The following is a 70,781-nucleotide window of genomic DNA, read 5'->3' as shown; positions in this document are numbered from 1 at the left end:
ACGACAGAGGACGAGATGGTCAGATGGCATTACTGAGTCAATGGACATGAGCTTGAGCAAATTCCTGGAGATGGTGAAGTACATGGAAGCCTGGTGTGCTGCAGTCCATGGGGTCGAAAACATTTCGAACACAACTTAGTGACTGAACAACAACCTAGACCCAAAAAGCGCTTTCTATTCAGACAGTGGGCACATAGCAAGATTGTATTGCACAGCAGGTAGAACAGAGAAATATTCCTCACACATCTGCGCTAAGGTGAAGGGCACAGAGAAAGGTAATAACGTGGGTTGAATTCTTAGCTCGGAGTTCTGCTTAAATGTCTTCATTTAATCTTGATGACAAGATGGAAAATAACAAAGTGGAACGCTTAACAAGTGAAAAGACTGATCTCAAAGGAAGTGGCACAGTTGACATTCAAGCCCAGGAAAGTCCAACTTCCAAAGCCACGCTTTGTCCTGCACTACTCTATAAGAAGTCGGGAATGGCTCCTTGCAGCTGGACCCAGAGCCTGCTTAACTTCCTTAGAAAAGCACACGCAGCCACTCCTGGCCTCCTTCATCCACACCACACTAACCAGGGTTTCGGGTGGTGAGAGGTAGTGGGGGCACTAGTCCACAAAGAAGACTTCAGACTGGAATCTCTGCTGGCAAATCAAGTGTCACCTGGCAAGGGAATGCTACTGGAGGGGAAGCAAGCTCCGGAATTTCAGGGCTTAGAAAGGTCTTAGGACCAACATGGATCACAAGAGATCATGAGTCAGCCAAGGAAGACAGCTTAAAAAATCAAGGAGAGCAAAAAAATATACAAGAGAACCTAGACTAGTGTCTCATGTTCAACTCATAACCATCAGGCATGGCCTCTCTTACCTACTGGGACCTGTTCTGAACTCAACTATCTGAGAGGAAAGAATCAGGGAAGAGGCTCTAAAATGATAAAGGAATTGGCAGAAGGTTAAGAATTAGGACACTTTACCTGACATATAGGAGGTTGAGGGGCAATTTAATAACAGTGTTGCGGCCTCTACAGAAACATGTCATAAAGGCTAGGAAAGAGAAAGAGATGTCTTCTTTCATGAACCAGAGGGAAAAGCCTTATATGAGAGTAGGAGGTTCTTGATTGTAAAATCAATGCGTCAAATGAAGGAATGTGGACGCTCTTCTCCAAATGTGATGAAGGAGAGAGTCCTCTTTCATGAATTCATTCAAACAACATTTAATAAGCACTGATTATGTGGCAAGCAACCTAATGTGCAACATCCTTTTGGTTTCTGACAACACAATTTGGCATTAAATTGACAGGGTTTCTTTCCTCATGAAGCTTGTATCTACTGGGAGAAGGAGTACAGACAACAAATAAACCAATGATAGATTATTTTTTAAAAATAGCAGGAAATGCTAACTGATCAGAGAAGGAATCCACTTCAGTATTCTTGCCTGGAAAATCCCATGGACAGAGGAACCTGGCGGGCTACAGTCCAAAGGGTTGCAAAGTGTCGGACACGACTGACAACTGAACAGAGAAGCTAATAGATTACAAGGGAATGGGAAGGCTTCTCTGAGGAGGAGACATTCAAACTGAGATGTGCAAGCAAGAGCAGCGTTGCATAGAGCAGAGAGGGAAGTTTAAGATCAGGAGGACCAGCCAGTGCAAAGGATTAGGGTGGGCATGAGCTTGGTTGTGAGAGATACAAACAGGACAGCCTGGGAGTGACAGTGTGGCCAAAAGGTAATACGAGGTCAGAGACGTAGGCAAGGGGCGGATTGCCGAGGGTTTTATAAACAAGGTTAGCCATCACTGGGAGGAAGAGTCGAGGAAATTATGTGTTGAAAGATTCAGTGATATGTTTTGGTTTTATAACTTAACACAATAGACTATTTACAGATAGGGTCCGCTCAGGAATTAGTGAGTTCCTTGTAAGGACCCACAAGCTGTGGTGTGCTGTTTCTCAGGGATGTCAGGACTGAGGCATCATCTGGGAGCACTTACTTACTAACAGTGAGGTCAGGAATTTTTATTATTACCCTATGGAAGGAGAAACTCCAGGATACCTGTATTATTTTTAACCAGTGCCCCCACCTCAAGGCTTCCTTGATATCAGGACTTCCCTGATTGCTCAGTTGGTAAAGAATCCACTTGCAATGCAGGAGATCCCAATTCGATTCCTGGGTTGGGAAGATCTGCTGGAGAAGGGATAGGCTACCCACTCCAGTATTCTTGGGCTTCCCTTGTGGCTCAGCTGGTAGAGAATCCTCTTGCAATGCGCAAGACCTGGGTTGGGAAGATTCCCTGGAGAAGGGAAAGGCTACCCACTCCAGTATTCTGGCCTGGAGAATTCCATGGACTGTATAGTCCATGGGGTCGCAAAGAGTAGAACACGACTGAGTGACTCACTTCACTTTCCACATAAGTCCTATGATCAGGCACAGGTGGGTGTATTGGTTTCTCTGGATGACCAAGAACTCCATCAGTTAACGTGTAACTTGTAGGAAGTTACCAAATTTCCTTAGCCTCATTCTTCACCTGTAAAATGGGAATGCCAATACCTACAAGATATAGGGCTATACATGAGAAGCCTGAGTGACGTAAGCATATAAAAAGTGTCAGTCGCTTAGGAAGCACTCCACGGATACTAAAGGACCATGTGACTAGACACCCTTCAGTATCCACAAGGGACTGGTTCAAGGCCCCCGCCCCCACCCCCAGGATACCAAACCTACAGATGCTCATGTGCCTCACAGGTGGCCCTCCGTGTGGTCAGGTTCCACATCCTCCCATACAGAAGGCTAACTGTATGTTTGTTGGAAAAACCCCACCTGTAACTGAACCAGGGCAGTTCAAATCTGTGTTGTTCAAGGGTCAACTGTACATGAACTCCATGCATGAATGAAAAGCTAAATATATACATCCAATTCATTCTCTGCAATCCTGTTTTGAGCCTGCAATGCTCCTTACCACCAGCAGAGAGCCCAGATCTCAGAGAATGGAGGGGAGATCTGGTACCAAAACCCAGCCTCTACCCTCTGCCTCCTACTTAGCCTTTCCTCTTCCCTCCTGTTCAACTGGCCTAGCTATTCAGACTCATGACTACCCCATCCCTTCCCACCCCTTCCTTCCCCTAAAACGGAAAAGAGCATGCTCAACTTTCCTTCCTCTCCAGCCTGGCCTGGAGGTGACCCCAACTGCTTGCTGGGGAGATGGTCTGAGTAATGGCTGCTCTTAAGTGCAGGCTGTTTCTGCCAGGAACTGTGTATGGAGACCAACCTCAACCCAGTTTGTCTGGATTTTTCCAATTTTAGCACTGAAAGTCCTAGAAAATGCATCTGGCAAGCTGGGATGGCTGGTCAGGGTACCTAACCCCTTCTGTATACAACTTAACGTTGCTTGGCGCCACTGCTTGGGTCTGTAGGCGCCACAGCATTGTCTGCGCATTGTCTATATGTTGACACCTGGTCCAACTACAGTAGCCTGGGGTTATCTCCACACTACCTATAGGATCAGACAAGGCCACACTCAGTGGGTCCTACTCAATGTCATGGAGCTGGATCTGTGGTCCCCAGAATGGTCAGGCTTCTGAATCAAATGATGCGTATCCTCCAGTCCACCCATCCACTATGGCCGGAGTTATCACTCTAAAATGCAAATCTGGCCCTGACATTTCCCTGCTAAAACCCTTCAATGACACTTTGTCATCAGGATAAATAGCGATCTCCAGCATAAATTCCCTTCACAATCTAGCCACAACAGACTATTCTGTTTCCTGCTTTTGGATATGCTGTTCCCTTTCGTAATACCTTTCATCCTTTTTACAGTTGGCCAACTCCCAAGTCATTGATTAAGGTTTTCTATAAATTTAATCCCTGCCTCCTCCCTGATTCTAAGATGCCGTATCTATCATTGCACTGTAGCACTTATCACATGGTATAGTAATTCTGCATTTGCCTATCTTTCCTACTGGACTGACAGTGCCTTGAAGGTGGGTTTCATGCCTTACGTATTTTTGTATTCTCTAGAAGCCAGCACTAGACATGGCGTTTTAAAACATTCACTCTTACTTTATGATTCTAAAAAGTAAGCTACTAGTGTCAGTTTGGTCTTTATCATCATGAACTTCACATCCATAAGTATTATCCTATCCCTGACCCTTGCATTATTCCTCTTAAATAAGATGAGGCTCACAAGCAGGGTGGGAATTGGGAGATGGGGTAAGAGCATTCATTGATAATTTTGTTTTGTAATTATAAAAATAAAACCTGGGTTTATAGATTTTTTTTTTTAATAGACCAAACAGGACAGCTGGGTCAAAACAGCCACTTTCAACTAGCATTGTGCACTGCACATAAAAATTCAATAAACTATAAATGAATGAATGAATGATAAAAGAGTTCTATTTTGGACAAATGATTTTTTTGTCTTCTTATACTTAAGTGTGACTATAAAATGACAAAACCCTTATTTTATTTTGTTTGTACTAACAAATAGATCAGAATGCCACTGCTCAGAAATTTTCTAGGACTCTGGGAACTGCCTTCAGAACCAACATATTAGTCAACCTTTAAGCCATTTACTATTACTTAATAGGCAACTCTTGTATTACCCAACATGAACTGTCACTTGTCCATAAGGCTTGGATCCCAAAGGCCTTTGGCTATTTTCAAAATTAAAAGCTAACCTCCAAGGATGAAAATTTTCCACAACTGAGGATATGCGAAAGGAAATGTCAGGCTCTAAGTCAGTTCCAAGAATGACAAAATATTATCTTAAATAAGTGGATGAAAATATGTGATTTAGAGGCATTCACCTAACTTGGGACACACTGTATCTATATGAACACATACAAATTCAGGGGGTACACCAACGAAATCAAATCATATACATGTTTGTGTTTCTGGAAAAAAAACTGACCAAGCCTCTGTGTTTGTAAATATATCACTGCAGTTTAATTCAGTAGGATTAACTGAGAATCAACTATTTTTCTCTTTCTAAGCTAAGCACTGGGAATAATAAGATTCATGAAATATCATTCTTGCCCTCAGTGAGCTCACAAAAGGGAGAAGCATGTAGACAAACTATCACAACCCAGGGAAAAGGTGTAACCGTGGAAGGATATATTCAATACAATGGTAGTACCTAGCAAGGAGTGATTAACTCTGTATAGGAGGCTTCACAGAGTCAACGACACCTAATCAAAGTTTGGATGAATAAACACAAGCACAGGTTTCATCAGGCTTAATGAGATGGGCAATCCAGGTATAGAAAATAGTATGTGCAAGGACGCTGAGGCATGAAACAACACAGAGTGTTTGGGAAATTACCAGCCATTTGATATTGCTGGGACACAGAAGGTAAGGGGAGGGATGCAGAGATCTTTCGTTGGAGAGGCTACAGATATCCGTGTAACCAAAATGTGAATTTTTGTTTGTGGATGATTATGTGTGTCTACTGTCTTTCCAATATACATCAATCAGCCTCCAGCAGAAGCAATAGTGGCACACATACTTATTACCTGATTTTATTTTTGCCTGAATTTATCACATAGAAGTTCCCAGGTCTCTGCTCATATTTGTTCTATTCCCTTATTATGCTCTCCCCTTTTACTCATTTCCCCCCATTTGCTAGCTACCTTGCTCCTTTCCCCCTTGTATAGTCTCCTCCCATATCGATCTGAGTCCATCTATAGTCTTATAGGTCATCCTCCTTTCTAATATCAAGCAACTCCCCTTCTCGCCTTTAGAACAAAACTCATATGACCTCTTCTCTAACAAGCCTCCCTGGCTAAGTCTAGTGGTGAAAAATTGACGCTGTGTAGTAAGACAAATCTGTCTTGGAAACCTGTGTCTCTCATTCAACCTCTTTGTGATTCTGGCTTCTCTGGGCCTTGCTGTCCTCATCTGTAAAATAGGGGTAAAGGCACACTGCATGGGGAACTTGTGAATATTAAAAAGGACAAAATGTAAAGAGTTTAGCATGGAACCTGGCAGATCATTAGCCTTTAACAGTTATTGTTCACGGTAAATTCAAATTGTCTAGAGAGCTTCATGCCTAAGTCACGTGCATATATATGGTGATTTCATTGGTAGGTGCTTATTTTGACTTTAAGTGCTTTCCGGATGCGCTGTGGGAGGTAGGACTGCAGTGCTGCAAAACCCCAATGGGAACAATGCCCCCAGGGGTGGCTCAGTAGGAAAGTCTGGTGGGGAGAGAAGCCTTTTCCTTGGCTTGGTTCTTTCCATCGCTTGATTACTTTAACTCTATAAACACGTGACTTTAATGCTTTAAAGTGGCAGTGGGGTTTCTGGGCAGGAAGAATTGGGGCTTTTTGTTGGCTTGCTTGGTTTCTATTTTATACCACTATTTATTTTTTTTAAGCTTAACTAATAATATACTCTCAAGACATTCAGAAATTTAGAAGTTATTCAAGTCAAAATTAGTTAGGATTTTAGGAAAAGCCCAATCAGAAAGTATTTGTTAGCAGAAAGAGAAATGAACATCAACAGTGGGCTCGGATTCACTGTTTACAAATTACATAATCTCATTAAACCTTTGTTTCCTCATATCTGTAATGCAGCTAATAATCTCAACCACATTAGGGTATTTCAGGTATTAAATGACATACCGTGTAAGTAAAGTACCCAGTGCAAAGTCTGGCGTACAAGAGATTCGCAAAAAAATGGTAGGTGCTTAGTCGTTCAGTTGAGTTTGACTCTTTGTGACCCCGTAGACTATAGCCCACCAGGCTCCTCTGTCCATGGGGATTATCAGGCAAGAATACTGCCATGCCCTCCTCCAGGGGATCTTCCCAACCCAGGGATTGAACCCAGGTCTTCTGCATCGCAAGCAGATTCTTTACCAGCTGAGCTACCAGGAAAGCTTCCCCCACCCCCCCCACCCCCAAAAAATGGTACCTGTGATCATTTTTATTGTGAACAAGTTGCTGTCCCAAATTGGTGGCTTACAACAGGTTAGAATTAAGATGCTGCTTAAAATTAACAATTAAATTGGAGTTGGTATTAGGATTAGTAGTTAGAGTCTATAAAAGATTAGGGTTAGGGTTGAAATTGGAATTCAATTAAGGTTAGAATTAAAACACATACAAAAGTTTTTATTAAGGATAGGGTTAATTAAAACAGGATAATAGAAATAAGAAGCAGTATGAGGAACCCTGGTTTACTTGGGTGGAAGATTAAAGAGGAAAGTAAATGTGGAAACCTGTGTAGAATTTACTGATAAAGAAAAAGTCATACAGAAGCCAAGGGTTAGAGGGCAAAGCAGAACTGAGCCAGGGTTCGGAGTCTTTTTCCTGCAGGTGCTGTCACGCCCCTCCTAGATGAATATGTAGTATTCACCCCACTCAGGCCAAGTTCCCGCCCTCCTCCCTCCCCAAGAGGCGCCACGTGGGGAAAGGAATGCCCAGGGCCCACACAGCTGCATCCAGCCCAGAAGCTTGCCAGGGCCGCATTCCTCACCCCCAGCCACCCAGGCTACTGCTGAGTGGACAAGGGCACCGGGAGCCAGCGCGCGCCCTCCCTCCACTCCCCTTCTCTGCTCCCCCCAGTTTTCACTGGTGACCAGCTCTCGAATCCCACAGACAACCCACTCCAGACTCTGTGCAAGTCTCTGGGAAACACTGATTGTATATCATAGCATTTTAGAGTGAAAAGTAACCATAGAGATCACAATGCAACATGGATACCTTTATTTCACCTGTTTTCGGGCTGAGGATAATCCTTGTAGTTCAGGCTTTCTTTGTAAAACTCTATTCCGAGTGAACGGGGTGCCTGTAAGAGGCTGGGTGCCCAGGGACAAAAGGCATTAGGGTGGTTAGAGGTAAGGAGCTATTCCAAATGGGTCCATCTGCCTCTGCAGGAGACGTGACCCGTTCACTCTGGGAGAGGCAGGAGTGAGAATTCCGCAAAGTGGACGCTCCCAGAGAACAGCGATTCTCCCTGTCCCTCCTGCTCCCATGGGTATGTCTGCCTTGTTTATCCAATACTGTAACCCCTCTGCCCCACAGCCCTGTGAACACAGAAGTCACCTAAGTCCTCCGTGTTTCATTCTCTTTATCTGTTCAACAAGGGGTATTCACTAGGTAATCTTGAAGGTCCCTTACAATTCTAATAATCTTTTATCCTGTATTTCTAAAAGCCAGTGACTGCTTCCTATTCCCAGACCCTAAAGTGCTGCCAAGATGATGCTGATGATGCAGAAAAGAGAGAAGGAGCTAGTAGGAAAAGAGCATTCCAGAGTCTCATTTGCTCATGCTTAATACTCTCCACAAAAGCTCTCCCCCTCTCCTCCCACCCTTGGTTCTCTTCCCTTGCAGTTACAGTAGAGGGTGGGGCCAGACCAGCAGAGTCATTAGAGAATTAAAGGACAGGCAGAAGCGGATCAGCAGAGCAGCAGATGGAAAAGGTGATTAGTTACAGAAGCTTGGGACCTAATCCTACATCCTAGCATCCCAATCCCACCCATCCCCACTCTCATTCCCCCCAACACTAACCTGTCCTCTCTTAATCCCACTTAGATGATCTTTCAAACTTCTAGCTCCAAAGATAATACTCTTTATCCATCAAGACTCTTTAACTAGGATAGCATGATTCTTCTCTGAAGCTTCATTCTCTCTTTGAAAACACACCCACTCGTTCCTTTTTGCTGCATGACTAAATTCACGCCAACCTAATCCCACCTTAGTCAGAAGGTCCATTTTCCCTGTATCTTCCCTCCTGCCTATCCCATAGCACAGCCTCTCCTCTTTCTTATACCAGGTGTCCTTATTGTATCTTTCAAGCACACTTCCCCTTCCATCTCTGACTCAGAGATTTCAGGGTATCAGAGAACCCCCAGGGAGACAGAGAACCCCAATGCAGCAGGACAGTTTGGAGTCACTGAGATGAGTCAAGGCAGGCAAGTCAGACAATCCAAGGTGGTCAAAAACTGTCTTATAAATAATTCTTAATAACCACCCAGACACTCAAGAAATGTTCAAGAGGTAGGCAGAGCTCTTCTCCCAGAAACCATAGGTAAACTCCACAGTGAGAAGAAAAACAGAGGGGCAGCTTTCTGGCTATCCTTAAGGGTCTTCCTGGAGAATATTCTCTCTTGTCCTCTCCACCAGTGACTAACGTTGATATAGAGCTTTACTGATTACAGAGTACATTCCACATCCTTGTTCCCTGGTGGCTCAGAGGTTAAAGCATCTACTTGCAATGCGCGAGACCCAGGTTCGATCCCTGGGTCGGGAAGATTCCCTGGAGAAGGAAATGGCAACCCGCTCCAGTATTCTTGCCTGGAGAACCCCATGGATAGAGGAGCTGGTAGGCTACAGTCCATGGGGGTCTCAAAGAGTCAGAGACGACTGAGCGACTTCACTTTCTTTCCACATCCTTGTCCTTGTGTTACTAGGTGACAGAGACATTAAGTCCATCACAGAGAGCTGCAAAAACTGCCTGAGAGGGGGAAAGATTACTCAAACATTAAAGATTAGCATGGTGATGCACAGCCAGTGCAGAGAGGGGATGGACCCAGAAGTTAGAAGACAGGCATCCAAATCTCTCATCTAGGGACAAAACTGGCCTCCTGTGTTGTTCTGTTGCTAGGTTGTGCGCAACTCTTTGTGACCCCATGAACTGCCCTGTCCTTCACCATCTCCCACAGTTTGCTCAAACTCACGTCTACTGAGTCAGTGATGCCATCCAACCATCTCATCCTCTATCGTCCCCTTCTCCTCTTGCCCTCAATCATTCCCAGCATCAGGGTCTTTCCCAATGAGTCAGCTCTTCAAATCAGGTGGCCAAAGTATTGGCACTTCAGTGTCAATATCCAATGAATATTCAGGGTTGATTTCCTTTAGGATTGACTGGTTTGATCTCTATAGTCCAAGGGGCTCTCAAGAGTCTTCTCCAAGACCACAATTCAAAAGCATCAATTCTTTGGTGTTCAGCCTTTTTTATAGTCCAACTCTCACATCCATACATACTACCCAAGACTAGAGGGCATTTCAAAAATCATATTATTCCATGTCCTGGCCAACACTTGTGTTTTCTACTATTGTCAGTCTAATCATACCCTTTGAATCTCAACTGCACCTGTGTAATAAGGATCGTACCAAATACTTTCTAAAAAATACTCATACACATAAAATTCTTTGACTCAGAGATCCTAAAATTTAGGAGTGTATACCTAAGAGGTAAGCTGGAGCAAAACTGACTCAGGAGGGTCTCTTTCTGAGATCTACCAAGACTCTTCCAGAGATCTTCAACCACAATTAAAAAAAAAAAAAAAAGCAAACCCCAGGGGCTTGGAACTCTTGAGCCAAGAGCAAGTACAGACACCTTGCTTCTCTCATTCATCTTATATGTGGCCTCAGGGGCAAGACTGCTTTAGCCACATAAGGTCCTTAAGAGAGTAGCTTCCTGAGAATCTGTAGATCAGACCATTCTCCTAGAATCGTACTCACTAAAACTTGAAAAAGGAAGGACAAGATCCTCTGAACTATAAAGAAGGAACACATTGGAAAAGGTTGGGAGTAAAGTCAGGGAATAGGAAGGATTAAGGGGGAAAACCACTGAGTTGCTTTGTAGGCTGCTCAGTTCGGCAGAATCTGAAGGGAAATCGCTGTTTTTAGACTGGGAGCAATTTCTTTGAGGGATTGAGGGAAGTGTTGATTCCCATGGCCTGGGGGCTTGCTGGAAGATGCCTTTCAAAGGAAATTGCCTGGGGCCACAAATTGTTGCTGGACGTCCAAATAGGGGCTCTTTCGTCAGAGGAACTAGGGATGTTAGTGCTTTGGAAAAAGACCAGGGTAACTGGTTACCCATTGCAGAGATGTCCCTGGGCACACTGTTGATAGGGGCACCCTAGGGGCATCCCACTCCTGGGGATCCCCAGTTGCCAAAGGAAGGAGGGCGGGGCTGGAAGCTCTCGGGCTAGTGGGCACGCCCTTGCCCAGGCCTGCAGTGGCAGCTCCCGCCAGCTGGCCCAAGGCCCTGCCTGACTCCCCTCCCTCCACCCCAAGTCTAGGAGGGGTGGGCGCCGGGTCCCACTGCTGAGCCAGCTCGCTCCCTCTGCTCCACGCCCGAGCCGGGCTGGTGGAGCTCCCGGGGGAGAGGGTGGAAGGCACCACGACGGCGCGGAGGGGGTGCGGCAGGCGGGGGGGAGTGGGGAATGCGGCAGCCGGTCCCCCCCGCGACCAGCCCAGCCCCCCGTCACCCCCCCTCCACCTCCAACCGAATGGTTTGCTCCGAGCGCCCTATTTAATCCCCGCGACTGCAGCAGCGCCGGCTCCCTCCCGGTCCCCGCCTCGGCCCCGGGCTCCGAAGCGGCTCGGGGGCGCCCTTTCGGTCAGTGGCGTCGTCTACCCCTCTCCCCAGCACCAGCCCCCAGGGACCCAGGCTCGCCAGCGCCCTGCCAGGGAGCCGGCCGGGAAGCGCGATGGGGGCCCCTTCCGCCCTGCCCCTGCTCCTGCTCCTCGCCTGCTGCTGGGCGCCCGGCGGGGCCAACCTCTCCCAGGACGGTGAGTGAGGGAGGGGGCGGCGCCAGGGGAGGTGGGGAGGGGCCGGGGCGGGGGCTCCGACCGGCCGAGGGGGCGGAGGGAGCCCGCCGGCTTTGTTTGCACGCGGGGGTTCGAGTCGCCAGCCGCTCCTGACAGCCTGTGCCTGCCTCCGAGCATCCGCGTCTCTGTGGACCGCGGGGTGTGCCGCGCGTGCCCCCCTTGCACACCGTCCGGCGTGTCTGCGTGTGGAGCCGGGGGCCTGGGTCTGCTCCGGGCCGCCCGGGCTCTGGGTCTGCCGCGGCCCGGGTGCGTCTGGGTGTGCGCGTCTGTGTTGCTGTCTGGCTGCGTTTCTGTGTCAGGATCTGTGTGTATGTCTGTGTCCGTGTGTGCTGGGGGCGGAGTGAGATTCGTCGCTGCTTCAGTCAGGGCGTGTGTCGGCTGTTTGTGTGTGTGTGTGTCTGGAGGGGCTGGGTAGCCAGTGCGCGCCCCTGAACTGATGTATGCAAACATTCCCGCTCCCCCGGCCGCCCCCCACCCGCGGCGGAGCTCCGAGTGGGCAGGGAAGGGGGCCTGGGTGAGGCTGCGGAGGGGGGCGTGGGCAAGCAAGCGGGGGGCTTCTCTCTGGAGCAAAACAACAACACTGGGCGGAGGTGGCCCGCGCATGGCAGGGTCCCCGACGGCGGCAGAAGCTGGGGAAGAAGCCCAGACGGGAGCGGAGGAGGGGGAGTCGCGGGGGGAGACTGGGCAAAAGCAAGACTGAAGATATTTGGGGAGGAGAAGGCATGGAAAACCCAAAGCTTTCCTGGGCTGAGAACTGATTTTCCGAATTGGAGGTAAGGTGTCTCGCCTAGCCCCCTCTGCTTCAGTCAGGAACTAAACCTGCTCGGGTTAGTCACGGTAGAGAGGTGAAGGAAGAGAGTGGGGGGAGGACGGAGGCGGGGCCCGGGGTGAGGGGCTAGGGGCCCCCTCCCGCCCTGGACCGGGCTATGTAGGTCAGCGCCGTGGGGGCACCTCAGCGTTCTTAAAGGTTGCTGACGCTTCATGGGGTGGCAGGGGACAGTTTGTAGGGAGACCGCGAAGACAGGCACAGCTCAGCGCCTCAGGTCCCCGGAGGAGGGAGGGCAGGCGGTGAAGGGACTAAAGGAATGCATCCTCCGCTCTCCTCCGCCCCTGGCAGAGGCGGGCTGGGCTGGGTGAGGGGAAGGGGGACGGGGACCTCTGCGGAGCCCAGGGCTGTGGGGAGAGTGAGGGGGAGGATGGTGGCTGTGCCCGGCCAGATGCCAACGAAAAACAGAAAGAACCGCAGGGGAGGAGAAAGGGGAGGCGGCTCCTGGGCGATGGACCCAGTGGCCAGCAAGGATGGGCACAGGGCGGGGCGGGGGTGGAGAGGGGAGGGGTGAAACTCGGGAGGATGATGTAGGGAATTTCATCCGAAGGAAACAGGCGAAGAGCCAGGGTGCTGGAGGAATACTTGCTCCATCTCGCCCGACCTGCTCCCCAAGTCCTATCTCCATCATGAAGAAGGAGCTTCTGGTGTTATGGGGACACTGGGCAGCATCCTCTACCTAGCTGGCTGGCTCCTTCTGCTCTGTATCCATTCACACTCCCCAAGGGAGTTCCTACCCGAGTCACCACAGGACAGAGGCCCCTCCTCTCCCCTATGCGGAACCCCACTTCCCCTGGATGGCCTTACTGACGACCCTACTCAGTGAGGAGGTGAAGAGAGTCCTGCCGGAGGGCAGGCTAAGTGCAAGGCAAAGGAGAGGTTGCTGGGCGCGGTGTACATACCCAAATACGGACTCTCTACTAGGCCTTGACTTTCAGCTGCAGCCCCTGGCCTTCCCATTCTGCTAGCTGTGTTTAAGAGGGACAAGCGTGACCCAAACTGCCTCTGTTTGGCAATGGGGACTGGTGGGGCAGGTTGGAACCTCAACAGAACGAAGTCATCCCAGAAAGCTGTGAGCTCTTCAACTCTAGGATATAAACAAACACTGGAGAAGAGAGTAATCTGTGTATTAGCCAAGTCTTTCTTCACCAACTGCACTCTTCTCTCTTAGTCCTCAATTTGGGGGCTCAGCCCCTACTCAGGCTTAAGATTTAGAGGAAAAGAAATGCTTTATCCTTAAATATATATATACATATATATATTTATACACACACACACACACACATATATATATATATACCTCTCATAGCAGTGGCTTGAGGGAAGAGTGGAAGCCAATAAATTTTGAATGGAGAATGTCAGGAGGAGGGATTGAGAATTTGGAGATGGGTTAGAAGATCTGTTCCCAAAAAGAGTCAAACCAAGCATCACTGTCCTTCTAGAGCACTGCCTGTCCTGACAGTGGCCATATGTCTGGCTGCAGTGTCTCAGGAGGCACCGATGCACAGGAGACACAACCATGCACCATCTTCTATCTAAATTAATTCTACTTCCTAGCTTCGGGATCTAAACAGGCCCACTCTGCTGTGGGAGGCAGGTGTATAGATTTAATACCCACAGGTGGCGGTCCTGTTGACCATTCTGCCCAGGATCATACAGAAGGTGTGTCTAGGACCCCTGACTTGGGGCTCCCGAGGGCCCTGGGCAGGGAGCTCAGTGGCAACACACAGCTCCCTGGAGCAGAGCATGCACTTTTTTAGATTTCATCAGACTGAACAGGGATGGAGGGGCTGGAGAAGGGCAAACAATTGTTATCTGAACCTGACCATTAGTGCTGTGGTTCGAAACTCAGGAATGGTTTAGACATGCCGGGTGAGCCAGCTGCCCCCTCCTTCTCACATGTCTCCACTAGTGTTGGCTGAAGTTGGCACTTCCAGGTTTGGGGGATTACAAGGCCGTGAACTTCATGTATCCTGTGGTTGTCTCTCCAGTGAGCTGTTCCACATTCCACATTGCGACCAACCTCCCTTGGTTTTTCTTTTTCAAACTTCTTCCAGCACTCTGTGAGTTGATCTGGTACAGAAACAGACAGGTGGGCAGCCTCCCTTTCCTTCAGATCAAGATACAGCAGTTTAACCTTGGAGTGCACTGCCTCACACATGAACATCTTTCCCTTCCCAATGACCTTCTGTCCACTGCCGTCCATTCTGCAGCCCCCTGGCCAGGTGCCCAGTGTAGAGATCATGCCCAATGTGCTGGAGAAGTCCAGCAGGCATTCACTCCAGAGCTGCCCACGGATCTGCTTGGCAGACCTGCTGCGCCCAGCTTCTTTTCCTGGTTGCAGCTGGAGCTGTTCTCTTTCTGTTCTCTTCCCAGTTGCAGCTGGGAATCCTTGGGAAGGAGATGCTCTCCCTTCAGACATGGCATTTTCGGGTACAGAGAAGCTGAAAGCATCAGAGAGACACTGGTATCGTAGAGTTTAGTTAATTCCATACAGAGCCAGTCTGTCTGATGTGGGGCCCAAGCTGTAGCATATCAACTGCCTCTTCCAGCAGTTACACCAAAGATTCTGTCCTGAGCTCTCCCTATGGCTCGGCGGCACTGTTGGTCCCAGTAGTTTCTTCTAGCACAGTGGCTTTCTCACTTTTATCTTTAAAGATGTGGAAGTTCTTTACCAAATAAATAAAACAGATCAAAGGAGAATTACTCTTTTTGAAACAGATAAGTAAGACCTGAAACCCTATCGCCCTTCTTCTTGACTTCCCCTATACTTCCCCCTAATCCTTAAGGCACAGAGGTTCTGCTACATACAGTCTGAAATCCTCTACCCTAGACTGACAATAAATGAGACAGTTCACTATCCTTAGGTTCTTGTTCTCTCTCTTCCTCTCTCTCCTCTTCCAACTGAGCAAGAAAGGAGGTCCAAATCTAATTTCAACAGTGCCTTGTTGGAGACAGTCACTATTCACTTGAAGAATGAGTCATAGTTCTGCAGCCATAAAACTCCACAGATGGCATCTTTCTGGTGTTCTGGTCACTCTGAAACAGCAGACCAGGTAGTCGTGCCATTGCTCTGAAAATTCTTAGATGTGATTTTGGTACCCCTTGCTATTGCTGCTTTCTCGCAGTCCAAATAATATATACTGGAATCAAAAGCTTCTTGTCCTTAGGTCACAAAAAATAACCTAAGGAAAAAACCCTCACAGTTATCATCAGAGAAATTAAACCCCTGGGGCTGAAGCTAGTCACATTCTTTGTTGTTTCCTACTCCAACAGAACCAGCTCAACAATCCTTTTTTTGTCATCTATTTCTCAGTAATGGAATTTTACTGAAGAATGGTAATCTAGGCTCCAGGTTTTCCATGAATGCAAGCTGTAGACTGCACCGATTCCTAACTGACTACTGCATGAACAAGCCAGGGTATTAGAAAGTTTTGGTAATTATATCTTCTCCTTTCATCTTTTATGCTACAAGTTAACACTTCCTGTTTCATCACTGGCTATAGGTCTATGCACTGGAACATTTTGTTTCCTGGATGAGGTCATGTCCTAGAGACCCATCCATAAACTCTGAGAATAGCAATCCTCATGAGAATACTTATAAGAGATGAAAGAAACAAACCACTAGAAAAAAAAAAAAAAGCCTGGAAAAGCAAGCTATCAGAAAAAGATTCAGGTCCCTGAGAACTCAGTCAAATCAAGCACAAATCCTCCATGTAACTGAAAGATAGGGAAGAACAAGTCTCTGGGGTTAGAGACCTGCCTCTTCCTCTAAAATCAGCAGTAGAGATGATTTTTTACCAGGTCAGAACCAGCTGATGCTCAGGGATTTTACAACCCAAGTAGAAACCCAATCCAACCGTGTTACAACAAGGAGATCCATCCATTCTAGCACCGAGATAGGAGTCTTGAACACATGAAACTGCTGAGATTTTTTTTTTTTTAAACAAAATATAAGCTCATTAAAGCTACATATTCTTCACTGAAGCCACAAGCACCAAAAGAGAGAGCGATCTGTCCCTTTACCAAAATTTCCCTAAGTCTAAAGAGAGTGGCCAAATTTCCCAACTAACACAAAGACCTCTAAGTCCTGAGGACAATACCCTTTTTACAAGGCATAATCCATTATGCTCTTCCATGTATGATCAAGATTGGACTGTTCACAGCAGTTTAGGGTGCCTTAGAGCATTCGATTGATACATGTCACACCCTCTGTTTGTTGTTTAATCTCTAAGTCGTGTCCCACGCTTTTGTGACCCCATGGACTGTAGTCCACCAGGCTCCTCTGTCCATGGGGTTTTCCAGGGAAGAATACTGGAGTGGGTTGCCTTTTCCTTCTCTGGGTCTCATACCATACCTAACTATAATACACATTTTGGCTTCCTTATGTCTAGTGTCTCTGAGGAGACCCAGGCTTTGTGGCAGTTTCCCACATTAAAAGATACTCTTATTGGCATTCATAATTGGTTGCAGCAAATCAAAACTCTCTCCACCACCACTGATTCTTATGTAATTTCCATAATTACTGAGGCTTATGTTGACAAACTCAGTCCAGTGGTGGTTCTCACTTTTTTAGCACCATCTCTGGGTTGCATGTGTGGTAGGTTCAAACAAAGTACTTGAGAAGTCCTTTGAGAGCAAATGATGGGTGTGGTGTGATCCTAACAGAAGCCCTGATGTCTGCTCTTTCTCTTTTGATTGTTTGCGAGCTGGCTGCCTTAACCCATGATCCTGGTTTTCCTGTTCTTTGTGGAACAAACCACAGGTGCTTTGAGCTCTCCATGGTGCTAGCCCCTGATGGGGACACTCCAGGCTCTTCTTGCTGCTCTCCGTGGTCCTGCTCCCCATCCAAATTCCTCATCTCTTTACTCTCCACAGTGCAGCCCTCAAAACAGGGATGGGATTTCCCTCCTCCTACCACAAACACACACATGATCTTGGCTATGATTCCTGACTGGCTCTATCAGCAAGAGGGGAACAAGACCAAATCTGGAGAATCTTCATAACTACCTAGTCACCTGTAGGAAGGGGACAGAAAAAGCAAATAATTCTGAGGTGGAAAAGTGTTGTTTGCAATGTTCAGGAGATGAGGGCCTACAGTGACCTCAAGTGGCCTCAAAAGAACTGAATGATTGCTATACATGGGCTTATAGATTTAAAACAGAACTACAAACTGTTGTGGCTTAGATTGAGACAGCATTGCTCACGTACAGTTACCATATATACACTATACATGTAGAATGCAAAATGAGTCCTACTCAGTTTATGAGCACATACCTCCTAACACCACTCTGAGCCTGACAACCAGCTCAAAGTATCCTGTCATGATACTCATTGTCCCTTTCCCCTCGGCCTTAGCAGTAAACATAAAGACAATATATAGGTTGGCTCATCAGAATAGATGATAGAAGAATGCAATATGGGAGAGTCTAAATAAATACCAAATCCATGACTCATGTTCCTCATCATTATAACCATCTTGTATAGACTAAATGGCCTTAATGTAACCGTCTTATCCCAGAGTCCAAGTCCTTGGCCGTATCTCAGAAGATGCATCTTTAAACTGGACTCTGCTACTCTTCTGGGTTATCTGCCAATAAGCTGATGACGTCAAGTGCAGCAAGGAGCCAAGAATGCTCAGCCCCTGCCAGTTTGAGACTAGACAGCCTGTTCCTCCCATCACATCAGAGCTATACAAGCTTCTCTTCCCCTCCATGATGATTTCCCCCTATCAATTTTACATAATAGTTCATATAATAGTTAACACTTATGAATGACCTGTACAGAGTGAAGCTGGAGAGACAGGTTTCCAGAATTAATTTCCAGTACCCCTCTTCCATTTCCTTATTTGAAACAAGGAGAAATTTCATTCCTCAAGGACAGGTAATGGAAGTGATTTATCTCCATGAGTGAGCTTTCAAGAAGACAGAATTAGGGTTATGGTAACAGCTGGAGTATCTCGCATCTACTCATCTCCTGAGCCCCCTCTTCTCATAAAGAGCAGACATGTTTCTGAAAGGATTCTAATGCAGAATTTCCAGCTTTTTTTCAATATGTGTATCATTCTTCTGTGTTAGCTTTTACCTCTGGGATTCTTTAACCCTCTCATCTCTTGCCATCTTTCTCCCAGAGGTCTCCAGGAGAATGATAAGAAAGCTAAATAACATAAAGAACTAAAATGTTATTTTCTCTCAGGATTCATTTTTCCTTACCCCAGCTAGACCTACACTAATTGTGTATTGATTGCTAATTATAAGCACCTTTGGCTCATTTACTTCCAGTTCAGGGTCAAAAAAGGTCAGACGTATCACCTCGCCCTAGGGAGAAAAAAAAGAAATGAAGGCTGGTATCTCAGCCATTCATCTCTAAGCTAACCATTACTTAGCTCTCTACTTCCTTCATACAGCCGCAGATATCAGCAAGGTAGAATGAAAAACTAGTCCTTCCAACACCTGGTTTTACTGGGAATATGCAGATCCTTGCTTCTTGCCTTCATTTTTTCTTCTGGGATCTAGCTCTTTACTTCCAATTTGGATTCTAGAATTCCAGCCAAAGTCTCAGAGTAAAAAGCTTCAGAAGGTGAACTGGTTTATTGAGTCTCTAACTTAAGTACCCAACCCTCCTTGGAAACCCAGCAAGAGTCTAACAAATACCTAGATGACAAGTTACTTGAGACTTAGCCTAGTCTAGGTCAGTCTTTGAAGAGCAAAGTTTTTTCATTATCATAAAATGAGAGGACTGTTTTACCATCTGCTCCTAATCATTTGTCCCTCAGCTAATGTAAACAAAACAGTGAGACAACTGCACTCACTTGTTCTTACTAGTTCTTTCTCTAGTTCTTAAGGATGAGATATTTCCAAACACATATTATATATTTCCTCCACTCATCTCATCCTATAATCTCAAACAAATATAAAAACCACCATCACTAGCCCATGAGCCTCGCACATTCTCATTTATCTACAATTGCTGCTTCATGCCAGCTCTCTTCTGCTTTCCAAGCCCTGGAGTCCAGTGTCAGGGACAGATGGGCTGAGCTCAGCCCTGGGGAGAAGAGGATTCTGGTCCTCTCCTGGGGAGTCTGAGCAGGATTCTGAATTCTGCTTTGAGGAGAATCTCTGAGTTTGAACCATATGGTTTGCTGGACGGACGTAAGGGGTTCTGATTAATAACGGGCTTGTGAAAAGGGCTCTGTATCTGGGTCATAAGAAAACTGTGTTTATGACAGAAAAAAAAAAAGGAAAACAGAGATACAAAGAATGAAAACCCGTCATCATGTGTGTGTTGAGGGTCACATGCTGAAGGGGAAAAAGAGAGTAACCAGGCTGAAATATATATGCATCGGAATATATATGCATCTTGGGGAACAGAATCGAATGTACATCCACATTAAAGATGAGACACTCAATGAAGGTTTAAGGAGAGGAGGAGAACTTTGGAATGGCAGAATTAATGGCCATTTCAGGGACTGTGATGTCTGTAGGCTTGGAGGAATGTATCTGTCTCACAAAGGAGCTAAATTCCCAGGAAGGCACAGAATAAGGCTAATTGAACAATGTGGCACTTGCTGCAAAATACATTTTTAGGTGAGAAAAGTGAAGGGAAGAGACTAAATCTCAGCTGGGATTGGCATTAGAGGGGGACCCAGAGCAGTGTGGGTGTGCGGAGCAGAGCAGTTTTTTCTCCATGTGATGCTCCTAATCACTGCCCTGAACCTGTCATCCACACCCTGACTCTGATCACCCAGTGAAGGGAAACAGTAAAAACAAGTCAGTAAAATGAGAGCCGGCAGAGAGCCAGAACGCTCTCTTGCCTGACTTCTAACAAATTAAACTTTTTCACAGCGTTGTTATCCCACCACACCAAGCCATCAGCCTCAACTATCTACAGTGCGACATTAAGAGCAAAGGAGAATAAGATACAGCCTGTTGAGAAGGGAAGTCATTCATCTGTTCCAACAGGTTTTGTGGCTATGGACAATTAGGAGCCAGGCTTTGGCACCTGGATGAATATTCCTTAGGGAATCTGTTCTTTACTTCTCCCCAATGTTCCTGGGCTTCCTGCCCATTCCCAGTTCCTATTTTCTCATGGCTAGACATACTTTCCAACAAGTTAAACTTAATTATGCTTTCATTGACTCCACCCAGACTCTGGTATGTTTCCTTTCCTAATGTGGGGCAATTTTTTCCCAATTCTATTACAGACGTGTGAGAGCAATTACATACACTTAGAGAAAGGGTATAAAGTGCCTACACTTGGCTCAAGGGACATCTCAGAGTTCAAAATCTGACCTCCTGACTCTCTATTGCATTAGAACACAGACCCAGGTCATATCTGTCCTGATTTCGGAGGATGTGAACATGGTGGAAAGGGAATGAGGAGATGGAGGTGAAACGATGCTTCTAAAATGGTTCAAGGCTGTCATCAACTGGAGTGATTTCATGCCCGCCCTTAGGGGCTTGCTTGAGAAATAAATGATGACAGTCAACCCCCTGCACAGAACCTGTGCTCCCAGCAGCTCTTACAAAGCCATCCGCTCTGCTGTGTCTCATCACCCCCACCCGTCTCTTAGTCCAGAACACTCGATGCTTGTCTGGAGCACATAGCCCAGTCCTGGAAGGCAGGAGCTAAGGCAAGGAAGGGGCTCTTTGGGGATTAGATCCCCTTCCTTTTTTGCCTCCCAACTGCAGTTCTTGCTTCAACACTGTGTTGGCTCCAGAGGGGCTTGTTTGTGTGGGGGGCCAGCCCGGGGCTCCCTCCCAGTGCTAATGCATGGAGAACACTGACTCAATAGCAAATCAAAGCAACAGCTGTCCCCACCTCCTTCTCTGCCACCCACTTCCCAGTCTCTGCTCCTCGGAATCTTAACTAAGTCTCTGAGGGCCCCCCCTCAGCCTACTGCAAGCCCACTTCTGCCTCCAGATTTTTTCTGTCACTAGCTCAAGAATAGGATAAGCTCCTCTGCGGCTTTCTCCCTTCTAGTCTCTGTCTCCCACATCACAATCAGGTTAGCATCCTCCAGCTCTCCACACAGATGCTAACACTCACACAGCCCACCCTCCTCATCACCCTTTTAATTCCTAAGGGCACAGAAGCAGCTTCAGCCCCATGGCCTCCTCTTTTGTAAGAATCAGAATCTGCCAGGGAGACCCTGACATTTGTAGGGTGACATTATTCACACCGTCTGCTTCCTCATTTCACCCCAACTTCTCTAACCTGCCCGGCATTTAGCAGAGTTACTTCCCCTGAGGTCCAGAGTCCTAGGGTTCCTCACAGCAAATGCAGAGGGAGTTGGGAAGCAGGAAGAGTGGATGCCACTGGAAGTAAAGTCACACTAAATGGTAACTTAACTTCCAAATTAGCTTGTGCACAGGAATGACAATAAGAAGAGAAGACTGGGGTTATAAACCCAGCTACCACTAACTGCCTGTGTGACCACGCTTAGAAGTTTCTAAGCCTCTGTGGACCTTGGTTTCTCGTCTTTAAAACAGAAAGTGTGCACTAGACACTACTTGGGATTTTTATCAACTCTAAAAGAACCATAGTGAAAGGGAAAGTCACTCAGTTGTGTGTGACTCTTTGCATCTCCATGGACTGTAAGCTGCCAGGCTCCTCTGTCTGTGGAATTCTCCAGGCAAGAATACTGGAGTGGGTAGCCAATCCCTTCTCTAGGAGGTCTTCCCAACCCAGGCATTGAACCAGGTCCCCCGCATTGCAGGTGGATTCTTTACCATCTAAACCATTAGGGAAGCCTAAGAGTCATAGAGGGGAAAATATTTTGGGAAGAAATAGGTGCAAGAAAAGAAGGTGAGGAATTATTGAACTTTGGCAGTGGAGTCAGAAAGGACATCAGTTACATTCTCGCCTGGAAGACTCAAAACGATTTTAGGAATAACCACCTCTGGCCAGTAGGGGTCAGTAGAAAATGACCAGAACATGCAAATTGATTGCAGGGCTTTAGCAAAAAGATGCAGTTACTCATGACATCGTAAACGTGGATGTTTTTCTAAAAACATTTGGATATGGGAAAACATTTGGGATAACTGGTTTTTGTTTGTTTGTTTTTTAGTGAAAAGAGGGTTAACACCACGATGTGCTTTTTGTTTTAACCTCAACCTCATGCCCTCTGCAGGCAAGCTGGCCAACTAGCCAACTACCCTAAAGATCCCCTCCTCCTCATTCAGCCTGGAAAAGCTAAATGCCACACCATTCCAAGGCCAGGAAGCAAAAGCCTTTCAGTTCTAACAACTGCTTAGGATGCAGCCAAAAAGTGTCTGCCAGCCTACAATAATAAACCTGTTTGAGCCCAGATTCGTCCCTTCCAAACCTAAGTCTCTTGGATCATCTAACAGAATAAGATCCCTCATTCTGTAAAGATCTCTTGTTCTCTTGGCTACACTTTACCAAGCTACGGAGGCTAATCAGCATGTTAGGGACTCCTTACAGTGAAGGTCCTCTTCCCCGCTCCATTCACCATCCAGTTTGACTTATATCCTGTTCGCCCCCCGCCCCCTGGGAGAGTAAAGCCACGCCCAAAGAGTAGTGACTTCTTTGGGGCCAAGAGGCTGTTGGGAGCCAGAGAGAATGTAGATAAACAAGACTCCAGGAGGGAAATCCAGACAACAACAGAAATAATGGAGGGAGGGAGGGAATACTGACAAGCTAAGGTCTCAGCAGCCCAGCCAGAGAGAGGGTGGCGGGGGCAGCGAGCTGGAGAGAAGGCCGATCAGGAGGCAGGCAGCTGAAGCGCGACTGAGCTCTGAGGCTCTGAAGTGGATGTGAGCTGGAGCATACCTGAGCTGAGCGGGGAGATCCATTAGGGGATCATGTTGCCTGTGAGGGGACAGGAGCCTGCGCTGAGGAGCCACAGGAAAGGAAGGAAGTACAGCTGAAAAAACAGACAAGCCGTGATGACAAAATAGCTCTTACCTCTATGGCCCCAGCTTTCTTTCATCTGACTGCTCTGTAATACTGGGAATAGAAGCGACCTGGGGACTTAGGGAAGACAAAGTTAAAGAGGAATGTAGAGCAGGAAGTGAGAGAACATTTTGACACTCATGCCCTCATGGTCTTCAACCAGGAAATTACACAGTGACTTCTGCAGAAGTAATAGAATTCCTGGCAACCCAAGAGCAAGCGTGAAAAATGAAGTTTAAAGAGAGTTCTTTGTGATCAGGATGTTATGCTCTAAAGCTATGCAGGTCAAAGTAACTCCCTTCCCAAATCTTGGAGTTATGGATTAAATTGGGCCTCAGATGAGATTCGGAGAAGGCAATGGCAACCCACTCCAGTACTCTTGTCTGGAAACTCTCATGGACGGGGGAGCCTGGTAGGCTGCAGTCCATGGGGTCGCACAGAGTCAGACACGACTGAGCAACTTCACTTTCACTTTTCACTTTCATGCATTGGAGAAGGAAATGGCAACCCACTCCAGTGTTCTTGCCTGGAGAATCCCAGGGACGGGGGAGCATGGTGGGCTGCCGTCTATGGGGTCACACAGAGTCGGACACGACTGAAGCAACTTAGCAGCAGCAGCAGCAGATGAGATTGGTCCACTTTCTTCCAAATGCAGAAGCAGACATTCACTATTAAAGAAAAACATGGCTCTGGGCATAAGGAAAGGATGCAGGCACTGAGTTCTAATTCTGATCTTGTCATGGCCACTCCCTTCAGTGTGACTGAAATATATGTCAGAATCCACTACATAGCTAGGGTCAGGGGAGAATCAAGAGTGAGATCACCTGGCCAGGGAACCCAGCAATGGGGGTGGGTAAACCCTTCTAAAAGTGGGTCCCTTCAGCATTCTGGGCCACAGCCCCCAGGGTGTTTTTCCCTTGGAGATAACACTCCTCCACCCACCTGCCATGGCAGTCGTGAGGAATAACAAGTAGGCTGGGATGAAGAGTATTTTTAACTCTGGAGTTAGAGAAATGCTGAATCATCACCATCACCATCACCATCACCATTAACTCCTACTCGAGGAGCTGGCGTTCTCTATAATCTGGGAAGTGGAGCTCTGGACCCAAGCACTGTAAGGCCAGCAGTGTTTATGCAGAGGAGCTCTGTTCCCTCGTCCCACTGTCCCGAGTGTGCACCTGTGACTTTATATATGGCCCTGAGGCCCATGCAGTGTGGATTCCCCAAACAGACAGGGCAGGGAAAATACATCAACCAAGCAATAAACTTTAAGCACATAAACTTCCCTACTAGCATCACTTAAATTGGAAACATAATACATTTTTATTCATTTCAGTTACTCATGTATTTATTCAATAAATATTTATTGAGTACTTACTATGTGTAAGGCCCTGTCTTTTGTGAAAGACAAAATCACAGGTGTCAATGCATTAGTAAGTCTCCAGTTCCCATCTCTGCTCCTCTTCATATGAACAATCATTCAGAAGGAATCAGAGTGAAAGGGCTACTTTCTCCTTTAAAATGCTGGGAGTCCTGAAGATACTGGGACTCATGGGTAAATAGGCCAAGAATTAAGAAAAGCCCCAGACAACTAAGAGCAAACAAGAAGGCAATCTTAGTTCATAGCCTAGAGCCAGAATGCTATGAAAATGTGAGGCGACTCTGTTTTAACCAGACCCGTCTATTGCTTGGTTAACTGAAGAATCATCCCAGCTCTTTGAACTGAGCCCCCAAAGGTGTAGATGAAGATGCACTAAGGAATCCAATTGAAAACATAACTCAGTGGGTATAAATCATACTAACACCACAAGCTCCCACTTCCAACTTGCTACACTGTTAATTTTTATCGTATTGCAGGTGACTGTTGTGAATATTGTTTAGGTGAACAAACCTTGGCTAGCAATGCAGGAAGGAATCTTTCCAACTATACCTTCTGCCCCCCAACACACACACAAAGCACATGCTTCTACAAAGGGAGGCAGTGTAGTGAAGATGTGCAAAAAAGTGTCTGGGCTTTGTGGTTAGAGATATCTAAGTTTAAAGGCTGCCCTATCTCAGTACTTATTGGATCTATCATATGGAAACGTTACTTAAATTTTCTGAGTCTTAGCTAACTTATCCTTAACATATGCATAATAATATCTATTAAAGGGCTATTCAGGCTTCTCTGGTGGCTCAGGCAGTAAAGAATCTGCCTGCAAAGTGGGAGACCTGGGTTCAATCCCTGGGTCAGAAGATCCCCTACAGGAGGAAATGGCAACCCACTCCAGTATTCTTGCCTAGAAAATACCTTGGACAGAGGAGCCTGGCAGGCTGCAATCCATGGGGTCCCAAAAAGTTGGTCACGATTGAGTGACTAACACATACACACAGGTTATTTTGGAATAATGAAAACAGAGCACTTGACTTGGATCATGACACATAGAAGGTAATCAATAGAGATTCCCCCCATCTTGTAACTTTCTAGAGCTTCAGCCTCTGGAATATCTACCTTCTTCCTTGGTCCATTTCTTCCTAGCCTGTTTGATTAGCTATTTTCTCTTCACGGGCATATGTTGAACCTAGTTACCCCAACTGAAGATGTTCAGCATCTTTAATTCATTTATTAAGGAAATATTTATTAAGCACCTTCTAAGTGCAATATGCTCTAATAGGGCTGGTACCAAACATAGAGATGGATCAGATATCAACACTACCTGCAGAATTATTATAATTTAGGAGGGAAGCCAAACTTTCAGCTCAAAGTAAAGATTGATGCATAATTTAAGAAAAGCAGATAAAATGTTGTAATAACAACAACAACAAAATCAGAAATGATTTCCACCTGAGGCAATCAGGGAAGCCTTCTTGAAGGAAGTGCCACAAACAAATAGGCTTCTAAGGATGGTTAGAGCTTAGATGTGTGCAGATGGGTGAAGGGCATTATCAACACAGTGACTGTGGGAAAGTGAACTTTGCTGTAAAGCAAAGGGTTTACAGAAAGAATTCCAAATAGCATCATATGTCTGGGATATGGGGTGAGTGAAGTAAAGAAGCAACAAAGCTGAAAGGCATATTGGCATCAGACTGCAGGATCTTGTGAGCTAGGCTAACAAATCTGGATGTTATCTGCAGATGATGGGAAGTCAGTGAAGGTTTCTAAGCAGAGAAACAACATGACCTATATGACTGGAGCTCTCTTTACCAGTTTTTCTACGTGAGTAACCTGGGCCTCCCCTTTCTAATGGTCTTATGGTCTCAAAGTCTACATTTCCTTCCAATGACCCTGCCTGAAGAGAATTGTCACTATTTCCACTTCAAAGTGCATGCCACCTTTTCAGAGCACTCTCTTAAGTTCTTTCCAGTCTGAACCCATTGAGGGAATTTATGCTGATGTCATAAACGATTGGCAAGATCTAAATCCAAAGAACAAGGCTTTCACAATCCAGGTTATAATTTCTGCCACTTATCCATGTTTCTATGAATAACATTATATAATCATTCAGCTGCTCCCAGGAGAGTGGCTATTCAGAATTTATCATTACAGGTGTACAGTTTTATAAAAACAGCAAGAAAACTTTCAGGCATATTAACAGACAATTCTCAAGAGGAGACAGGAGATCATAAGTACTTTGGAGAATTAAAGGGGAAAATATCACCCCTCGCAGGAAAAAAAAAGAGCTATTTCTTAATCAGTTTCTTAAAACATAGCAAACCAGAATGAGTTCCTTATAAATCTACAGAGACAATATATCAAGCATATCCCCAACATGCCACTTATTAGAGAGTATTTGTTTAGTTATCAGACCCCTCAGCTAAACAATTCAGTCTGGTTTGAATGACCAACATCATCATTTCACTTATTCATCCTATGCAGAAAAAAAAAAAAAAAAAAGCCAGCAAAATGCAGGAGGAGGGGAGGGATGAATGTAATGTAAGCAAGGAAAAAAGCAACGGAGGAGAAGGCCGAAAACAGCACAGATGAAATAAGGAGCAATAGAATGAAGACTAAATCCATGCTGTTTGGACAGAAGACATGCTCTGCCTGAGTGAGAACGGACAGATCAGAGTGCCAATTGTGACTGAATGAATTACCAGAGGCAATTAAATGTGCTGAGGGCCCACTACAGGCTAAGTACTGAAGATACGAAGATGAAAAAGAGAATGCTCTTGCCCTCTTTACCAACTCAAAGTTTAGATAAGGAGGCTGATAACTAAAGAAAATTGCAATACAGTGGGCTGAAATGTTGTAAGAAAGAGAAGCTGCTGAAAAAGCTTTAAGAGCACCAACCAGCAGAAGGAAGAGGATCCTTGAAAGGGGCCCTATTTGCGTGCCTTTAGGTAAGTCACCGAACCTCTCCAAACCTCGCTTCTAAAAAGGGACCCTATCTGGCTGCCTCTCTCTCAAGGTTGCTTTGACATGAATTCATGGTTGAAAGTCCACTCTGAAAACTGAAAGCCTTTATGCCAACGTAAGAGAGAGCTATTTTCTCCATTTGAGCAAAGGTCTATTTAGTGCTTACTTTGGGTACTGGGTACCAATGCTGTGGGGTTGAGCACTGACCCCTCTCTGGCTTTCCCGGTCCCTCCGCCATGCCAAGCTTTAGCACAACCAATCTGGGTCCCCAATGAAGCACCCACAAACAGACTACCTGGAAAATACCACGAAACACTCACCAGCTTCCGGTTGCCTCCATCCTTGAGGTCCACAGAAGATAGCAGGATGACAGCTTGGCCCCCAGGGAGAGTCTCTGAGCACCCTCGGCGACCTCATCCTGGCCGCCCTTCTTTCTCCCATCCTCATCTTTTTTGCCTCTCCTCATCAGCACTTTCCTTGCCCCCTCTCCTGTCGACTTCTACCTGCTACAGATCCTTTTTTTCTCTGTTGCACTCCCCCTCCCCATTTGGGCATGAGTACTTCTCCTGTTCGGGAGTAGAGTCAAGTCTCCAACTCCTGCAGGACGTCTGAGAGAGCGTGAAGAGCGGCGGCGTCCCCGAAGCTGTCTTTAAGAGCCCTCTCCGGAGGCTAGGACTCCTAACACCCTCTCCCTTCCCCCGTCTGGCTCCCTTCTCCCCTCCCCCACGCCCTGCTCTCCCGTTCGGCAGTTCTCTCCCTCGCTCCCTTTCTTCTCGTGGCCCCTAAGCCCATTTCCCACTTCTCTTTTTAGTCTGCCACCCGTGCCACCCCGTGCCCTCCCCACCACCCCCCTGCCCATCTTCCGTGGTCCCACCACCCTCTTCTCGTCCTTTTCTCTCCCAACCCCCACCTCCGCGGGCTCCGGAGCCGGCGCGAGGAGGTGACGAGGGGCGAAGTTCTGCCGGGACCCCGGGACAAGGAGCCGCTCCGGACTCTGCTCAGCAGCCGATGGCGTCACTGAGTTTTGCGTACGTGATTGGCTATCTCTGGGTTTACGACGGGCGATCCTGGCAAGATTGTGCGAACGGGTTTCTTTGTCCCCCTGCCTCTCAGGTTGAATTGGGGGAATAGGCCATGGACACTGTACGCTACTTCACGACAGGGTCTAGGGAGAGAGCTGTGACTCAGGCCTTGCGCGTGTGTTGTGCCAGATGAGGGAGCAGAGTCAGTGATGTAAAGTGGTGAGTGGGACTGAGGGCGGAGGAGGAAAACTTGAGAATATGAACTCTGGAAAGAAGGGAACTGTCTGGGAAGGCGTGGCGCAACTTGCAGCCCCAACTGTGGTCTCTTTCTGCAGTGCTGAGGGTTTTACCTTGAAACAGAGCTTGGGCTTTGGAAGCAGGCATTTAATTTCCAGTCTTTGTTCTTCTGTTTGTAGGACCTTGGGCAAGTCACTTCATTCGGTTTCCTCTCTGTGAGGTAGAAATGATAATACCAATATGCTTATTTAACTGGTTCATTTAAAGGATTAAATGGAAACATTTTCAAATGATTAAACCTGTCATTGTTTTAGTAGAGAATATGGTGTAGCAGAAAGAATCCTGGATCAGAAATAAAGAGTCTTTGTTATCTTTCATGTTTCTGTATGACCTTTACCAAGCCACTTTTAACCCTTGTGGGCCTCATTGCCCTCATCTGTGAGCTGGGAGAACTGGACCCGTCGATCTCTAAGATCACTGTTGGCTCTAACATTATATGACTGACTACTAAAGCTTAGCATCCTCCTTAGTTCACCCTTTCAAAGAAGGACTTCACTTCCTTTTTCAGGACTCTGGTTAATCTCTCCCCTTTGTGAGAAGATCATCTTCTCTTAGGTACCCTGGTGAACGTGCTTTTCATAGGGCCCAGTCCTCTCCCCCACCCCCAGCAACGAAAGTACAGATCTCAAACTATAGCAGCTTACATGTAGGGCTCATCCTTGATGGAGACTCTCTCCCCAGGCTACTGGCAAGAGCAGAATTTAGAGCTGGGAACTCTGGCTTCACTCGACGAGGCCATCAGCTCCACAGTCTGGAGCAGCCCTGACATGCTGGCCAGTCAAGGTGAGAATCCAGGCCCCCTCATCTCGATGTCCCTCAGTCCCCTCAGCCATTCTCAAATCATCTCTCACTCATGTTGCTTCCACCCCGTGTTCTCACTCCCCTCATTACCACACAACTCTTCCTCCTCTCCATCTGACATTTTAGTACTTAGTTCTACACCACCAACTTCTCTGGCACCTACTCCTCCTTCCCTCGCTCCAGTACAGAGACCTCTGTTTCCCCTACACCTTTTTCCAAAAATCAAATAATTCTGGGAGGAGTGTATTATGCAGAATAAAGAGGTTCTGGAAGGACTCACTTGAGGTAGAATTCTTCAAAAGGAACCAGGGACAATGGGATTACTAGTCAAACATCACTATATGGTGAGCAGTAAATGAAAGACTTCCCAACCCTTCCATTGAAATATTTAAGGAATATGTCACTCCCACATTTATTCAGCCCACTCAGTCTCTGGCTCGCTAATATCAGAGTTGTAGTTTTAGTCCTCAAGTTAGGCAACTACCTGAGGAGCATTCCAGAGAAAAGAGTACTGCCTTGCGAGTTAGGAGGCTTCTAGTCCTGACTGGAGCCATCGATGAGTGGCATGATCTGAAGCAATCACTTCACCAACATTGCCTCATTGTCTACATCTGTAAAATGAGGGAATTGGATTCCATGAGCCTTAAGATCCCTGTCCATTCTAATTTTTATGATTCTAAATGCTAAAACCGCCAGCCAGGATTTGGGCTCCCTTCTGGAGACAGCCACCCAGAGCTGTTGGTGCTTCATGTCAGCGCTGGCAAGTGCCACGTTTGCTCCTCAGGGCCTGCTCTGTGCCAGGAGTGCTCATTGACTGTTCCTTGAAAATGCAACTCTTGGGACGGAGAAAGACAGGAGAAAGCAAATAAAGTAGGGATAAGGTTGGTGCCATAGGGAATGTGGGGATTTTTTAAAATTGCTCAATTAGGGAGTGTAGGAAGTATGTTTCTTTGTTTCCAATTCAGAGATGACATTGCTGGGTAAATAACTTAGCAGGATAGAAGAAAGTGTGTGAAGAAAGTTTCAGAAATCCGAGCTGGAAGGTCAGAGCTATTGGGTCATAGGAAGTCAGACCTGAAGATGAGGGAATCAATATTGGGAATCAGTCCATGCTGGGGGGCACATGGGACAATATTAGGTGAAGGAAGCACGTGTCACACAGGCTGAGAGGCTCATAGCTCAAACTGATTGGAAGGCATATTTGGAATTCAAAGGCCTCATCTGTAAGTTATCTTATTATCTTCTTTTGTTTAACTTGACTAAGGAGAGAGGGATTAGAAACCACACCCCTCCATCACATTGAAGGGAAAACTTTAATCCATTCTTCTTTAAAATAACATCAGGATGGTGAGTTGGGTTTGTGTGTTGATTTGGGAGGCGGGTAGCACTGATACTGAGAGGAATATGTTAAGGGAACTGATGACTAGAGGGAAGTTCTTGTTGGAGGAATTGAGAAGTCTGTGTCAAAATGTTCCTTTTTTTTTTTTAATCTGTTTTGTTTGTTTATTTTGCAGTTTTATCAGCTACCTCTTGTGTAAATGAATGTGTAACCCAAGGGCCGACTTGGCCTTTTCGTCACCTTTAGTTTGGGGATTATTAGTCTCAATTGCTTCTCCTGTTCTTGCGCTCACATGCAGGTGGAGGCAGGAAGGTAAAAGAGAATGACAGATTTGTATGTGTGTTTTCAAAGGTGAATGGTAGCACTCTATCAGAAAAGATACATGTGGAATGGTATGTGTCGATTTGGGGTGCCTTTATTCCTCTCAATGTTTGTGGCCCTGTCCGTTCATTCAGCAAATATTCAACAAGTGACTGTTTTTCTGTGCATTCAAAGCAAGAGGAAGTAAGGTCTATCTCCCCCTACCCCCACCCTCACCCCTCTTCCTCCCCCCGTGGTGTGTTAAAAGAATACAGAGACATGGGCCTTGGATGGTTGTAATTAGATGAGCCGGACTTTAACCCAGAAATGGGTGGAGGGGTCAGCACTGTGTCTGCAAACTAACCCTATTCTGCTCCTGCAGACAGTCAGCCCTGGACATCTGATGAGACAGTGGTGGCTGGTGGCACCGTGGTGCTCAAGTGCCAAGTGAAAGACCATGAGGATTCATCCCTACAGTGGTCTAACCCTGCCCAGCAGACTCTCTACTTTGGGGAGAAGAGAGGTAGCATCCTATGAGTTGTCTCCCTCCCATGGGCTGAGGAATGGGGCTGCAGAGCTGAGAGGAAATGTCCCTGCAGTTCAGAGGCTGAGAAACATGAAGGGAGGCTATTTGGGGAATCAACAGGCCATGGGTTCCTCAACTGGCTCCAGAGAAACTTCATTATCATGGCTCTGACCTAGGTCATGCATGGTACTATAGGGTCCTGCCCAAACGAAAGGGCACCCCAAAGGAGCCCTGAGTGACAGCTGATGACAGTGTTGCCCCAAGGTAGCCCACACATCCAGTCTACTTTTCTGAGTATCTCTGAGGCTACTGAGCCCAAGGGCCTAGGAAAGGGACTGAATATCTGAAAGACTGCTCAAACTCAGGAGCAGTTTTTTTTCCCCCCTGCCCCAAACTATGCTAGACCCTTTCTCAGGAAAAAAAAAAAAAAAAAAACTGGCCTGGGATTGGAAGATAAAGATGAAAGGTGCCAGTAAAAGTTTTGCTTCCAATTCTCGCGATTTCCCCCAGCCCTTCGAGATAACCGGATTCAGCTGGTTAAATCTACACCCCACGAGCTCAGCATCAGTATCAGCAACGTGGCCCTGGCCGACGAGGGTGAATACACTTGCTCCATCTTCACTATGCCCGTGAGAACGGCCAAGTCCCTCGTTACCGTGCTCGGTGAGGCTCCCAAACCCTGATGTCTCCATGGCGCGCTTCCTTGCAAACAGATCTCCCTGGGTGGGCCTCTAAAGCAGCCTAGAGCCAAGCAATTCTCCAGGCATGTTGGGAAAGTTCAGCCTGTGTTAATATTGCAATGTAATGAAATGCAAAGCGTGCTGGGTCTAATTCTAATCTTTTCTCCTTTACTTACTGTTTGCTCTGGGACAAATCTTTAACTCTCTTTGAGCTTGAATTTCCTAACTTGTAACAGAAGGATGCTAGTGTCTCTTCCACTTTCCTCCGAAAGACTGTGTGATGAGACACAAACATGAGAAATATGTTCAGTGTATGATTTTGATTTCCAAGACAAGTACACTCATTGTCTGCATGCTCTCATCTTGACCCCGTATTTCAATTTCCTTCTTTGCTTCCCTGAGCATCACACTATGTCTGTGGCCACCTAGCTGTGCTTTAGTGCGTTGGGTCATCTGAGGTATCATCTCAGGTACAGTAAAGCTCCCACTGCTGTATCTTTTCCCTCTGGGGCGGTCTTTCCTCCTGGTCCTCAGGAAGGAGATAAAAGAGAAAGACAATTTCTCTAGCCTTCTACCCGTCAGGAACCAAAGTAGAACCCAGATATCCTAGCCCTCAGAGAGTGCATCCCAGCAGGGAGAGCTGAGGGTGCCTCTCCTTCCCATCCTGGCCACCCCCTATTCGTGGCAGGAATCCCACAGAAGCCTATAATCAGTGGCTACAAGTCATCATTACGGGAAAAGGATACAACCACCCTAAGCTGTCAGTCTTCTGGGAGCAAACCTGCAGCCCAGCTCACCTGGAGGAAGGGTGACCAAGAGCTCCATGGTAAGTTCTTCCTGCCTTGGGGGCGACAGGAGGAGGTGGTGCTGGGGCGGCAGGGAGGAGGGAGGGAGAGAGGGGTACCTGTCTGTCTGTCTACGTGCACATAAGCCATGGTATAGAAGAGGAGAAGGGAAGGATAGATAATCTGTGTACACTTGTGTTTGAATGTGTGTGTGTGTGTTGGGGCCTCCATCCTCCCTGTGTGTACATATCCATTTCACAACTTCCTAAGTCTGTCTAAGCTGAGATGCACCATCTGTATGTCTTCGGTGGGGCCCACACAATCCCCGCATGGTAGGGCTCACTCTGTGTCTGTGTGTATGTGTGTGCACGTGTCTGTTTCTGCTCTCTAGGGGAATCTACCCGAATACAGGAAGATCCCAATGGCAAAACCTTCACCGTCAGCAGCTCAGTCACCTTCCAGGTCACCCGGGAGGATGATGGTGCAGACATCGTGTGCTCTGTGAACCATGAATCTCTAAAGGGAGCTGACAGATCCACTGCTCAACGCATAGAAGTTTTATGTATGTCATGGGCTTGTGGGTGAGGAAGATCTGGTATAAGTTGGGGAGTGGGGAAAAAAAAGGGCTTCCCAGGTGGCACTGGTGGCAAAGAACCCACCTGTCAATGCAGGAGACTTAAGAGACGGGAGTTCAATCTCTGGGTTGGGGAGATCCCCTGGAGGAGGGCCTGGCAACCCACTCCATGGGGTTTCCATGGACTGAAGAGCCTGGCGGGCTACAGTCCACAGGGTCGCACAGAGTCAGACACGACTGGAGTGACTTAGCACATATGCACGGAGAAAAGAAAAGTGTGGGTGACTGTATATGAAGAACCAGGCACAGATAATAGGGGGAAAAAAAAATAAGATGTGCCAGTGGTAGGCCAAGGGTCAGCAAACTTTCTCCAGCAATGGTCAACATTTTAGGTTTCGAGGGCCATGTGGCCTCTGTCTCAACTAATTAACCCTGTTGTTGCTGCAGGAAAATAGCCACAGATCACATGTAAATAGTGAACATAGCTGTGTTCCAATAAGACTTTATTTACAGAAGCCTGTAGCTGGAGGGACTTGGCCCAATAGGTAAATTTACCGTCTCCTGGGTTAGGCCAGTGTTATGCATCTAAATTGTAAATTATAGCAGTAACTGCAGCAAATCAGGAGTCAGGAGAAACAGATTCTCATCTGCCCCTCCACCACTTCCTAGCTGAGTGATGTTAGGGAACTTACCCCACTGAGCTTGGTTCTTTATTTGGTAAATGAGAAGATGGACATGGAATCATGAAGGCCTCCTCTTGGTCTAACATACTACGAGTTCAAGAAAAGAGACGATAGGAAAACCACTCTCGCTGGCATCATTAGCCCTAGATTTTTCCCAGTATTCCCCCCATCCGCCCCAGCTGTATGATTTTTCTTGGGATTCTGACCTGAAATGGCCACTGTCAACAATCACTACTCCCAACCTTTCCAAGGATCCTTGTTCCTTTATGGAATCTGCCTTGCAAACAGATGGGAAATTTAGCAATTTTCAAAAAGAACTTCTCTGAGTAGAAAAGTCAAGGGGGACAAAAGTAAAGTACAAAGGCAGAAGATAATGAGTTACAAAATAATGCATTTCTTGTCCTAACTTTTCTAAAGACTGGTTGCTTTTCTAAAAGAACTCAGACCCTTCACCCACCTCTTTCTTATGGAAGACCCAGGCCTGACTCCAGGGCTATTTTAATCAATTGCCAGACCCATTGCTGGCATTGCACGTGAGGTAGGTCCGGGGTGGCGTCACTGTGCATTTAGCAGATTCTCAGTCTGGATTCCGGCTGTGGTGACACTACTGACCAGCTGTGTCACTGTTAGCAAACCATTTAATCTCAGAGTGGGCCCTGCCTACTTCAGTGCGTTTCATAAGAACAAATGAAACAATATCTAATGAAAGAACTTTGCAAACCTCAAAGGTCTATATTGCTCTAAGTTGTTCCTCTGATTATTAGTTCTGAGTGTAAAGCCCCTGACCTTGAGCTTCTTGTCCTGGCCCCTGGCCAGGGCTAAAGAAGACCCTCTCGTGTCTGAGTCCCAAAGACTTCTCTGTTAGGTACCAGACCATCTGGCAGTCACTCTCCAGGGACCCTTTTGGCTTCCGTGTGATCAGCAGTCAGTCAACAAATGCTACACTCCAGGCACCACACCGGAGGTTTCTCTGGCTGCGGGGCCCCGGAACACCCATTCTCTCACCTGGCCTGAGTCTCTTTGTCCTGTTTGATTGGACTGAAACACGTTCATTAACCGGTTGTTAAGGTTGGCTCTATCCTTAGGGGGAGCTCGGCCTCTTTATCTGTTGTTCTAAACCAGCATCTGGTTGTATTGTTCTATGCGGCCATCTGGACCCAGCCTCCTAAGCAGCCCTTCGGCATTGGTGGCAGATGCCATTATTCCTTCCCAGAGCCCATGTATATTGTGTCAGTGCCTTTTTGTAGCCAAAATATGACCCCCATCTCTTGCTCTTTCCAAGCTCTCGCTTCATTTTTGGACTGGCCCCTAAAAATGGTATTTTGAGTTAATGCAGCGCTTCCTGTTTAAACTGCCTTGCAGAGAGGATGGAGAGATTGTGAGCTCAATCAGTGATCAAATTCAAGTTTATCTGTTTTGTCAAAAATTGTATTAAGTCCCATTTATGTGCTTGGCACAGGTGATCCCGATTCCCCTTCTCAGCTCTCTGTTAAGACATCCCTGGGTCCCTAGCAAGGACAGACACAGCTCTACTTCTGCAAGGTTTTCAGACATCCAATGGCAGTAGTACTCTTTGCTCAGAGAGGCGGGGGTGGGGTGGCCTTGGTTGCACAGCCTCTTGGGCTCCCAGGCCTTTAGAGGTGGATGCTGACTTGCGTAACTGAATGGCTTTGAGATGGAGGCAGTCTAAATGGCATGGAATCACGTTGGCACCGTTTCCTTCTCTGCAGACACACCAACAGCGAAGATAAGGCCAGACCCTCCTCATCCCCGCGAGGGCCAAAAGCTGTTGCTCCACTGTGAGGGACGTGGCAACCCCGTGTAAGAAGATCCGTTTCCTGGACTTTAACACACCTCTGCACACGAAGGCTTCACCTCAAGCCTTCCTGTCTCCTTCATGCTATCTGAGCCTCTCGTTTTCCTTGACACTGTCGAACAAGGCCCATCTTCTGACTGTTTCTCCTGCAAAGCAGCAGAAGTGGGGAGGGGCCACTCCCAGACTGAGCCCCTGAGGTTCCTGTAAGGAACCAAGCCAGTTAGATACGAGCTCGGCAGTCTCCCTCATCCCCAGGCTGGGCCTCAGGGGTCACCCCCACCCCCTGCCCCAAGCGGTTCAGTGTCTCCGGCCCCTCGAACCGCTCAAGCCCCCGTCACGCTGCCCTTGACTTCCCCGTGTGCGGGTCTGTTTTCTCCTCTAGCTCCGTGCCCTGCTCTTTCCTAACACTTGGGATTTCTCTGCCTCCACAGCCCCCAGCAGTACGTGTGGGAGAAGGAGGGCAGCGTGCCCCCGCTGAAGATGGCCCAGGAGAGCGCCCTGATCTTCCCCTTCCTCAACAAGAGCGACAGTGGCACCTACGGCTGCACGGCCACCAGCAACATGGGCAGCTACAAGGCTTACTACACGCTCAACGTGAACGGTGAGCCCTCCGAAGCTCTCGTCCAGCAGACCCCTTCTCTCCTCTGCCTTCTGGTCCTCTCCTCTTTCCGTCTCCTGATAGCCTCCCCAGACCGCGGCTGGGAGCGGACTGGGGGGGGCAACAGTCCACCACTGGAGGCCCAAGGACGCAGGCTCCGGGTCCACTCTCGGATGTGGAATAAGGACAAATCGATGGGATGGTGGACTTTCATCTGCCTCTGTTTAGCCATGACCCAGGTGATACCATCCTTCAATCTTTGTGCTCACCTGGCAACAAGAGTCAGAATTCTGTGTGCCCAGGCCCCAGCATCTCTCATCTGTGTGCAGAGGCATCTGTCTTTGCAGCAGGGCTATCCTCAGAGTCACTTCTCCTGTGACTGATACAGGATGCTTGCTGCTGCTGCCATCTCCTTCTCTGAGGATCTTTGACGTGCTATAGAGAATCCATGCAGAAGACAGAGATAAATTTGTACTACGCGGAGAGATAGAATCTTTTTCTCAGATGCCATATCGTCTAGAGAGACTAGATGATGTTCCTTCTCTGAACTTTGTCCCAAAGGTGTGACTACAAAATTCATCTTCAAGAAAAGCGACAGGCTAAGCCTCTTTATGGAGATTTTTTTTGAAGACCCCTCCCCAATAACAATGGGGGCTTCCCAGGTGGTGCTAGTGGTAAAGAACCCCCCTGCCAATACAGGAAATGTAAGGGACGGGGGTTCAATCCCTGGGTCAGGAAGATTCCCTGGAAGAGGAAATGGCCTCCAGTATTCTGGCACACTCCAGTGTTCTTGTCTAGAGAATCCCATGGACAGAGGAGCCTGGCGGGCTACAGTCCTCAGGGTCGCAGAGAGTCGGACATGACCAAAGCGTGAGCATGCAGCAGATAGGAACACTGAGTCCCTCCAGAAACTCAGGCTCCCCTCAGAATAGGGGACGCGCGTTGTCAGGGGGACATCAGAGACTCCCTTACAGGAAATGTCCATTAAAGCAGTGTGGAGATAGCAATCAGGCCTCCCAGGAGTAAGAGACCAGAGGTCTCGGGACTCCAGGGGCAAACCTCAGCAACGCGGGAGCTGCCTCAGCACAGCAAACAAAGCTATTGTCGGGTGCCAGGAGCAAGGACAATGCACTGAGCTTCTGTTTCTGCCCCCAGATCTCTCCAGGCCAGCTCTGATGACCATTGGCAGAGAAGGAAAGCTCCCGTGCCCTTGTGGTTGGTCTCTTGCTGATCCCGCCACTCTGCGCTAGAAGCCCAGTCCTCTGACTGGTCTGCTTCCCGTGCTGACGCCTGGTGGTAGAATTAGTTACTGCATCTGCCTCCAGAGAGAACTCTGAACAGAGCTGACTTCCAACTACCTGGAGTGAAATTAGATGGAGTTATACCTAGAGACGCCAACCTGTGTTGATGAACCCAGAGGTCATTTTCGCCGTGCCAACCTAGGCTTTCCTAGGGACTTTTCATTCTTACAGTCTTTGGGATGATTATCTAGAATTGGTTTTTAATAAAGGTTATATCTCACATTCTCTTGGAGGCAGGGGAGAGGAACAGTGGATAACCTCACCATGTTCCCTCCAGTTTGAACCATCACACCCACTCTTCCTATCACAGAGACACAGGGACCTTCTTCTCCCTCCCTCCCAAGCAGAGCATGCAAACCAGAGCATAATTTTTTTTTTTTTCCCCAAATAAGGTGGAGACAGGCAAGGAGCTAAAAAGCTGGCCCAGTCAAGCCAGAGGAGACATAAGGTAGGAGAGAGAAAATGGACGAGGAGTCGATGAGGCATCAAAACTCAAACTGATTCTATTTAAAAAAAAAAAAAATAGTAGCTCTCCCATGGGTGGGAGAGCCTTAACTGCAGCTCGTATAATTTTGGACATGTCAGAACTGTGTCCCAGGCATGGGCACTGTCTCTTCAGATCTGTGGGACTCTGACTGTGACTGCGGCTCTCCTCGGCATGCCTGGCCAAGCCTGTGCTTGGGAATCTGTCCCCTATAGACACTGCTGTGGAGGACAGAGTCTCTGTATCTGATGACAGAGGCCATCAGAACTGGGAGGAAGAAATTCAGTCTTTGTCCTTCCCACAAACCTTTGGCTGGTGGGGAAGTGAAGATGGAACCCCAGACCTCTCTGGTGAAAGGAAGATTGGGTCTTGCTGGAACTCTAAGCTCCCTGACAAGAAGGAACACTTTTCTTTATACAGGGAATCGCAGTCCACCATCTATGCACAGTTCACGTGCCTATTCCTGTCTCCAGCATTTTTTCACTGCTCCTTTCCAATCTGCAATAAGGACAATGCGTGATTAGGTTGAGAAGCCCCCCCTTAGAAAAGCCAGCTCAGAATACCAAGCAGACAGAAGGGTAAGAGGGTATGGGGGATAGGGAAAGAATATCCTGATAACCCAGAAATTCAAAGACAGACACAGACAGAGAGAGAGAGAGAAGATAAGAAAAGATGTAGAGATCAAAGTGTTGATCTTTGACCAGGGTCAGGCTTCAGGTTCACGAACTCAGAAGGTTAAGTGTGAGCAGATATATCTGTTTATTCTTGAATATGTTTTTTAAAACAAGTCCTATGTTTCAGATACTGTGTAAGAAGCCAGGTGTAAAGTGAGACAGATCCCTTGTGTTGGATGAAGCTGCTCTGTTCCCTCTGAGGTGTCGGATGGTCCATGGCCCGGGGCAGACACGCTGTAAGGCGCAGGTCCTTCCCAGATCTGACTGTGTGCTCCCCTCTCCCCCCAGACCCCAGCCCAGTGCCTTCGTCCTCCAGCACCTACCACGCCATCATCGGGGGGATCGTGGCTTTCATCGTCTTCTTGCTGCTCATCCTGCTCATCTTCCTCGGTCACTACTTGATCCGGCACAAAGGTCAGAGGCGCGAGGGAGCATCACAAGGGACTTGAGAGAGGACAGGGAGATCATGAGGGGCCGGCAGGGTAGGCGCGGCCAGAGGGAAGGGCCTTCGGAGTCTCAGTGGGCAGGAGTGTCTGAAACCCTTGGAGCGCTGGTGGAGGAAAGAACACGGCCCACCTGTGATAACTGAGCACCGCCAGCCCCATAGTCAGGCCTGATCACCTGGTGATCATCCAGGTGAAGTCAGACCTTCCCACCCAGTCAGCTGCTGCAACCATGCCGCCCTGCTTCCAGGGCCGCCAGGTGAGACAGGACTGCCGCAACTCTGCATCCCCCTCCTATTTCTTCCTGCGCTTTGCTCCTTTCAGTTTAGCCTCATGGTTTTTGTCCTTTGAGCGCCTCACCCCTTAACCCCATACCATCCCTTCCCTTTTCTCTCCTCTCTTGTATCTCTCGGAGAAGGCAATGGCACCCCACTCCAGTACTCTTGCCTGGAAAATCCCATGGACAGAAGAGCCTGGCAGGCTACAGTCCGTGGGGTCGCAAAGAGTTGGACACGACTGAGCGACTTCACTTTCACTTTTCACTTTCATGCATTGGAGAAGGAAATGGCAACCCACTCCAGTGTTCTTGCCTGGAGAATCCCAGGGACGGGGAAGCCTGGTGGGCTGCTATCTATGGGGTCACACAGAGTCGGCCACGACTGAAGTGACTTAGCAGCAGCAGCAGCAGCTTATATCTCTGCCATCTCTCCCTCCCCTCTCCTCATATGCCTTCCTCTCAGACAGCCCTCTGTTATTCCTTGTAAGCCAGCCGCCTGGGTCTTAGTTGCATTGCAGCACATGAAATCTTTTTTAGCTGTGATATGTAGGATCTAGTTCCCTGACCAGGGATTGAACCCAGGGCCCCTGCGTTGGGAACACAGAATCTTAACCACTGAACACCCAGGGAAATCCCTGGCCAGCAGCCTGACTCTGTGGACAGGTCAGACGCTAGCCAGATCTCAGCAGTGCAGTCATGGAGCTGACATCGCAGCTTTCCTGTTACCAGTGTATGAGCACACGTGTGTGTATACACACATACACACACACACACACACACACACACACCTTTTTTTTGGCCTGTGTTATAGATGAGACTAAAAGCAGGCTCCATCAGTTCTTAGTAGTGTGTTCAGGTGAGAGATATCAGCAGCAAGATGCTAATCAGGGCAGGTGGGGAAGAAGAAAGCTCCAGGTAGGAGAAAAGTTACAGAAGCAAGGTGCGCGTGAGTGGGTGGGAAAGTGGCCGGTGGGGGGGGGCCTCCGAGATTCGGAAACTGCTCCTGAAAGGAGGAGCCTCTTCTCTCTTCCCAGGAACCTACCTGACGCACGAGGCGAAAGGCTCCGACGATGCCCCCGATGCAGACACGGCCATCATCAATGCAGAAGGCGGGCAGTCGGGCGGGGACGACAAGAAGGAATATTTCATCTAGGGGCGCCCCCCGGGACCCCATGGGGACGTCTGGGGCCATCACCAACCTGGACTTGTACAGAGCGACCCCAGGGCTGCCCCTCCCGCTTGCTCCCCAGCCCCCCCCCACCCCCCTGTACAGAATGTCTGCTTTGGGTGCGGTTTTGTACTCGGTTTGGAATGGGGAGGGCGGGTGGGGAGGGAGGGTTGCCCTCAGCCCTTTCCGTGGCTTCTCTGCGTTTGGGTTATTATTATTTTTGTAACAATCCCAAATCAAATCTGTTTCCAGGCTGGAGGGGCAGGGGCCCTGGGGTGAGGAAAGCAAAACAAACAAACAAACAAACAAGACCCACACAAACAGAAAACGTGGAGTGTTAGGAGGAGGATGAGGAGAGGGTTAGGGCAGGAAGGAGCTGGGTCAGTTTGGTGGGGGACCCTCACCAGCCCTCGGTCATGAGAGCCTCTTCCTGGATTTCTCTGGGGTCGGGGAGGTTGTGAGCAGGAGGCGGGAGGTGGCTTTTCCTCTGTAAGTTGCACACCTTGAGCTCTGCACAGAGAAGGTACCACCTGACACCCCTCCCCCTCCTCCCTAATAGGACAGGGGTGAATGGGGGTGCCCCAGGAGATGTGACCTGCAGCTGGCACACAGCCACGCGGGGCCCAGGGCTTCCCCACGTGGGAGGGCACGGGTCCCTGCAGGAAGGGCAGAGTTGGAGAGAAAGGATGGCAGAGATGGCCCTCTCTGCTCTCCCCGCCCCCACCACCCGGCCCCTATGGTGAATGAAGCCAGGCCCTTTTTCCAGGAACCACCCTTGGGGGACAGCAGAGCAAGGCTGCCCCTCCTTGCTCTAGCAGCTGTTGGGGAGGTGCGGCTCTGCGCCCTAAACTGCATCTGCTTCCCCGCCCAGGGGCCCCTGACTCTCTCACTGGAGCCCTGGACTGTTGCACGGCAACCACTTGTCTTAGGCACTGCTCAGCAACTTCGCCTCCCTGTCTTGTGCTGCCCTCTGCCCCCTCCTGTTCTCCAAGCCCTCCCTCCCTCCCTCCCTCCCTCAGCAGCCAGGCAGACAGAACAACAAAAATACTAAAAGGAGCTTCACTGCGCTGAGCTGTTTCCTGCCCAAACGAAGGGAATAGTCATGTGTGTGTCGGTGTGTGTCTGTGTGTCTGCGCACTTGTGTATGTGAGTGAGAGGCAGAGGGGCTCCTGGGCAGGTGGGGGGCTGCGGGGCATGTGGAGGAGGGCTGTGGGAGCTGACAGGCCCTAGGCAGGCTGGGCACCTCACCTGGGATGTCGCTCCATCCTGGAATTTCCATGCCGTCCCCAGCGCCCATCTGTTACGGAGAAAACAGTCCCGGGGTGTGTTTTTGCTCAGTCGTCCATCTCATCTCTCCCTGAAACACAGGGCATTCAACCTCTGCCTCCGTCTCCCCGTCTCGGAGCCACGGAGTCAGTGCTAAAGCCTTTGCTATGCATCCCTCAGGCCTTCCGCTGGCACTGACCTGGAATGACCACTTCACTTCTTGTCCCCATAGTCTGTACCCGGTGCGTTGAGGGCTAGGAGCAAAAGCGCCTGTCTCCTTCCCATCTCCATTCCATCCCTGCTTTTGATTTTCTGTCTTCCTTGTGGCCAAGCCGGTTGCCATGGAAACGAGGCCGCGCGCCCTCCGCGCCCGCCGGCCGCCCCGCCTCAGACCCAGGTGCCCCTTGGCGCCGCTCTCACCCTCCTCCAGCATGTCTTGCTGTCCTGACCACCCAGGGGTGTGCCAAGTGGGGGCAGCTGCAGCCAGCAGGTCTGCCCACCCCCTTCAGTTCAGGTAATACTGTCGTGAATCTTCCAGCCGCTGGTTAGGGCCCTGGGCCCCCTCCTCTTACAGCAGCGAGGCAGCCTAGGGCCCCAGGCCTGTGGTCTCCCTGCCTCCCAGCACCCGCTTTTGGGAAAATGACTTTTCCTCTTTGAGCTGAACCACTCTGTCCATATTACACAGAAGCCATATTTGTACCGGGGGGCGGGGGGGACGGGGCCGTCGTGCTGTGTGTGTCTGTCTGGGGGTGGAGGGCGGGGCGGGGAGCAGGGAGGGCACGTGTATCTTTATAATCTTTCTAACTCTCCTGTGCTAATCTCAGAGGGGCCACCCTCAATATATCTGGATTATCCGTGTCCTTCGGCTGCCTCCTTCTTGCCACTCTTGCTCCTGTTGGGATGCGTGTGTGTAAGGGCTGTTCTGCACCTGCTGCCTCCAGGGGTGGTGTGTGCCTTGCCAGGCCGCGCTCTCCCGGGCATCGTGTATGGAAACGACAGGACTCTCTGCGGGAGAGAAGAGCGTTCCTTCGTGCCCTTTGGCCAGGTCCTTAGATTCCAGTGTTGGGTGGGGTGCCTGACTGCTCCCCACTGCCTTCTGCCAGGATCGCTTCAACAGACCCCCCAAACTCCTTTTTCAGTCCCCTTCATGTTGGACCTGAAACTGCAGCTAGTGTCCCAGGAGAAAGGAGACCATCTCAGCAAGGTGACCATTCTTCTGCGCCTCTGCTTCCGGCTCCAGCCGCCCTTGAGTGAGTGGGAAGGAGGACTTGGCAGAATTAGCACTATGACACCCAGCGCCTTCTTGGACAAATGAAATAGTATCACCTAACTAACCCTCTCTATGGTTCCAACTCAGATGTTCTATGACTCACCCTTCCCCAAGTCCAGGCTAAGCGTCCCCCAGTGAGGAAATAAAATGCAAGGTAGGGGCGGGTGGGGGGGACAAAAGAGCAGAAGTCATGTGAGAATTGGGATGGTGAGGGGACAGCATACCAGAGAGCAGAAATGTCCATTTAAGGGCATCCTCCTATAGGATGCTGGCGAGAAATAGCTCTCCCCACCACAAGAAACTTTACATGTTGCTAAGATGCCAGGACAATGTAGCACTTCCAGGGCTTTTATAATCCCCAACAGGAATGTGAATAGAGATTGCCCCATAGGCAACAGTCCCGTTTTAAAGTATGCCATCCCATTGCCCCCAAGAGCCTGCTTTAACTTGTCACATCATGTGTTCTACTTGGTATGGAAGATGCATTTACTGTGCCCATAGGTGGCTGGGCAAATGCCCAATTGCTCCCTGAAGCAGCTTCATTATACAACCTCGACAGCTGCCCCCCAGCCTTCCCTCCTCTCACACCAAAACACCCAGACCCAGAGAGCAGCACACACTCCCAGACACCTAGCACTCAGCCCAAAACCTAGCACTCAGATATGACACACAGCCACGTGTAAAGATGAGTAAGCATACTCCGACACCATGAATGATACACAAAGGGCGCCCCCCGAACACATACCGCTCAGGTTGTCAGAATCACATGGATCCAGCCACAAGCACCACTAACACCCCCTCCCACAAACACACCACTTTTGAACTATCTTTCCTTGGATCCAGTTCAAGGGGATGGAGAAGCAGTAAGTGCCATCAGCTGGCCTTTTCCTCCAATTTCCCAGCACGTCTCTTATCAGCGTCTCACACTTCACCTCTGGCCCCCTCTTCCTTCCTCGTACTTGAAGAATCCCTTTGTGCTGGAAAGCCCCCTGGCTTCTCGGCCTCCCTTTCCACCTTTGGAAAAACACTGACTTTCTGGTCCCCACCTTCTTCCTTTCCCGAGTGTGGGTCCTCACCAGCGGACTCCAGTCTCAAAACAGGAAGCCCCTGGGGTCAGTGCCCTAAGTGGTCCTGGGGCTCAGACAGGCGGTAGGCGTGGGGTAAACACTTCCTGAATGCACTGCCCGCCCCACGGCCCTGCCCAGAGCTGATGGCGTTCATTAGTCCCTGGCGCTTATCTTGGAACCACAGCCACTGGCAGAACTACCCCAGCCCATCTCTCTGCCCGCCCTGCACCCAGCAGCGTCATGGGGAACTGTCTTTACCCGGTGAGTGTGGGGCTGACCCCCAACCCCTCCCTCTCTGCCTCCTGCCGCCCCTTCTGTCTGCCCCTCGGGTCTGTAGACCTCGCTCCCTCTCTCCTCTCTTGTCCCTTCCCTCGTTTTCCTTGTCTCCTTCTCGCCGTGTCCAGGGTCCCCCGTTCTTTGCCTCCTCGCTCGTCTCTGTCAGTTTCAGCCAGACCTGCTCCTCTCTCCCAGGCCTGTCCACCCCCTTCCCTTGCTTTCCTATGACTCGGCTCAGTCTTGTCCTCTCCCACCCTCTCCCCTGCACCCAGCTCTTGCGGCCCCCACTTTCCCGCTGCCCTTCTCTCCATACCTCCTGCCCTCAGCTCCCAGGATCCCCTTCAGAGGGATAGCTGGATGCTCTGATTGTCCCTTTGGGGATGTCCTCCAGGTGTCTGATGACAACTCCACCAAGTTGGCCCTCGAAGAGGGATTTTGGAATGACCTTCCGGAGACCGACTATCCAGACTATAATGAGGCCGACATGGAAGCAGCTGCGCCCTGCCACTCCTGCCCACTGCTCGACTACTCCTCACTGCCCTTCTTCATCCTTGTCAGCATCCTGGGCATCCTGGCTGGTGGAACCTTCCTCTACGCGCTTCTCAGACCTCTGTTCCGCTGGCAGCTCTACCAGGACAGGTCTACCCTGGTGCAGCTAGCCGTGGGCAGCGCCCTCTTCAGCATCGTGGTGCCCATCCTGGCACGGGGGCTCACTGGGGCGCCCATCACCACCCTCTGCCACCTGGCTCACCTGGTCGCCTATGGCTCAGCCTTTGCTCAAGCTCTGCTGATAGGGTACCATGCCTACCTAGGCCCCCAGCTGGGTGCGGGCCAGGTCCCAGGCCTCAGGCTGGGGATCACCGTGGGACTTTGGGGAGTGGCTACCCTCCTGTCCCTGCCAGTCACGCTGGGCAGTGACACTTCCCAAGGACTCTGCACCGTGACCTTCAGCGGGGAGTGGGAAATGTTGCGGTACATACACGCTGCAGCCTGTTTTGCCGTCTTTGTCTTGTTGCCCTTGGGTTTGTTGGGAGCCAAGGGGCTGAAGAGGGCGCTGGGCAGGGTGACTTGTTCCTGGGTCGATATCCTGTGGGTCTGGTTCATTTTTTGGTGGCCTCAGGGCATGTCTCTGGGATTGGACTCTCTAGTGAGGTCCAGGGCCATAGTGGTGTCAACATGTCCGGCCCAGCAAGCCCTGGACATGCTGCTGGATGTGGCAGAAGCCCTGGCAATATTGCACTGCGTGGCTACACCCCTGCTCCTCGCCTGGGTCTGCCACCAGGCCACTCACACGTCCCCACCCTCCCTGCCTCTGTCTACAACACAGACTTCTCATCTGGACACCCTTGGAGGCAAATCCTAGCTCTCTGCCCACCTGTCAAGCTGAATTAAAGTCTACGCTGTGTGTTGTTTTTTTTTTTTTTTTATGAAGCTGGTGGTTTCTTATTTTGTCTGGGGATGTAAAGGAGAGGGAGGAGAATGGAGAGAGAGAGGCATTTCACACCAGACTTTGCTGTCAGCGTCTGCTTCTCTGGCTGGCCTGGGGAGAAAGTGAATGATGTGCAAACATCCTCGGGGCACACAGATGTTCTCTTGAGGTGCGGGGTTGCTGCCATCTCAAAGGGCAAGAGCAGGGGGACCAGAATATGAGGAGAGCAGCTAAACCTAAAACAAACAAACAAAAAAGAGCCAGAAGAGATGGCTTAGCTAGTAAAGAAAGAAGTGATGCTGCTGCAGTGAGAAAAACGAAGACGAGTGAAGATGAACGGAGAGCATGACTCCTCTCTGCCTGGCCTGTCCACATTCCTCTCTGCCTTCTAGATGCCTTCTGTCTTCCTGTTGGCTTTGCTTAGAGATCGGGTCGGGGGGAGGAGTGGAGGAGAGAAGCGTCCTGGAGGACCTTACTTAGCTCAGGGAACCTAACAAGATAATTCTAAAGCCACTTCCCAGGAGTCCTCTCTCAGAGGTTTATTCCACAGCATAGTCCTAATCCCCATGTGTGTGCATCTGTCTGTCTAAATCTGTTAGATCCCGTGTCCGTGTTAGATGCATGCATGTAATAACAGATGGGCTTCCCTGGTGTCTCAGATGGTACAGAATCTGCCTGGGTTCGATTCCTGGGTCGAAAAGGCTCCCTGGAGAAGGGAATGGCTACCCACTCCAGTATTCTTGCCTGGAGAATCCCACGGACAGAGGAGCCTAGCAGACCACAGTCTATGGGATTGCAGAGAGTCAGACACGGCTGAGTAATCACAGATGCCCGTGTGTATGCTTGCCTCTCTATCAGAGTTTGACTTGCATACTCCTGTGAGAGTGTTCTGCTCTCTCTTTCTCTTGGGCCTCTCCCTCCACCTTGTTCTGTTCTCCATCCTTGTTCTAAGGGTATGGAATCAGGACTTGTAACTCACTCCTATCTCAAATGAGTTTTCTTCACCCCAGTTTCTGGACCTAGCCTTTTCCATGAAGGAAGCATGTAGGAAAATAAAAATCAAGAAGCTGTGAAGCGTAAGATACTTGATGAGGAAAGGCCTGACCTGGCTGGGCCATCTGCTTGGAATTCCCCAAATTTCCCTTCTAATACCTTTTAGCTTTCAAAATAAGCCATTTCCCCCACAGAAATATTTCCTTCTGCTTTCCCCACCATACTTCTTTGCCCTGGGAACCTCTTCCCCAAATATCCTCCCTGATTGGATGCTTCGGCATGATCCTGGAGACTTTTTCTCAGTCAAGTTTAGGTGATTATAGGAAGGACCATGAATAAGCCCCCCTTCATAAGTGGGACAGCCTCTTCTTTTTAATTATATTTATTTATTTCTTCCTGGCTGGGCTAGGTCTTGGTCACTGCATGGGCTTTTCTCTGTTTGTGGTGAGTGGGGGCTACTCTCTAGTTACAGTGCGCAGGTTTCCCATTGAGGCGGCTTCTCTTGTGGAGCACAGGCTCTAGGGTGCTTGGGGTTCAGTAGTTGTGGTTCCCAGGCCCCAGAGCACAGACTAAACAGTTGTGGCACAACTGTTGGTTTAGTTGGTCCACAGCATGTGGGATCTTCCCGGACCAGGGATCGAACCCCTTTCTCCGCATTGGCAGGCAGATTCTTTACCACTGAGCCATGAGGGAAGCCCAAGGAAAACCAATTCTAATGGCACCAACAAATTCACCCCGTACCCGAGATGCCACACAAAGACGTGTCTCTCCCTCCAACCCAGTTAAACGCTGGGGAGACTTGAGAAGGTACCTTAAATCTATCCAAATCCAGGGATGTTGTTGTATTAGTCACTCAGTCATGTCCAACTCTTTGAGATCCCATGGACTGTAGTCCGCCAGGCTCCTCTGTCCATGGAATTCTCCAGGCAAGAATACTGGAGTGGGTAGCCATTCCCTTCTCCAGGGCATCTTCCCAACCCTGGGATTGAACCCAGGTCTCTTGCATTACAGGCAGATTCTTTACCTTCTGAGCCATCAGGGAAGCCCTGAATCTCGGTTTGGCCTGTCATTTTTCAAAGATGTGCTACATGTGGTTTCTCCCCCAAATCATTTCTGCTTGACTCTTTGGACCTTGGAGATAAGTAGGAGAATGCAGGAGAGCGGCAGAGATGAGTTACAGCATCCTTGGCAGGCGACTTGAAAGGCAGGAGGAATTTTCCTGGGTGGGTGCAGTGACAAATCCTCTCAACCCCCCACCTCCTGTCTCTTAGCAACCACCAGATTAGCTGCTGATTGGTGCATCCTAGATTGAAAGGCGGGATTTAGGGACCAATTGAGACGCGGGAGACATACTGAAACAGAAAGAAAGGCAGAGAAAATAGAGAAAAGAGAGATAAATTACAAACCTAAATTATGCTAAGATCTCCAGTCTTAGTTTATGAATGTATCCCAGTGTTTTCTTTGTTGTAATTCCCTTCCCAGCCTATTCTCATAAATTGCACCCTCCAGCACCTGACCAGTCTCTCAATCCTTCAGGTACTGGCCAACTGCCTTACAAGCTACTGGATTCGGATGCTGACCTAGTTAAGGAGGAGGAGAGGGCATTTTCAGCTTGCCAAATCTTCCAGTGTCAACCTGATGCAAAGGAGGCTTAATTTAAGGCCACTGGGGTTGTCTTATCTACCCACCCCCTCAGCCATGCCTCCAGATAGAAATCCCTCCTTGCTCAGCCTGGGTAGAGAGACCCTCAGATACTCTGCCCCTGTTACATCTCTCACAAAGGAAAGGCCAAGGCAGAAGCCTGAGGCTGATAAGAGGTAAGGATTGGTTGGAGATGTGTCCCCACAACTTTCTCCTTCCCATTCCGTCCCCTCTGCTTTGCCCCAGTTCCCCTGGGTGCTGGCCTTTCCCTGTGTTATCTCCATTGCATTCGGGTAGCTCTTCTGTAAGTCTAGCCCTGGCCTTATCATTTCTATAAGGCTTTCCTGGGGGCCCTGTTATCCCAGTCCATTTAACCCACTGCATACCACCAGCAACCTCCAAACTGCTCTGAATCAGGCATCTTTTCTGCAACCCTTCAGGAATACACATCCTATTTCCTTTGAACCCATAAGAATTTAATCTCAGGGATGGCAGGGACTTTAGCTCTGTATGAATTATTGGGCCTCTGGCTAAAGAAAAAATCCTCTCAGGAAGAAGACAGCCAGAAAGCAAGCTCTTGGGAACACACACATACCCTAGGGACGGTTGCTCTGCTTTGCTTCTTTATGGAGAGAGACTGATTTCTTAAGGGAAGATGGAAGATCGCATTGATGCCCATAGTTCATTGATTTCAAACTGGAGCCCCTCCCAGAGGATTTCAGAAGCAAATACCTGGTCCTTACACCCTATATCCCTGAAACCATAGCCCCATGATTACCTTCCTCAAGAAAGAGTCCTCAGAGGAATTCTGATTGAAAACTTCACTGGGATTTCAAACCCAATTCATTGCCAGCTCTAATTGTCAGGGATTTGCATGAAAACCATCGTATGCTACCTAATTATTCTGACAACAGCAGCCCGCCGTCTGGGCACAAGGAGAATCGCAGTTTTAATTAACAAGAATGCACCTTGCAGACGAATGTGACTGTTTAGGTTAATTAACAAGTCCGAGTCCTTCCAAATCATCTCTGCACGTCTTCTAGGTGATTGGGGCGGGAGGAACTTGGAGCACTCACGAGGTGGCAGGGGAAGGTTAGAAATCCATTCGGCCAAAATGCGTGTCAGCTTTCATCCTCCGTACAGCTATTTGGTGAAGGGAAGAGGGAGTCACCAGGGGAAAGAGGCTCTTGAAAAAATTGATTTAGGGAAATTTGAGGCATAGTTCTAGGGTGGTTTTAGGCATTTTTATGTCACCCTTAGACTTTTAGAAAACTTGTAGACACAGTTATGCAAATGAGAGGAAGAAGTCCTGGTTATTCTCAAATATCTCTGATTCATTGTCCAGTTGTTTGCAAACTTGTTGTCTTCCAGGAAATCTCCAGCATTCCCCAATCTGCCATCTCTTCCTACATTTGGAGGTATGTTCCTACCCCATTTGGAAGTGTTAGTCAGTTGTGTCCGACTCTTTGAGATCCCATGGATTATAGCTCACTAGGCTCCAATGTCCATGGGATTCTCCAGGCAAGAATGGGGAACACATGTAAATCCATGGCTGATTCATGTCAATGTATGGCAAAAACCATGGGATTCTCCAGGCAAGAATGGGGTACACATGCTGATTCATGTCAATGTATGGCAAAAACCACTACAATATTGTAAAGTAATTAGCCTCCAACTAATAAAAATAAATGAAAAAAAAAAAAAAAAGAATACTGGAGTGGGTTGCTATGCCCTCTTCCAGGGGAATCTTCCTGACCCAGGGATCAAAGTTGCTTATTCCCTAAGATTTCACAGATAATGTCCCAAATTTCACCCTTGCCCTCTTCAAGGGTTATTGTTTGTATTTTTTTTCCCGAGTAGTTCTCTGCCTCCTAGAAGAATACACTGCATGTGAGTCCAAACTATATGTGTTTGAAGGGCTTGGACTTTTCCCCTCTATGTTATGCATTATTAATGTATGGGGGAGGGCCCTTGCAGGTGTCTTGGAAAATATGATGAAAATTGTGAAATCTCTCTCCAGGAGAATAGAATATTCCACCCCAAATTTGGTGTTTAGTTCTCCCCCGCTGTACTCAGAGCTAAACTCACATGCCTTCCCTCTACCTACAGGGACTTCCATCAGCTCCTCCATGCTCGCTAAGCTGGAGGCCCATGGCCTAGGGCACTGTCTGTTCTCTGAACAGGCAAGTCCCATTTCCACTAAGTGCCTTCACACTTGACAGCTCTTCTGCCCATGACTCTCTTTCCTGTGTTCTTTCTGTGACTGGGACTTTCTCATCCTTGAGATCTCGATGCAAATCTCACCTCCTCCAAGAATGACCTTCCCTGACATCCAGTGGGCTGTGGCCCCCAGCCACCTCCTGCACCCAATGACCCCCCACCAGTTCATCTAGGACGTTTCCAGCATGGCATCATGTGCCACGCACTGAAATGGTCCTGTCTCTTTACTGGTGTGCTTACCAGCGTGTTGATGATCCCTTCCCCCCACTAGACAAACAAGCACAAAGAGTGCAAGAACTTTTCCTGTCTTGTGACTGGAACGTAGAGCTTGTAAACATATTATGAGAAATGGCTTCCCTTGTAGCTCAGCTGATAAAGAATCTGCCTGCAGTGCAGGAGACCTGGCTTGGATCCCTGGGTTGGGAAGATCTCCTGGAGAAGGAAAAGGCTACCCACTCCAGGATTTTGGCCTGGAGAATTCCATGAACCATATCGTCTATGGAGTTGCAAAGAGTCGGACACAACTGAGTGACTTTCACTTCACTTCAGATATGAGAAATAATTAATTGTATAAAAATAAAGTGTGGCGCCCCACTCCGCAGGGTTTACAGTCCCATGGGGAAGAGGAATAAGTAAGAGAAGAATTAGCACAGAAGAACTGCCCTAAAATGGAACTCCTCTCCCTCGGTCCTGCAGGCCATACTTTCCACAGCGTGCAAGCTCTTTGGGGGCCGAAGAGTTCAGAGGGCTGTCGGCACATGATTTCTGGAAACCTGTTTTCTGGGTCAACTTTCGGGTGGCTGGAGCTGAGTGGGTCTTCACCACAGCTCCCCAGCCACGTTGGAGGAATGATGCATGCTTCCCTTTGGGACGAAGCTGCTGCGGACACCGCAAAGCTGTGGGCCTCAGACAGCAGGGGAGAGCTGGGGAGGGCTATCATTCTTCATCTTCTCCTGCGGAGAAGTGAGTCCCGGGAGCCTCCCCGGAGTTCTCAGAGACAGTCTCCCTTTGGCTCAGAACTGAATTTGGAGTCCAGTCACCTCCTTGCATGTCATCACCCTCAGTGGGAGCACTCACACCCTCCTTGGACCTAAAAGCCATTTCTTTCTCCCTGTTGATTTTTTTCTTTTCAATTCTATCCCCTTCTCTTCTTTAGTTCCAGCTTAGGTGTCCCTGTGCCCTAGGCCTTCGCACCCTCTGAACTCTGCTTCCTTCTTTCCAGTTCTGGTCTCTGTCGCCAGCATGCCTGCACTCACTTCCCTGCAGTTCTGGGTGCTCCTTCAGGTTAACCCTGTAAGGTACTGGTACTCAGTTGCTCAGTCGTGGCCAGCTTTTTGCTATTCCATGGACTATAGACTCCTAGGGTCCTCTGTCCATGGAATTTTCCAGGCAAGAATACTGGAGTGCATTGCCATTTCTTTCTCCATTAAGGCACCTAAGGTTGTATAATTATGTATGAAAGGAAGTGAAACTGTTAGCTGCTGAGTCATGTCAGACTCTGTGCGACCACCTGGACTGGAGCCCACCAGGCTCAGCTGTCCATGGGATTCTTCAGGCAAGAATGCTGGCGTGGGTTTCCAAGTCCTCCTCCAGGGGATCTTCCTGACCCAGAGAAAGAACCTGGGTCTGCTGCACTGCAGGCAGATTCTTTACCATCTGAGCCACCAGGAAGCCCTGGTAATATATAGCAGTATATAATTATTATACACTTAGGGGTATATAATTCATTCCATTTAAGGATGTATTGAGTGCTTTCTAAGTTATAGACACTGTGAGAGATCTCAAAGACACATGAGTGAATCAGACACTATCTGGACACCAGCATCTCTCCAGACCCTTCTGGTTCCCTCTGTCCCTTTTCTTTCTTGGTTCTCTGGCCTTCCCAGCCCTCTTCAGAATAACTCTGAACACATCTGGATCCCAGAGCACACAGGAGTTCCACAAGGCCCTCAGTCACATAGACACTGCTCCATCCATTCTGCTGTTTACCAGCTGCAGACTCTCAGCAAACCAAAGCCCCTGGTCAATGGGTGGTTCTGTCTCACTGTCATATCCAGAATGTTCTTTATGTACAGATACAGAGAAGATACAAAAATAAATGACATTTTTCCTTCCATACTCTTCCAAAGTGGGTGTGGTGGATTCTGGAAGCCAGTGCAATGAAGGCCAGTCATCCAGAAGAGAAGGGGATGGGTGTGGAGCATTGGAAAAGAAAGCTATTTACAAACCAGTCTGTGACTGGTTTTCTCCCTGTGACCCGAGAAAGAGGTGAGGATGAAGTGGACTCTCTTGACTCTCAGCATGGAAGCTTCCAAAAATATGACTATATTTCTCCTCTATATCCACTCCTTCAGGCCCCAGAACTGGGCTGCTCAATTTGCATCCTTGATTGATTGACAGGAGGTCTATGGACAGCTCTGGAAGTGTGAAAGGAGTAAGTTGGAGGGGAGGTCACCGAGATAGAAAAACATTCTGCAGAAATTAAATAAAATTTAGCAGATTAATGCAAAACGTGTGTTTTAAAAAAATCAATTGTACAAAAGCAGGATGGAAGAGGCCTGGCTCAACAGAAGTTCTTTTGAAAAAAAGAAAAGATTTTAGAGGTTTCACTTGGCCACAGGCTAAAGATGAGTCAATAGTGTGCATAGCAGCCAAAAAGCTAATGCAGACTTCAACTGCATTAAGAGACACAGTGTCCAGGATGAGGGAGGGCATATACCACCCTCAGCTGCCCAGGACAAGCCATTCTGGAAATCAAGGGCTCTGGGAACCACATGTTGAATCACTAATAAATCAGAACTCTTCCCAGGGTGGCCAAGATGATGCAACTCCAGAGACTATGCCGCCGCCATACAGAGGGGCTAAAAGAGCAGGGGTTGGTGTGGGTGGGGCAGTGACATTGGAAAAGTGTAGAAAAATACATAGCTGTCATTGTGTACCTGAAGAGTTGTCCTTGAGGGAAACATTAGACATATATGTAGCTGTAGCTTTAGAACTAGAAACACAGGATGGGGAGAAATAACAGAGATTGATTTTGGCTGAAGGTTGGGAAAGGCTTTCCATGACAGGATTGCTGATTTCAGGGATGGGGTGTGGCATTCTTGACAATGTAAAGCAATGACACGTGTGCACACAAACAGCGTGCTCTGTATTGGTCTGTGTTTTCGTTTCACACTGATGAGTGCACCAGATGAGGGCCTTGCTTTTGTCAAGTTTAGAGACAAATAAGAGAGGCAGAGACACCAGGCACATAGATAAATTACAAATGCTTCTGCCAGAGAAAAGAACTGGCGCCATAGAAAAGCATAAGAGGATAGAACTGAGACTGTGTCAGCATTTCACTGTTACAGAAAGGACTCAAGCTGAGGCTGGACAGTAACGAATCGTCAGAATATTTTCCAGGGATAGTCCATGCTTTGGGATAGATCCAGGATGAGTCCAGCAGCTTTTCCCCCAAATTGGCAGTGCAACAGAACCACCTGGGGAGAGGTTTTCAACAGCCCTTGACTCAATACAAGATATTCTGAATTCAAATAGTTGAGACCAGGAGACTCTGAAAACCCTATGGTGATAGGTTAAATGAAAGAGCTAGACTAAAATGCTTTGATTCCGGTGACTAGGTCTCACTTGGGATGATTTAAATCTCTTTGCTTGCATCCTCGAATTAAAATCCTCTGGCTCAGAGCTGGGGTGCTTTGGTCTCTTCCAGACCTGGCTTGTAGAACAATGAAGGACTTCTTAGCCAGATGTGCACCTGACCTGAATTTTTCCAGGAGGTGTGTACCTTTCCAGGCATCAATTGCTGCAGAAAAAAAAAAAATTGTAGCTGGTGCCCGGGGTCCCTCTAGTGGTCAGAACTCATCATTTCAACTGTACTTCAGATCCTCGTTTGGCCTAAGAATTATTTTCTGACACGGGCTCTATGAAGATGAAGGGGCCCTATGAAAAGAAAGCAGAGACTCCTAAATACATATTTTAGAAAGGTATTCACCAAAATTAGCATTAATAAATAGAAGTGCTAGAACTAAGCAATTGCTTACCGAATTCCTCTTGCCCCTTGCCATGCCTTCATGCATCTCCTGCATGTACCAGTGCATTGACCACTTCGCCACCTGGGAAGCCCCTTGCCGTGTCTTAGATGATCTCAAATTAGATAAATTTAAAAAACCAGAGTTGACAACTCCCCCAGGAAACCAGGCCATCAATTAGCGACTCCACAGTTCATTTTAATTCCCTGGGAAAATACAAAATGTGTGAGAAATCGTCATTTGAATAGAGCATTGGATTGAGCTGGGAGACAAGGATCATGGCATTGTAACCGTGTCACTTGCCAGCTTTCTGAACCATAGTTTTCCCACCTGAGAAAAAGCAGATAATGACACTGGCTTGCCTAGCTTACAGATCTGACATAAAGATGAAATGAACTGCAGATGTGGAAGCTGTAAAATGAGTTACAGCTAGGAGGAAATACACTGCAATTAGTATTAAAGAAAATTTGCCCTGCAGGCAGTTGGGAAAATTGTCCATTGCCTTCTGGGCCATTCCACCAAAATGTAAGTTTTTACAAAAGCGACTGTACACATAACAAGCTGGACTGCGGGGACTCACCCCTCTCCCTCTGTCCCTGTGTCTCCACTCAGCCCTGTGACCAAAGGGCTCACAGAAGCTGTCTGAGACAGTTTAATAGGAAGTTCCAAGAATCATGTCTTCCAGAGAGAGGTTGACCCGGGGAGGGGGCAGTGGCAGTGGTGATAACAAGGGTAGTTGCAGGCATCTTGCTGGCATTTGGGCTGGCTTTTGTTGATTACAGTATTATTTAGGGCAGAGCACAAAATATTCCTGGATTGCTCAAAAGCAGTGATATCTCCACAGTGCTGTTTATTATACCCAGCCTTGGACCAGGGACCCAAAAATGTCCACATTCCAGCTCTTCTCACATGTTCTTTCCAGCAGTCTCTGTCCCTTGGAACGTGGCATCTTTTGGAGGCTCTTTATTGTGGGAGTACTTGCCTGCTTAGCAGCCCCTACATATGTGAGTGCACGCTAAGTCACTTCAGTCGTGTCTGACTCTGCGACCCCGTGTACTGTAGCCCACCAGGTTCCTCTGTTCAAGGGATTCTCCAGGCAAGAATATTGGAGTGGGCTGCCATGCCCTTCTCCAGGGGATCTTCCTGAACCAGGGATTAAACTCAGGCCTCTAATGTTTCCTGCATTAGCAGATGCGTTCTTTACCACTAGAACCACCTGGGAAGCCCAAGCAGGCCCTAAGCTTCCTGCTGTTCTTTGAGAAAGATTAATATTACATATTCTACACCCCTGCCACTCGAAGTGGGCCATGAAGCAAAGTTTTGGCAAGACCTGGGAGCTTGCAGTAAGTACAGACTCGCAGGCTCCACCCCAGGCCCTTGGCTGAATTGTAATCTGCCCTTTAATATAATCCCAGGTGATTTGTAGGCTCATAGAAGTTTGGGGAGCACCCCCAACTTTTATGGATATTCAACTCGGGCTCTGTTTTCATCCATCATCCCCTATCCACCACCCCACTCAGCAGACAGAAGTCCCGGCTCTCTGAACCTTCCCCTTCTCCAGTCTCCCTGCCTTCCAGACTCCACTTCAAAGTTCAGTAATTACCATGCATTGGGGGCAGGGCCTGCACTTCATTCTCATGCTTTAGACAAAGTGAGACCAAAACCACATCCTGGTTCCTTCCCAGGCTCTTTCTGCCCCAGAAATGTAGACATTCTGCAAATCTTCCCTCAAATGGCACAAGTCTGGGGGCTGTGGGGCAAGGGGGAACATGATCTTTCTACATTCTTTTGCTCTGGATAAGTGGTATCTCTAGAAAGGGCAGCAGTGAGAAGCTATTAGTAAGTCAGGTATGATGTAAGAGTCAGACTAAGGGGCCTACCCTGTGGCCAAGACTCCACATTATCAATGCAGGGGGCCTGGGTTCGATCCCTGGTCAGGGAATCAGATCCCACATGCTTTAACTAAGACCCAGTTCAACCAAAAAAAAAAAAAAAAATCTTGTAAAGAACAAGTGACTGAGTATCGAGGGGTTGACAGTCACAGGGTGGAAAAGTGTCACTCCCTCTGAGTAGCAAGGGGACCTCACAGGGTCACCCCATATGCAGGGGCTGGCAGGCACGTTCACATGTACACAAGGCATCCTCTTTCTTGACACTGTGTCTGGGCACTGTGTCCTTTAGGCAGAGGCCATGCTGTCCCATTCCCCCTGGCCAGGCCTCGTCTGCACTTGGTGGCACAGACCTAACCCCAGCAGGCTGTGTCAGAACTACCGTGTGATCTAAGTATGTCATAGATGGCAAGGAGGTGGGAAAGGATGGGGGGGGTGGGGGAAGGCCTTCCAGTCCAATCCCTGCAACCCACTCCCACTCTGCTGATCCCTGAAATGACTGCTGTTAGAAATCTCTCTCTCATTAGTAAACATTGCCCTCACCCTGATTCCTCTTCTTACACAGATATTCCCTTAAGAGACGCAATGAATAAAGAAACCAAGGGCAAGTTACCTTATAGGTACTGTTGGCTCTGGTCCGCAGTGTAGGCTATTGGCTGGAATCATGCAGGTCCAGCTTCTTGGGGCAAGTGGAGGAACTGACATTTCCAGCCTTCTGAAGAGCCCATCACCCTACAGGAAAGCCAAGCCTTGGCATGAGGCCGGCAGTCCTGAACCTGCCTCTCCAGCCTCTCCAGTCATGCTGAGTTCCTGGCACAGTGCCCAACTCTCCCAAAGCAAAGCACCTTCTCCCAGGTCCCTGTGCCTCTCCTGGGGCTGCTCCACTAGACTGAAAAGCGTCCACACTTCCCCTTTGTCTGGCCAGTGCCTAAACTTGTTCTTCAAGACTTGACTCAGGTGTCCCCTTACCTGTAACCATCTTCCATGTGTTCTTAGGCTGGGTTTACGAGTTAGGTGTACCTGTTCCATGCTCCCAAAGTCTCTTGGGCACAATAGTTACTTAACTCTGTGTTACTTAACCTCTGTCCCTGTGTCTCACTCCTAGACTAGGTGTTTTAAGGGCAGAGCTGATGGCTTCCTTATTTTTCAATTTCTGTAACCTAGCCCAGTACTGGACACCAAGTATGCATTTTAAATGTTAAATATATGTTGTATGTATTAACACATGTACAGAGGACAGAAGTTAGATAGCAAAAGGGAAGAATGTAGAAATTTCTAATCAGAAGTTATGTAACTTGTTCAAGCATAAGTTGTTAGGAACCAAAAAAATCTACAGATTTGAACCCAGGTCTGTGTTTCAGAAGGACTTCAACTTTAAAGCCCTTGCTTCTTTCTCTCTTGCATCGAGCGGATGGTAAGTCATCACAGCACAACCCTCTCACTATATTTTCCATCAGTGGGTCCAGCTTTCAGATCTGACCTCCTGGATGGGACCTTAAAGTACATCAGGTTCTGCCTTCTTGTTTTTTAGTTGATGGATGAGGGTCAAGACTGTGGAAGTTTCCCTGTTTACTGTGATACCGACATCATGGTCTGGAACAGGTTGGGACTGGGAGGGGCTGGGGATGAGGAAGGGGACAGGGAACACAAAACCCATCTTCACATCAGATCATACTGAATCAGTGCAATATATATTGATTGATCGATCACGAGCCAGGTGCCCAAATTCTAAATCCTAGCTATAGGGAAAAGGTGGCCAGGAGAACAAAGGATATGTTTCTCCAGACACCCTTGGCCCCTGGCCCAAAGGGAGAACTGGACAGACGCCATCACTTAGAGTCCATTTCCTCTGGCCTCACCACAACAGGCCGCATCCAGATGGAAAAACTAGTTAAGAGGATCTCCTATTTACATACATTTACATGCATTTGCATATCCGCACAAGAACACGCAGTTCATTCTCAGGCAATTTTCAAGCAAATGTGATTATTGCCACCTTCAGGTTGTCATGGATAGATTTTGCTCTTCTCACTTTCCTTCTCACCCGCCCACAGTCCCTGAGCCCTGGATATGTGTTGTGGGAAGGGCAGTGCCGACGGGTTCGAGAATACCCAGCTCCATATCAGCGGCCTAGAGACGGGCAGCATGGACAGCTCCTTGCTCTAGCAGCCCCGCCTGAGCCCCGGTCCTCAGCCCAAGTCCGTACAGGCTGGTTAGTCACATCTGCTGTGCTCAGACCAAGGTAACAACTACACTGATTGGATGTGCTTGGCAAATTACATGTTTTTCCACTGTTCTGGCAATGGTGCAATACAATAAAGCCCCTTCTGCACTCAGGACAGTGGGCACATCATAAACAGTATCTGAATGTAACTGTGAAGTCAACCACCAGGCTCTCGGTCCCTTTAGAATCTTTCCTCTTCACCATATAATCCCAAGTCCTTGCCCCTTTTCTTAGAGAATCAGTTTTTCCCACTGTTTGGCTCACAGTGGGTTCTTCCCGATAGCCTTTTAATGGTGCAGAAAAGACCCAGAGGGGAGCCTATTTGATCTTTCAGGCTGTAAGACAGGCAGCTGGCGTGGCTTAGAAAACATAGGAAATAAAGGACAGGGTCCTTGCTATTCTCTCTGGCACAAGGAGAGAATCTGAGAAGCAATAGGACATTGGGCCTTTCCTTCTTTGAGTTGGTAAGTCAGAGAAAAGACTCTGCTTGCTGGTGACCCCTGTGCATTTGAATACTCAGCATATAAGTGAAATGAGAAGTATGTTTACCAGTTTCTTACATTCAACATTCTCCTATACTAATTTGCTGATCAGCTAATCAACAAAGATCTTCTGTGTGCCTCAGGAAGCACTGAGCTGAATTACAGTAGCTACTTAATAAATACTCTAATTTTGTTGAATGCAGTAGAGGTACTGTGCTAGCATCAATTATGGGATTCAGAAACTAAAATGTATACACCCTGCCATCTAGAAACTCGGAGTCTAGGGAGATATTTTAAATATTTTATTCATGCATGCTCAGTCATGTCCGACTCTTTTCGACCCTATGCGCTGTGGTTCACCAGGCTCCTCTGTCCATGGGGTTCTCCAGGCAAGAATACTGGAGTGGGTTGCTGTGCCCTCCTCCAGGGGATCTTCCCAACCCAGGGATCCATCCCATGTCTCTTATGTCTCCTGCATTGGCATGTGGGCTCCTTCACTAGCATCATCTGGGAAGTTCTATTTTGTTCATATTTAATAATAAAAGCGTGGAGTACTACGGATGAAAGCAGAGGCACCAAAGTCAGAGAGCAAAGTTGAATTCCCAGCTGTGTGACCTGGGATAAGTCATAGAACTTCTCTGAGTCGATCTCCATTGAGAGTGGACTGGCAACTACCGATGACCCAGGGTAATTCGGAGGATTAAATTGACTGACATGTAAAGAACTTAGCACACATTGCCTGGCACTGAGAATGCTTTCAAGATGTTAGCTAAAGTATAAGAACGGCGTAATTAGGTAACAAAGTGTATGATTTAGAGTTGTACAATTTTTTAGAATTAGAAAGAACCTTAAAAATCCTCTAATCCAATGTTTCCCAAATAATGGTCTGTGGACTGTTGCCAGTTTGTGACAATTTTTTTTTTTCTTCCCACCAGTCTAAGCAAAATGTGAAAACAAAAACCGCGATGTAATCGTAGGCTATTTTCTCATTGGTGTTCAGTTTCCTTTTTTTGACAAGCAGATAAAAGGCAGATGGTAAGAATGCTGTGTCAGTCCTCCATTTATGATCATTATTGTTTTGTTGCTGCTATAGTTGTTGTTTTGTTCAAGAAATTTTAGTCTGAGGCCCACTGTGGTATCAGACCAAACTCCAGTCAGTAGCACCATCTTATAAGCTGATCTCTGGACTCTACTTGAACCTTCCAGGGTCAGGTGCCATCCTGCTGGGAAATTCCTTCCCCTTTGAACCCCAGATAGTTAACAGAATAAACCCACTCCCTCTTCTACATGACGACCCTTCAGATAGTTGAAGACAGCAACCACGAGGGAGCCTGGGATAGTGGGCAGAGTCTTTGGTGCAAACTAATTTGCATGTTGATTCCTCCTATTCCTGTTGAATAGGCCAAGAGTATCTACTGCTGAAGACTATTATAGGGATCAAGAAAGATGATGCATGTGAAAGCACTTTGCATATGATGATATGCCCTGCAAATGTTACATCTATAGTTACTAGGGGCCCTGTTTCCTCCAGGAGGTCTTCATACAGCACAGCACCTACTATTTACCATCAGTTTTTCCTCCTTTGGACATGTATGGAATGGTTGATGAAAGCTTCCCACAAAACATTCTACCCAGCACTGAGCATAATCTAATCAACTATATGGAGTGAAATGAGACAAAGAGTAAATTGAGTGGTCTTTAAGGTGCCAGCTTCTATGACTTTTCACCCCTTTACCCCGCCTGTCCTGGGCACCTGTGTGCTGTGCATATGTGCTAAGTCGTTTCAGTCGTGTCCAGCTCTTTGCGACCGTAGAGACTATAGCCTGCAAGGCTCCTCTGTCCATGGGATTCTCCAGGCAAGAATACTGCAGTGGGTTGCCATGCCCTCCTCCAGGATATCTTCCCAACCCAGGGATCAAACCTGCGCCTCTTCCATCTTCTGCATTGGCAGGAAGGTTCTTTACCCACTAGTGCCACCTGGGAAGCCCTCACATCACAAAGGAGTCTTGTTTCTTTTCTGGCTAGCTAAAATCACCGACTCGATGGACATGAGTTTGAGTAAACTCCGGGAGTTGGTGATGGACAGGGAGGCCTGGCGTGCTGTGATTCATGGGGTCACAAAGAGTCGGACACGACTGAGCAACTGAATTGAACTGAACAGAAAATCCCCAGAACAATGGGACAGCTATTGTTTTGGAGCAGCAAGAAACTTTCTCCTTTCTTTTTTTCTTGGTTTCCACATTCTAACCATGTTTAATCTACCTCTTACAACTTAAAAAATCCCCTCTTTGGAGGAAATTGACAACAAAATAAGAGTTTACTAGGACTGCCTTTCCTCTGATATCTGTTCCCAGTTTTGTCTCCTCCATTAAGTCCAGTATTTCCTTTTTCTTCCTGTTACAGGAACACCCCCTTCACAAGCCATATCCAATTGTTATTTTGCCAAAACCTATGCATTCTGCTCCTTACCTTGCCTTCAGTGGCCTAAGGAGAGCTGTGAAGTAGATAAAAGTAGAGGATAGAGGTGAGGAGTGCTGACTCTGGAGTAAGCTTGCTTGGATTCGAATCCCGATTTTTTGGTTTTTCGGTCTTGGGTCAATAACTTTAACCACTTTGCTATTTAGACCCTTTATCTGTAAAAACAAGGTAAATTTTACAGCTCCTTCATAAGGTTCTTCTGAGGAATCCTAGAGTCAATATATGTAAAGTGCTGAGAACAGCTCCTGTCACAGAGCACATCCTCAGTACACATCAGGCATTAATATTATTGCTGTCTTTATAGGACTGTGTGCACTTTTAGATTTATCATAACTTATACTTTATTCCTTATACTTTTTGTTCAGGGCTTTATTCAATCTGAGCTCATCAAAGTACTCCTTATGAAGCCCCATGGGTTTTGTTAGCTGCCTACTCCTTTTTTTATCAGGATGACTTAACAGTAATGCTATTTGAATTTCATTTCTTAGAAGTGCCCATACCATTAAAGAGTGGAGCTCCTTTATTATTTTGCATCATGGGTCAAGAGATTACAATCCTTTGCTCTGAACTTCCAGAAATCTGCTCTCCTGGTGTCTGGGATACAGTGATCTGAATATTTTATCTAATTTATCCACACACTGTTTCCCGAAAGGAATTGATATGGTTGCCATATTTCATTATAATAAGAGGCTACCATTTCATTTATTATTAGCTTTCAGAACTGCCATAGTCACTTTCCTCCCTGCATCCTATAACATACACATCATGATCCAGATCTTCCTTACTAGTCATAATTAAGTCCTGAGTAGCAGTTCCCTCTCACTGCTTTTTCTACCTACTGAGAGATTAAGTTGTCAGCAAGGCAAGGCAAGAATTCATCAGCTGTTCTGCATGAGACCTCCAGCAGATGTCCTGCTAGTGGAAGTCCCCCATCACCACTAGATCTTGCTTCTCTGCCAATTTTTGCAATTTGGAGAAAAGAGATTAGAAAGCTATCTATATGCCTATTGCACAAGGGCCTGCCTCATCTCCTCTGTAAGAATGAAAGTTTCCAGAAGACTTCCTATTCTAAACACCCTTCATGCGTTCCTGAGACTCTGCTAGATTTATTTATTTATTTATTTATTTCCATCAGTTCTTCTCTGGACTTTAGCATATTTCCTTGACATGGAGCTGCTTTGAAAGATGTATCTATTAAACACCCCTTTGGTATCTGACTCTGTGGTCTTTGGGTCAGAGCACTCACCACCCATTCACAAAATGTGCATCTCATCCAGAACCCTGCAGAGACTGTACGATACCTGGGCTCCTGGTGGACTCCTTATCATAGGCCTCTGGCTGATGCTGACCGTCACAGCAGGCCAGTCAGCTGATCTGATGGGTAGGTAAATACGTTTCTATGTGTTTCCCATCTGCATAGTAATTCTTGGTGTCTCAGAAAAAGATCTCCTGTCAGGGAAATAATCATCATTCGTAGTAGCAATGATCAATGTTAAATTTGAGTTAAGTTCCTTAAGGGCAGGGGCCAGTTCTCTTATTTACTCCAGTTAGCAAAGGAAGTCAATGAAACAACAACAACCATTTATTGAGTGTCTAATATATGTCAGAGGCTTCCCAGGCAGCACAGTGGTAAAGAATCTGCCTGCCAATGAAGGAGACACAATAGATGAGGATTCAGTCCTTGGGTTGGAAGGATCCCCTGGAGGAGGAAATGACAACCCACTCCAGTATTCTTGCCTGGAGAATTCCATGGACAGAGGAGTCTGGCAGGCTATAGTCCATGGGGTTGCAAAGAGTCAGACGTGACTGAGCAGACACATACACACACTATGTGTCAGACACTTGCTGGTATAAAGAATACGAAGATAACTAAGACATAGCGTCTGTTCTCAGGAACTCATGTGTGGTAGAGATAGGCATATAAACAGATAACTACAACACTTGGTGATAAGTGTTGTATGGGAGATATTGCTCTGCCTATTACTGGACACAGAGCAGAAACACCCAGCCCAGTTGGGGGAAGTAGAGAAAATACTGCTTGTTAGAGTAGCTTCCAGTCAGCTTCTGGTGATGTTGAACTAAGCCTCAAAGCTTAGCAGCAAGTTTGTGCTTAGTCACTCAGTCATGTCTGACTCTGTGACCCTATGGACTGTAACCTGCCAGGCTCCTCTGTCCTCGGGATTCTTGTCCAGGCAAGAATACTGGAGTGGGTTGCCCCTTTCTCCTCCAGGGGCTCTTCCTGACCCAGGGATTGAACTCGAGTCTCCTGAATTGGCAGGTGGGTTCTTTACCACTGACGTCACCTGGGAAGCCCAGCAGAAAATTTAGCAGAATGTAAATAAACGTCACCAGTTTCTTTCTAACTAGAAAGATACCACTGTGGCACAAGATGAACCCCTTCTTGCCCTGATTGGGAAAATGATCAGCCGTTGGGTTTTAAAGACTGAATAGGAAAAATTGCCAGGTAGCAGCGGAGGGCCAGATCATAACCTTCTAAATAGGTTTCTAAGAAAATGTATGGAGCCTGTTGGGGTCCAATGCCTTATTAAATAAAGAAAATGGAATCATCCCTTGTTGGAGAAAATCTGAGAGAAGAGGGAAGAGGACCTGAGGGAGACACAGGAGAGAAAAGTGCTAGGGTCCTAAGTCTCTGAGAGATCAGTTTAGAGGGGAGAGGTCAGGGCTGGGATGCAAGAAAGCAGGCTGCCTGGAAGTAGCACTTACATTAGGGAACCACTCCAGCAGTGGCTGCTGGAGACAGTCCTCCTGCAAGTAGCTGGCCATCCACATCTGGAAACCTGGCCACCCTTGCTCTCTGGGGATTCAGAATCACTGTGTGCAATCTGGTCTCTGCCTCAGAGACGCCATTCACAGTTCTTCAGTCAAAGCAGTGCATCCAGCACTTGAGCTTTCTCACCTAGGCATTGCTCTTGGAGACTTCAAGTCTGTTTTTGAACCCTTTAAAAAATTGTTTATTTTTAGTCGAAGGATAATTGCTTTACAATATTGTATTGGTTTCTGCCAAACATCAGCATAAATCAGCCAAAGGTATACATATGTTCCCTCCCCCTTGAACCTCCCTCCCACCTCCAACCCCATCCCACCCGTCTAGGTTGTCACAGAGCCCTGGTCATACAGTCATACGGCAAATTTCCACTGGCTGTATATTTTACATATTGCAGTGTATGTTTCCATGCTAGTCTCTCCTTTCATTTCACTTTCTTCTCCCCCCGACTCCCGCTGTCCATAAGTCTGTTCTCTATGTCTGTGTCTCCACTGCTGCCTTGCAAATAAGTTCGTCTGTACCATCTTCTGGATTCCATGTGTATGCTTTGCTATATGATATTTTTTTCTCTGTATGACTTACTTCACTCTGTATAATGGCTCTAGGTTCATCCACCTCATTAGAACTGACTCAAATGCATTCCGTTTTATGGCTGAGTATATGTATATATGTACCAGCTTCTTTATCTATTCATCTGTTGATAGACATCTAGGCTGTTTCAATGTCCTGCTGCTGCGGCTAAGTCGCTTCAGTCATATACAACTCTGTGCAACCCCATAGACGGCAGCCCACCAGGCTCCGCCATCCCTGGGATTCTCCAGGCAAGAACACTGGAGTGGGTTGCCATCTCCTTCTCCAATGAATGAAAGTGAAAAGTGAAAGTGAAGTCGCTCAGTCGAGTCTGACTCTTCCCGACCCCATGGACTGCAGCCTATCAGGCTCCTCCGTCCATGGGATTTTCCAGGCAAGAGTACTGGAGTGGGCTGCCATTGCCTTCTCTTATTCAATGTCCTAGCCATGGTAAATAGTGCTGCAATTAACATTGGGGTATGTGTGTCTTTTTCAATTATGTTTTTCTCAAGGCATATGCCCAGTAGTGGAATTGTTGGGTTATATGGTTGTTTTATTCCTAGTTTTTAAAGGAATCTCCATACTGTCTTCAATACTGGCTGTATCAATTTACATTCCCACCAACAGCCCAGGAGGGTTACCTTTTCTCTGCATCCCCTCCAGCATTTATTGTTGTAGATTTTTTAGTGATGACCATTCTGACTGGTGTGAGGTGATATCTCATTGTAGTTTTGATTTGCATTTCTCTAGTAATGAGCAATGTTGAACTTCTTTTCATGTGTTTATTAACCTTCCTTATGAAACTTCAAGTCTTTAGAACCCTCTGGTCACTTAATAAGGTCCTAGAGGGATTGTTTCAAATTTTCTTCTATCACACTCCACTGGGTAAGGAGTTAAAGAACCTATACTCAGTGGATGGTCTGAAGCAAGCCGGAGACAATGAAATGGGTACCTAAGGACCAGACAGGTAAGAAGAGCAGGAAGGTGAGGATCCAGGCAGAAGGGAGAACCTGAGCTGGCACAGGGGGGAACAACATCATGGTCTAAGCAGAGGATGGCAGGTGGGAATAACAGTAGCACCAAGTGGGAGGCAAAGAGTGACAGGGGTGGGAGGGAGGAATTAGATATGGGGACCTTCGGAAAACAAGTTAGGGAACATATGTTTAATCCTATCGGCTATGTAGACACATGAAAAGATGTTGAGTAGAGAAATGAGATGATCCAGTTTGTGTTTAAGATATTGGAGACAAATCACTTTGGAGATTGTATCAGTTCAGTTCAGCTGCTCAGTCGTGTCTGACTCTTTGAGACCCTGTGAACTGCAGCATGCCAGGCTTCCCTGTCCATCACCAACCTGTATAGATTGTATCAAAACCTGCTATAATCGGCCAGATAAGAGATAAGATGGCCTGAATTAAGAAAGTGATGGTAGGGATGGGGAAAGGGGGATGGATCTGAGGAATATCTAGGCAGTAAAATCAGCAGGACAAGGTAGGAGAAAAAGCAAAGGAAGGAGATGGAGCAGTCAAGGATGATGCCTATGTCTGTAGTTTAGTTCCGTTCAGTTGCTCAGTCATGTCCGACTCTTTGCGACCCCATTGACTGCAGCATGCCAGGCCTCTCTGTCCATTGCCAACTCCTGGAGTTTACTCAAGCTCGTGTCCATTGATTCGATGATGCCATCCAACCATCTTATCCTCTGTCGTCCCCTTCTCCTCCTGCCTTCAATCTTTCCCAGCATCAGGGTCTTTTCAAATGAGTCAGTTCTTCCCATCAGGTGGCCAAAGTATTGGAGTTTCAGCTTCAACATCAGTCCTTCCAATGAACACCCAGGACTGATCTCCTTTAGGATGGACTGGTTGGATCTCCTTGCAGTCCAAGGAACTCTCAAGAGTCTTCTCCAACACCACAGTTCAAAAGCATCAATTCTTTGGTGCTCAGCTTTCTTCACAGTCCAACTCTCACATCCATATCTGACTACTGGAAAAACAACAGCTTTGACTAGACGGACCTTTGTTGGCAAAGTAATGTCTCTGCTTTTTAATATCTAGATCAGTCATAACTTTTCTTCCAAGGAGTAAGCGTCTTTTAATTTCATGGCTGCAGTCACCATCTGCAGTGGTTTTGGAACCCCCAAAAATAAAGTCAGCCACTGTTTCCACTGTTTCCCCATCTATTTGCCATGAAGTGATGGGACTGGATGCCATGATTTTAGTTTTCTGAATGTTGAACTTTAAGCCAACTGTTCCACTCTCCTCTTTCATTTTCATCAAGAGGCTTTTTAGTTCCTCTTCACTTTCTGCCATAAGGATGGTGTCATCTGCATATCTGAGGTTAATTGATACTTCTCCCGGCAATTTTTATTCCAGCTTGTGCTTCATCCAGCCCAGTGTTTCTCATGATGTACTCTGCAAGTAAGTTAAATAATCAGGGTAACAATATACAGCCTTGACATACCACTTTTCCTACTTGGAACCAGTCTGTTGTTCCATATCCAGTTCTAACCATTGTTTCCTGACCTGCATACAGATTTCTCAAGAGGCGGGTCAGGTGGTCTGGTATTCCCATCTCTTTCAGAATTTTCCAGACTTTGTTGTATGTATGTATGTCTGTAGTAATTTGGGTGAAAAAGCATTTGCAGTGTCTGCCACATAACGGATGTTTGATAAATATATAAATTCAGTGCACCGTCATGATGATGTTTTTTTCCATCATTAGTACTGAGTGTTACTGAAATGAATACTTAATAGGAAGTCAAGAGATTCAGATTCTAGTCTTAGTTCATTCACTGTGTGATCCTTAGAAAGTCACACTGTATCTTCTATAAAATAAAAGGGCTTAACCAGATAAATTCTGAAGACCCTTCCATCTTTGACTTTTCTGGCAAGATGTTGTGGACAAAGATTGAAAACAGACCACAATTTAAGACAATGTTTTCATGGGTAAGTGTACTCCAAATTTCCAAGAACTAACTTAAAATTTGGAGAAGCCTTCTAATATAAGCACTGCCAGGACTTTCATATCATTTCCGTTTTTCTCCCTTGGGTATAATTTCTTCAGGAAGATAAGTCTTCGCCTGTCCAAAAAATTTTTAAGAGACTATGACATATGTTTTGGATCTCCTATAACATCTGGTAAAGTGTCAGGGACATTTTCACCACTCAAAATTGACTTGAGCTGAATTAAATTGTGTCTCTCTATAAGAGTTTGATTCTGACCCCAAACACTTCAGTCCTTGAAGAATACATTCATTTGTTCATCCATCCATTGAATCAACAGGTAGTAATAAAGTACAGGACCAGGTGTAAAAAACCAGGTAAAAAAAAACAGTAAGGCAGTAACATGGGACCTCCCTTGTGGTCTAATGGTTAAGACTCTGAGCTCCTGATGCAGGGGGCCCAGACCACACTCCCAGTTAGGGAACTAGATCCTGCATGCAGCAGTGAGGATGGAGGGTTTTGCTTGCCATAACTAAGACTTGGTGCAGCCTAGTTAATTAATTAATTACTTGAAAGAATAAGGCAGAACTTTGCTGGTGGTCCAGTGGTTAGGAATTTGCCTGCCAATGCAGGAGATACAAGTTCGATACCTGGTCAAGGAAGATCCCATATGCCTCAGGGCAGCTAAACCCCTGTGCCACAGCTATGGAAGCCCACGTACTCTAGAGCCTGTGCCCTGCAAAAGGAGAAGGCACCACGACGATAAGCCTGCGTACGGCAACTACAGAGTAGCCCCACTCGCTGCAACTAGAAAAAGCCCCACAGGTACAAGGAGATCCAGGGCAGCCACAAAATAAATAAATTAAATTAAATGAAAGCAATAGTTTATAAAATTTAAAAAAGAAAAGAAAAAAGAAAAAGGCAGCAGTGGTTTCCTCAACGGGTGAGCAGTGTATCAGAGCTGATAAGACGTGTGCAGGATTCCATAGTGTGTGCTGGGAAGTAAGTGATGCCATAAGAAAGAGGAGCAGATAAAGTGATGCGGCTATTTAAAGAAGAGATGAATTACTTCCAGTGAAAAGAAAGTAAAGGTAGCAGTCTATGTACCGGTTTGTGCCCTGCACAGAAAACTCTATAGTTATAAGCCCTGGTCAAAGGTATTCAAGCTGAGAGCTCTGAGATCGCTCGTGGAGCCCTGGGGTGTACTGTCTGATCTACTGGGCAGATTCTGTTGGAGTGAAGCTCATCAGACCAGACAATGGCCAAACTCTAGTCCTTGGTCTCACAGGGAAGCACAGTGTATATAGAGATCCCTGGATTGGATACTGGAGTACTTGGGGTCTGCTCTCATCACTAGACATTTCTGCATTGGGTGACCTTTGGCAATCAGTCCAACTTCAGCTACTTCTTCTGAAGGGTCACTGGACACGCCTCTTAGTACTGTGAAGAACAATGGAAGGGATAATGGGAATTAACCTTGTGGGTAATGGTCACTGAGAGCTTTCTATGGGCTGCATGTCTGTCTGAAGCACATTCATGTATTAATTTATTTAATCTTCACAGTAATCCTGTGAAGTAAGTGGTCTTTTGTCTTTCCTTTGTGTGGCTGACATCTCTGAGATAACAGAAACCTCCCAAGCTCATGCAACTAGAAGGTAGTGTAGAAGGTATCAAACCCAGATGACGTGGCTCCTGAGGCCACACTCGTTGATGATTATGCCCTGTTGCCTGTCTCCTAGCCTGACATATATTATAATAAATTATAATACGATATTCAATGTGAGCAATAATGTTGTTCTAAAGAAGATCTTCCCTACCCAGGGATCAA

General features: G+C 47.6%; 2 protein-coding genes and 1 long non-coding RNA gene across 4 annotated transcripts; 2 read left to right on the top strand and 1 right to left on the bottom strand.

The window, feature by feature from the left end:
* Positions 1–11,253: 11,253 nt before the first annotated feature.
* CADM3 (cell adhesion molecule 3) lies at positions 11,254–43,522 on the top strand. 2 transcript variants are annotated; one of them, XM_043877429.1, is made up of 10 exons: positions 11,254–11,510; positions 29,629–29,730; positions 31,770–31,910; positions 32,424–32,576; positions 33,282–33,419; positions 33,770–33,940; positions 36,366–36,456; positions 36,883–37,052; positions 39,797–39,922; positions 41,263–43,522. In XM_043877429.1, the coding sequence occupies exons 1-10, from the start codon at positions 11,429–11,431 to the stop codon at positions 41,379–41,381; spliced, it is 1,293 nt and encodes a 430-aa protein (XP_043733364.1). In that variant the 5' UTR covers positions 11,254–11,428; the 3' UTR covers positions 41,382–43,522. The 2 variants fall into 2 exon arrangements, with proteins under 2 accessions (XP_043733364.1, XP_043733365.1); XM_043877430.1 differs by lacking the exon at positions 29,629–29,730 and having other exon boundaries at positions 11,282–11,510.
* On the bottom strand, positions 38,848–42,754 carry LOC122677406. The gene is made up of 3 exons (XR_006335771.1): positions 42,645–42,754; positions 39,832–39,952; positions 38,848–39,332 (listed from the first exon to the last, which is right to left on the bottom strand). It is a non-coding gene; the product is annotated as an uncharacterized LOC122677406 (long non-coding RNA).
* Positions 43,523–43,658: 136 nt separating the features above from the next.
* On the top strand, positions 43,659–46,684 carry ACKR1 (atypical chemokine receptor 1 (Duffy blood group)). The gene is made up of 2 exons (XM_043877431.1): positions 43,659–45,260; positions 45,667–46,684. Exons 1-2 carry the CDS (start codon positions 45,240–45,242, stop codon positions 46,636–46,638), a joined length of 993 nt encoding a protein of 330 aa, XP_043733366.1. The 5' UTR covers positions 43,659–45,239; the 3' UTR covers positions 46,639–46,684.
* The last annotated feature ends 24,097 nt before the right edge of the window (positions 46,685–70,781 follow it).

The sequence above is a fragment of the Cervus elaphus genome, chromosome 20, assembly GCF_910594005.1.
Source record: "Cervus elaphus chromosome 20, mCerEla1.1, whole genome shotgun sequence".
NCBI classification, from domain to species: Eukaryota; Metazoa; Chordata; class Mammalia; order Artiodactyla; family Cervidae; genus Cervus; species Cervus elaphus.
Note: the sequence above shows the minus strand (reverse complement) of the source record. Positions and strands in the feature narration are given on the sequence as shown.

What these genes read in the sequence shown, in the direction of transcription:
- ACKR1 (XM_043877431.1), top strand. Translation starts at nt 45,240, where the DNA reads ATGGGGAACTGTCTTTACCCG. An exon ending in TGGGGAACTGTCTTTACCCG is followed by an intron (nt 45,261 to 45,666) that starts GTGAGTGTGGGG and finishes GATGTCCTCCAG; the next exon opens with GTGTCTGATGACAACTCCAC.
- CADM3 (XM_043877429.1), top strand. Translation starts at nt 11,429, where the DNA reads ATGGGGGCCCCTTCCGCCCTGCCCCTGCTCCTGCTCCTCGCCTGCTGC. An exon ending in CTACACGCTCAACGTGAACG is followed by an intron (nt 37,053 to 39,796) that starts GTGAGCCCTCCG and finishes CTCTCCCCCCAG; the next exon opens with ACCCCAGCCCAGTGCCTTCG. An exon ending in CTACTTGATCCGGCACAAAG is followed by an intron (nt 39,923 to 41,262) that starts GTCAGAGGCGCG and finishes CTCTCTTCCCAG; the next exon opens with GAACCTACCTGACGCACGAG.